The sequence below is a fragment of the Toxorhynchites rutilus genome, chromosome 3, assembly GCF_029784135.1.
Source record: "Toxorhynchites rutilus septentrionalis strain SRP chromosome 3, ASM2978413v1, whole genome shotgun sequence".
Classification (NCBI taxonomy): Eukaryota; Metazoa; Arthropoda; class Insecta; order Diptera; family Culicidae; genus Toxorhynchites; species Toxorhynchites rutilus.
Window position 1 is genome coordinate 161,222,030 of NC_073746.1, and position 72,089 is coordinate 161,294,118.

The following is a 72,089-nucleotide window of genomic DNA, read 5'->3' on the forward strand; positions in this document are numbered from 1 at the left end:
GTCTATTCACCATAGAAACGTTTCGTGTCCCCTAAAACCTTTCCATGCCAAACTTGACTCCATTAGCTAGATTAGTTTTCAAGTTATGCAGAAATTTGTCTTTCATTTGTATGCGGCTCCCCCTTAGAGAAGGGGTGGACATTTATTGCACCCTAAAACCTCCACATGCCAGATCTCGTTTCATTTTCTTGATCAATTCTCGAGTTATGTGGAAATTTGTGTTTCATTTGTATGGCAGCCCCCCCTTAGAGAAAGGGGTGGAGTGTCTTACGATCATAGAACATTTATTGCTCCCTAGAATCTCAATATGCCCAATTTGGTTTCATTTTCTTGATTAATTCCCGAGTAATATAGAAATTTGTGTTTCATTTGTATGGCAGCCCTCCCTTAGAGAGGGAGGTGGAGTGTCTTACCACCATAGAAACATTTATTGCATCCTGAAACCTCCATATGCCTAATTCGGTTTCATTTGCTTGATTAATTCTCGAGTAATGTAGAAATTAGTGTTTCATTTGTATGGCAACCCCCGTTAAAAGAGAAGGGAGGAGTATCTAACCATCATAGAATTATTTATTGCACTCTGAAACTACCACATGCCGAATTTTGTTTCATTTGCTTGAATAATTCTTGAGTAATGTAGAAATTTGTGTTTCATTTGTATGGTAGCGCACCCTTAGAGAGGGGGGTGGAGTATCTAACCACCATAGAAACATTTATTGCACCCTAAAATCTCCATATGCCCAATTTGGTTTCATTTGCTTGGTTAATGTTCGAGTAATGCAGAAATTTGTGTTTCATTTGTATGGCAGCAACACCCCCCCCCCTAGAGAGGGGGTGGAGTGTCGTACCACCATAGAAACATTTATTGCATCCTAAAATCTCCATATGCCTAATTTGGTTTCATTTGCTTGATTAATTCTCGGGTAATGCAGGAATTTGTGTTTCATTTGTATGGCAGCTTCTAGCTCAATAGACTAGACCCAACGATGCTCCAACTTCTTTAATCCATCTTAAAAATACGTTTTCTCGAGGTCTGCAAAGTACGCCTCCGTGGCGGTGATACCTCCTCATTCGACTCAAATTTCTACCCGGCGAGTGACTTTTTCAAGTTTGGAAACAAAAAAAAACGCTCGGGGCCAATTCTGGAGAATATGGATGGGACAGCAGTTTGTAGTGCAATTCGACCAATTTGGCCGTGGCGACGACGAATTTCAATTTTTTCTATTGTTCTAAAATTCGCGAACACGCCTGCTTCCACACACGGTCAAAACAAAACTACGAGTCCGATTCGGCTGAAAATTTTGACAGCAGCCGTTTACGAGATGTACTACACGATCTATATACATAATATTATCTTGCAAATGTTCCTTTTTTATGTAAACCTCCTTTATCTGTTGAATGTCATGCTCAGCTTTTGATTTCAAAGATATGCGATAAAACACTTTTACACAGCTATCAGACAACTATTGGAACTATCGGACGGTCGCCGCGCATTCGTGATATTCGACAGGTCAATCATAAAATTGTTGAAGAGATAAAGAGTTTCTGCATTTGGCAGAAGAGTTAGTAAAATCACTCTTACTTCCACGAGTTTTACAGCCCTAACAATGAAAATCAAACCAAAATTTAATAACCCAATTATTTTCTTCTAGCTACTAATATGACAACTATCGGGAGGCCGGAGTGTATTTGTTACATTATACGATGTAATATCTTATAATTATAGCAACCAGTTCCCTACAATAGTGATAGTAATAGTAATAGTAATAGTAATAGTAATAGTAATAGTAATAGTAATAGTAATAGTAATAGTAATAGTCATAGTCATAGTAATAGTAGTAGTAATAGTAATAGTAATAGTAATAGTCATAGTAATAGTAATAGTAATAGTAATAGTAATAGTAATAGTAATAGTCATAGTAATAGTAATAGTAATAGTAATAGTAATAGTCTTAGTAATAGTAATAGTAATAGTCTTAGTAATAGTAATAGTAATAGTCTTAGTAATAGTAATAGTAATAGTAATAGTAATACAGGGAAACTTCGTTATAACGTACCCTCGATATAACGTACACATTTCCAAAGTGTAGAGGAAAAAAAATTCAATATTTTTTTTTCTGATAGAACAATGAATTATCTGTTTTGTGATGCTAAAACAAGTTTTGTACCTTCAATCAATCCCGAAATATAGCTGGTTTTGTAATTCCGGATTCTAAATGAATGATGCTTTAATCAACAGTACGAAGGGAAACATCATGAGAAAGGCTGGCTTCGTCTTCTGATTGAAGTTATTCATTGACCTTACTTAAACAGCAATACAATAATGTATTATAGACTACGTTTGTGAGTACTTTATTATGCTTCGATATAACGTACAATTCGATACAACGTACAATTTTGAAAGTGAAATGTACGTTATATCGAAATTTACCTGTAGTAATAGTAATAGTAATAGTAATAGTAATAGTAATAGTAATAGTAATAGTAATAGTAATAGTAATAGTAATAGTAATAGTAATAGTAATAGTAATAGTAATAGTAATAGTAATAGTAATAGTAATAGTAATAGTAATAGTAATAGTAATAGTAATAGTAATAGTAATAGTAATAGTAATAGTAATAGTAATAGTAATAGTAATAGTAATAGTAATAGTAATAGTAATAGTAATAGTAATAGTAATAGTAATAGTAATAGTAATAGTAATAGTAATAGTAATAGTAATAGTAATAGTAATAGTAATAGTAATAGTAATAGTAATAGTAATAGTAATAGTAATAGTAATAGTAATAGTAATAGTAATAGTAATAGTAATAGTAATAGTAATAGTAATAGTAATAGTAATAGTAATAGTAATAGTAATAGTAATAGTAATAGTAATAGTAATAGTAATAGTAATAGTAATAGTAATAGTAATAGTAATAGTAAAAGTAATAGTAATAGTAATAGTAATAGTAATAGTAATAGTAATAGTTTAGAAATAAATACAATTATAACTATTGATTGAGTTAGTTTTTCATAGTTTCCTAGTTTCCTGGGTTAAAGATAGAAGGCACTATATTTTTTCTGGAAATCTGAGGTTATTTTTACTTTTACTTTTACTTTTCCTTTTTGAGTTATTATTTTGCAGATTTAACAAGTCTTCGTTCAATATTTCTATGTGACTAGACTAGACCTATGAACTCGAATCCAACCCTCCAGCATGTGTGACATTTTTTAGAAGAAGGGTAGCATATTGGCTTCAATTTAATATGTCGATCATCTAAATCGGTTCAGTAGTTCAAATGTTATAAATTTTTGCAAAAAAATATTTTTTGAATAAAATGAAAAAAACATGTTTCAGATCACCGGGTAACTTTGAAAAATCATATCTCAAAAACGAAAAAAAAACCTCTCTGATATTGATATATGTTGTGTAAAAAATCCTCAGCTTTCAAGAAAAACATATAAAAAAATATAGCGCTCTTTTTATAAAAGATCATTGGCTTCGATTGGAAATGTCGATCATCTAAATCGGTTCGGTGGTTGAAAAACTATTAATTTTTGGAAAAAAAATCATTTTTGGGAAAAAGTGGAAAATTTTTGATTTCTCGGACAACTATAAAATAGAAATTAGCACCGTAATAAAGAAATAAAAAATACGGGTCTAATGTTTTGTGATAAAGAACAAAATTATTACGCAGCGCTGGTTTACGCTTCGCAGTGTCAAACCGGTAGAAAATTTGTGAAGGTTAATAGTTCTTTCCATAAATTACTAAGTTTGAATAGTTAAACATTACGTAATTATAATGACATGGTAAGAAATTTTATTCTGAATATATATTCTGATTTTCATATATACAATATTACTGGTTTTTTTCCTTCAGTTGTGTGAACTGTGTCAGTGTTAAGAATGGCTTATCCAATGAAGCAAGTTCGGAAGCATACTCAAGAGCAAGCTAGAAAATGCATAGTTCCTACATACAAAAACTACACTGGAATGTCCCAAAGTAAGATTTTCTTCCACCCACTAATTGCAAGGTATATCAGAAATGAACCTGTTTTGAACTCCTTTCGGGAAATCGAACAGAAAGGATTTGCAGCGATTATTTCTGCGATGCGGATTCTATTAAATGTAAGTAAATGATTCAATTTGGATTAAAACCTGTACCACAACAAAATTTTATTCAACAAGTACCCGAATCATACTGAAGAATCATGTAGTTCCTTCTTTGCTTACGTTTTGTAACCACGAAGTAAAACTTGGGAGAGTACGATACATAATCGATCATGCAAACGAATACTATTTTTTCATCTCCGGAGAATCAATCAATTGATGATGCAGCTTTGCTTGAAGTACCGGATGAAACGAAGATTGATGTCGATGAATGGTCATTAATTACAGGTTCTGTTAGAATGTGACAGGTTTTTCTCAACAAGCATTCAGAGATTCCTCTTGTCGACCAATAACTGTCGGGTTCGCACTCTTTATCAAGTTGCAGTACCCTGTTCGGATGCAGTTTTAGTGGACTCATGAATCTTCCAGTTAGATGTTTTGCTAAGGCGGATCCACTGGCAACTAAAAATCAAAACAAAACTATAGCTTTATATACTTTTATACACTTTTCACACATGACGGATTTCACGCCAACTAGTCTTAGGAGTTGGCAGTACCATATCAGATTGCAGTGAAACGTTTTGGGTGTGAAGATATTGGTCATTTAAGCAACTTTGCATACTTTGCATACTTTTAAATTCTCAAAAAAATTGTGTGAATAGCCCGTACAATTATCAACAAGTCATCTATACATCCAAAGATGGGCACTTTTACAGGAAAAAAGTTTTTCTAACAAGAACTTTTTCATGTTTAAAAAAAACACAACGAATCCTAATTTTGTTTGAAGTCAAGATATCGATATAGTGTGTTGGACAAAGTTTTAGATAATTTTAAAATATGAACTTTTGTCGAAGCCTTCAACTTTCTATCTTTTATAATTTCTTGAATATACGGCATTGTTGCCTGATGACTATTGAAAAACTAATGTTTCTAGCTAATGGAAATGTAAAGTGAAACCTTAGTAGTAGCTTTTCAAAGGAATAAAAAGTTAGAAAAACTCTTTTTCTATAGAAGTGCCCTTCTTTCGATGTTTAGATGAATTGTTGGTTATAATATGAGCTGTTCAGATGATTTTTTTTTATAACTAAAAAAACTTTTTCGAGAAAAATGAATTGCAATCTGAGATGGTGTTTCCAACCATTTCCTCATTTATTAAAACACACTTTCGGTGAATATCATAACTAGAAAATTTATTAAACATCATATAAAAACTATACATATAATGCTATAGAATAACTATACATATTATTTTCTGGCTTTTCCTAACAATGTGGAAATTTGTGGAGTTTCCTTCGATTTCGAATATCTTTTAGCAGCTATTTGTTCATCATTAATAGGTTACAAAACAATGAAATTTCTGGGTTCCTGAAATTGTCTTTGCGTTGTTAAATATTTTTTCGAGTATCTCCGACATTTTTTTTATATTCTTCAGTCGTTATGTAACTGAAATTTAGTTTAGTTATTCCTTTATCTTCTTGTTTTTCTGCCCATTCGTAGAGCTCTCATGGAATTTTAATAGTATTTCTGAATTCTTGAGCAAGACTTGCTCTCTTTGCCATTTCTTCAAGTGTTCCACCAATAGCATCACAAGGCCCTTTCCCATGCAATGTCGGGAAAAAAATGCCATTCAGCTTCTAAATTATACTCTGATTTAAACCTACACAAACTGGCAATTTTTTTTTTGTTTTTATAATGACCAGCTGCTCCATCTGACATAAATGTAACTTTTGTGAAATCAGTAAACTGTTTCATAAATCCTATTAATCTTGAAATGAACAACTGAACTGCTATTGAATCGTGGGCTAGTACCTCTGATATAATAATGAAACTAATATTTTCTAATTTTGTACTACTTCTGTAGTATACTTCAAACGGGTGAATTGTTGCTTGCGAATTATTCCAGTGATAACCCTGAGCAGTGTTTTGGATTATAAATGATAGTTTTCTGAAAATTCGCAAATTGCAAGTAATTCACCATGCTTTAAAGATTTTTTTTTGTTTCTTAGAAAAGATGACTGTTCTTTACAAATAAAATCATGAGTGATCAACATATCAATTTTATCAACAAAATATGAAACAAACTCATCTACCGGCTTCATAATGTTTTCTAAATTACAACGATCAGTTGTCAACCATTGTTGAAAAACAATGTGTCCTATCTCGTTTTCCTCTAATAGCATTTCAAGTTCCTTTTTTACTTCTTCCTTTAATACACATTCATTACAAGCACGAAAAAAAAACATTCTATCGTTCTTACAGATGTATTACAAAGCAATTGACGGCTTATTGACGCAGCATAAATCTGCTACACGTTTATCTCCCCATGTTTTGTTTGTTTTTATTTGGGTTTTTGATATTCCCCAAGTAATTATCACATCTGTGCAGGATAAGTATTCCAACTTCCGATATCTGAAAATATTTAATTGAACTATGCTTCAGTTGCTGTGATGTTTATGCATACATTCTATCTACCGTTCCATATGTAGTAGACATATAATAATATGTTTGCATTTATTTGGAGTATCCAGTCGTAAGTGCTTCCTACAATTTCCTAGTTAATTTTGTGGAGGGTGTTTCCGGGGTTCAATGACTACTTTACATACGCTTCAATGGATAGCATGTTGTTCCTATTACTCCTCCAACCGATAAAAAATAGGCCGGAACGATTCCTCTACATAATCCAAAATATCTTCGACTGTGATGTCCTCGTCTTGATCTGCGAATTTGGTAGCAAAAAAAAATCGTTCGACTCTGTTTTAAGATACATGATATAATTTTTACTTTTTCTTACTTGATGATATACTCTCCATTCCAAAAAACTTGCATTTTTCCGAAAAAAAAGTGGGCGAAAGATTTATGAACACTCTGTTTAAAAGTAATTGACGGATTCGGTTAATGTTTGCATCATTTTCATAGTTTAGAAATTAAACACAGATGGCGCATCAAGCTTTGCGTTAGATCGAACAAGGGAACAGCTTTATTTCGATTGCGCTTCACAGTTACACTACATCTGACCCATAGTAAACAAGATAAATCACCATATGTTCAGTGAAATTAAATTGAAGGATGTTTTTCTTCAAGGTGGGTTTTCAATAGGAAGCATTAGCTATAACTTCGCGGATCACAAATTTCTTGCGGAGCACCATTTGAAAACCTCTGATCTAGAACATTAATGATACAATGCACAATGGGTTCGTTTTATTGATCATTAAATTCAGGTGCTCTGTCGAATGTTTTTGCTATAAAAAGGGCTCTGCCATAAAAAAATCTGAAAAAAACCCTGCCCTAGATTAACGAAGGAATGGAATGCGATAACTGCTAAATGCTACTTGCCTACTTATTTTCAGCTTTTAGTACAATATCCGTAGTTTTATTATGTTTAATCACAACGAAATCGTTCAACGTAAAAAGAATTGTTTATCTTTTTTATTTTCTAGTTTTTAGTACATTATTTGTTTCGTTACTATATTTTTTACGATAGAACCATTAAAAATTCTTTTTAACAATTTTTATTTCATATTTCGTTTTTTCGGAATGCTTTCATATTGTACTGTACTTTATTAGTCAAATGATTTCATTTGATACCCATATTGAAAAAATAAATATCGCCATTTTTGGGAGATGGCCTTTTTGGATTTGTATTTTTTTATAAATAATTGTGTTTTACTAGTCAAGCCCTTCAATATGATACCCATATTGACGGGGGATGGAAAAAATATATATATACACGGAGGTTTTTTTACGCGGATTTTCCAATTAACGCGGTACCTGCGTAAAAAAATTCCGGTGCAATATCACATCTCTCCCTTAGCTCACATTTCTCTCTTATACTCCCTCAGAGCATATTGCGGTGATTAGTGCTTGTAACGGAGCTTGGCGCTTATGACGGAAATTAGTGCCGCCCCTTATCACGATTCTTACATGGATTTTAGGTGTTGGGTAACGGGGAGCTCGCCGGGCGGTACATCGGGACGGGGTTTTTACGAGCAGCGATTCCTGAATGTCTGTCTACTTAGCTCTGGACGGTCCAACAATGGTACTGCACGTGCATCGGCAGAAGAGTGTACAAATTACTAGGGAATCTTCTAGCAACAGTAGATGACCTCATTCGTGAGGAAAACCGAACTATAGCTACCAGTAATCAACGAAATTGCAGGAAAAAACTACGGGTTTTCGGAAGCGAGCAACACTTAACTTTTAACTTCCGTTATACATGAGGATAATCCCATTTGATATCTATCATTAGGTGAGATGGTTTGTTCACGCGGATTTTCCAATTAACACGGTTTACGAGGTGCTTACGAGGTTACGAGGTTTACGAGGTGCGTATCCCCCGCGTTAAAAAAAAAACCTGGGTGTATCGCCATGTATGGTGGCGCCCATTTTGAAAAAAAGAGATAAAGGTGTGCTCCAAATTTCAAGGCGGTTGAATTTCTATTAATGTGGGACAGCGCTACAAACATGTTACAAACATATGTTACAGGGTAAGCTAAATAAAACCGTTCAATAAAAATAACAGTGTTGGTTCGTCTCGCCTCACCTAGAATTTCTACAGGTCTTGCACTACATAATATTGCATTACCTCAGAATTACGAAAACCATATCCCAATTTTTTTTATATGGCTACTAGAAGTCATATAAGTTTTGAGAGCAGATTGATTCAGTAAAATTTCATCAGTAAAGTTTTAACTAGAAATAATAACTTAATGTTACATGGGTGAACAAATTGGGAATTTGTGGAGTTTCAAAATATTCATTGGAATCAGTTTTGTGACACCCCGTTGCTTAAGAACCGACACCACCAGCAAGGTGGAGGAGATAGCATCCAGTTGTCAACAGCGTAATAATCATTATTCGTACACTCAAAACATGGCAAATACATCTTCAAATATACCTTAAATAATAACCAAAATACACTTCAGTTTGTTCCTGGCATCCGAAAAAAACCTCGAACATTCATTATTTTTAGACCTTCCAGACAGGGATCCCCCCTTAAAGAAAAGGAAATGTAATGAAATAACAGAGTGAATGGTAATGATTCTAGTTTAGAGTTTCCAGGAAATATTGAAACTCGTTCTGCTGCAAAAACTGAACGATTACTTATTGAAACAAATGTTTAGTTGATTTCGCAACAGCAGTTCTGACTAGCAAACAAATCATACAGGGTTGTGATATTCAAAAAAAATACGCCCTTTCCTTTAAATCTCATCATTTTTTCAATTCTCCATCCTGAAACACCCATGTTGATATTTTTATTGCATCAAATCGTACTGCTATGTTTAGTTCTATCATTAGCATCAAGTATGATCCGCGCTTTTCGCTTCAAAATAATTATTAAATCGTACCGTGGGCAGACAAATCCCCTGTTAGAATATTTGGCTTGAGCTAAAGATTATCATTCCTTAGTGTTCATCTTTCCTCGCGGTTTGAAAATTCATACTAATAACTAAATTTGGAATTTAAAATCTATCTTGATATGCGGTGTTCTATTTTTCTTCTATGTATTCAGAAAATAACGCTACATCCCATTAAGTTCGTTAAGTGTTTGTCCCTCAGTTGAATTCGATTCCTCAAACTTATAATTACTAGGGTTGAATAAAACTGTATACTGCCTTTGTTAAGTGTAACGAGTGAACTAAGAAGCGATATAATAGGCCATCGAAACGAACAGCCGCCCTAAGAACGTTCTAAAAGTGAGCATTGTTTCTAGTAGTGATTCCCGATTTTTTAAAATTAATCGTTCATCAGAATACATTTCAGCAGTTTGTTATTCGATACGATTAATCGTCCCAAATAATGGATTAATCGATCCTCACACTAAAAGAAATAATAAGTTAGACTTATATTTCTCATTTGCTAGAAAGCCATCTAGAATCAAAAAAGTATTCATTCCGCCTGAAAATTAATTATTATCTTTTATGATAATAATTGATTTTCAGGATAAAACGGCAGCGGCCATACGTTTTTTTCCTCTGGGTTTGGATCGATTAATCGACGTAAATTATTCGTTCGCTTCGATTATTGGTTGCGCAGTATTCGTTCGATGAATAATCGATTTCTGTAGGAAATATTCGATTAATCGATTAATCAAACGATTATCGGTGATCACTAGTGTCTAGTGATAGTCAGGCTGGGGCCAACTCTAACACAAACTTGACCGGACCGGGATGCCAGTTCACTATAGATAGATCATATTTTGTATTTTGCTCTCTTAAGTATCATTGCTAATATTAACAAATGAGAGATTGTGCTGTCACGATTCGTTATTTTTTGCTACTGATACCCTGCGGTATCTGCTGCCGATAATATTATTTTGAAGACTTTTCAATATTGGAATAAAAACGATTAACCTGCGAGTTTGCTTGATGCTCTTTGCGCCTCTAAATTGCTATATAAAAATATCTTCTCCAACCGTCCGTCGAGAGCTAGATTACACCTGACGATTCGAGATCACCTTGATTAACGAGTCTGCAAACGTGCTTCTGCTGTTGTTGCTGCTACTGTTACTGCTAGCGTTCGTCGTTTTGATACTATCTACAGTGTTGCCAGCCTTTGGAGCCGCGGCAGCCTGTGGCCTAAAAGGGATGCGAATTTTGAGTTGCTTCTTGCGTGTCGGCGGAGGTTGCGTTGGAGTTTGCGGAATGTCTGGAAGATTACAGGTGTCTTTGAGATAGCTGTACACGGTGCCGACCCTGTCCAGCAGACGCTTGGAATACCGATGTGCCGTTCGGTCAACTACCGAGGGAGACTTGATACAATCGTCACCTCCGAATTCGCACACCTTATGAAAGATAAAATCGAACTCAATTGGTTTCAATTTATCCGGTTACCAATCCGAACTCACCCTATAGTGATGCAAAATCGCTGCATCGGCAGGCACATTAAGCGATCCTCGACCCGGACAAAACTCCCACACGAAATGATTGCCAGCTTCGATCACTGCCTCTGGCTTACAGATGTATTTTGATCGCTGCTTCTGCGGATGCAACTTCGACCGTCTCCTGGTCTTCCGTTGAGTTGTTAGGGCAACCTTTAAATTAGTGTTTCCCGTACTTTCGTCAAACAAAATGCTGTCGTCGGCAAATTGCAAATAAAAGAAAGCATTCTGGAAAGAGTAAGCTCCCGTATTTCGGCTGTTAATCCGTTTCGATAACCAGCTGTGAAAGAGAGGTAAAGATTAGCAGACGGCGAAAAACAAGGAATCCAAGTATGTACTTGATTAGATCGATTAACGTGTCGTTGTGGTGTGGTATTATAAACTCATCTAGATCAATCAATGCAACGTGCGAATATCTGCAAGTAAACAAATATTCACCCTCTTAGTACCACTTATTCGTAAAGCGCCGCCCTCAGAGCATCGAATACCTATACATGCTCCTGTAGAGACAATCGTTCAACGATGCAAACAATCCCTCGGTGCGTATCTCCTTTTGAGATCTCATGCGCAAATTCCACGGCAGAATATTTACAGTAATTTTCGGCTTTTGATACGATGTATTGTCATTTAGCTTCGTAGGCGTCATCGCCATGTCCACGTCGTTGCTGTCCGTCTGTCCGGTGCCTGTCGTTCTGCTGGGCTGGCCACGGTTCGTGGCTGAGAATGGGGTGATCAGCGGTGGCAAATCACCGCTAATATAGTGCTGCAGAATGCAACTAGCCTTCGGACCAATTGTGTGATTGTAGAACGTAAAATGTGAAACTCCTAGCAGGTTATTTAGTTCAAGAAATTCCAGTAGATATAGTGCCTGTAAAGATGGTTGGCAGATTAAGTGCAATTTGATGGTCGTCAATGATTGAAATACACCAAATTTCTATTAGTTTGATTTGAAACACAAAATTTGGATTTTTGTTCAGTAAAACCAATAAATTTAGGGCGTAGAGCATAGAGCAAAAATAGAACGAATGGCAATAATAATATAGAGATCTTTTCAATGAAATACAATATATTTGAAACACTTAAAAAATTGAATTGACCGAGTGGTTAGCGCCACACCTAACATGCCGGGGGTTCAGGTTCGATTCCCGTTCTGGTCGGGGGAATTTTTTGTCAAAGAAATTTCCTCCGATTTGTAGTGTTGACGCGTATTCTAGAGCTTGCCACTCAGAATGCATTCAAGGCGTGTTATTTGGCATAGAAATCTCGACGAATTACTAATAAAAATGACGCAAGCAATACTACACTGAGACGGCGAAGTTCCTCTGGGCGTTAATGCCATTTAAGAAGAAGAAGAAGAAATTGGATCGTTTCAAAGTAGGTTGCTTTAGCAAAGGTAGGTGCGATTGAAGGCGACATTTATCAGCATCAGATCGCCTTCAATGATTTTTGACGTGGGATTTCGTCTAACCGGAATATAAGGGAAGTAAAATGAAAACCTAAACACAGAACATGCAGGAAAAAATGAAAGTTTTCGAATGCTTATCACTCGAAGATTTCTCACTAGATCGGAAAGATGTTTCATCAATTGATAGGAAATATTTCTACGCATCTATCACAATGAATAGAATTTTTTTTTTCTCAAGGGATAAACAATTGAACAACGTTATCTAAACGCCCTACCTGCCACGTTTTGATTAATCCGATTTACGGTTTCCCCAACGCAGACTTCAAAACCAAGGTGCCCGGGAGAATCCGCTTTGCAAATACAGGTCGGACTCGATTATATATGATTCGATTATATACAATTTTGGACTCGATTATATTCAGTTTGAAAAAAAAAAATTTATAGTTCAAATATGATTTGTTTCAAGAAAAAATGTAACCTTTCATCAACGTTAAGGTGAAATGTAAGTGGCTAATTTAAGTGCAGTGGGGTAAAAATCGCGATTTTTGAAGATTTTGCTTGAATTTCCACCAGGGATTTTTTATATCGATATTGCAGCGAAATTAAGAAAGATAGAAGTTGGGTGTCAAAGAACAAATTGTAAAGTGGTTTGAAAACTTTGATTTGGTTGATAGTAACAATCAAACGTAATATGAATTTTTGAGATAAAATTAATAATCACCCAAAATGTTATTTGAATCCACTAGTTTAGATGTTTCACTACTATATCCTGTACTTAAGTTTCTCATCTTTCTCGTGAAAGTAATATAATTGGTTTACGTAGCGTTCTTTTTAATGTGAGCCAGTTTGAGGCAACAGAGTCCGAATAAAATTTCTATAACACTGTCATTTTTGAAATTCGATCCTTAGAATGATTTTTTCCATCAAATATGATCATTATCACCTCCTGAGAGATTCTGGAAAAAAAAGTCTGGACTTGAGTCGGAACTTTGTCCGCACTTTCTTTCGGCTCATGTCCAATCACTGTTTTTTCACAGTTTTTTCCTTACAGTTCCATACAGTTCCAGTAGAACATTTCTATCGATGCGGGTATAATGGACATGTAGTGGGGGGAATATGGACAGGTTAATAATATACGAAGCGTAGAAGTTTATCGCTCGCGATTGCGACAAAGAGCATTGTTATGTATGTTTGAACAGAAAGATAAAAGGTGGAAGACGCTAAACTTATTAGTTTTGTGATACATTCGAACACTCGAACTGCAATTTGGGGACCGTCTCGAAAGATATCACACGAATTATAATATAAGGTGAATGATGTTGGTTTGTCCGATTTCGGGTGATCTCACGCAACTAAAAAAGGCAAATCGATTTTTCTTCATGTAATCAACACGAGTTTGTTGAAAAGCCCCAATTCTCTAGTTGCTGATAATACGATAAGGCGTTCGTATTGTTAAATTTTTTAATGTTTTTTTAACGATTTTCTTCAAATAGAAATTATGATCATGGTTTGTCCACCTCTGATCATAGTTTGTTCCGTTTTAGAAATCACCATTTTTGAATGAAAAAAATCGAATTTTCAAGTAGATGTTGCATTTTTCATTGCTTGAGTTTACTGTCATCATATTGATACATAATTAAGGCTCTTCAGAATATTGAGGCAAGAAAACGTATTTTAAAGGTAAACAGCACTCAACACAGAGAAACTTTATATCTGCTTCGCGCGAATGACAACAATACAAAACAAACAAAATGCAGCGCACCAAGCGGTTGTCATAGTCATCATGTGGACAAACCAATATCTGCGAATCGGACAAACAATAATCAGAATTGAGGTCATCCAGATGCATTGATTACATGATTTAGATATATAAATCTGACACAAATGGTGTGCAAGCATGATGTTTACAATATTTATAAGTGTTATAGTCCAGAAAAGGTCTGAATACGTACCAAACAAACATCTGGTGAATGATTAAAAGTTAGCTCAAATGAAGGGCGCATTGACACCAATAGAAGGTGGATTTTATAAACCTTTGAAACATGTGAATCCGCAAAAATATCCCATAAAACTACTGTAAATCACGAAAAAGACATTTTATTTATATGTTTTGTAATATTGGAATACCTGATTTGACACAGGTACACTAAACTATTGCACTCAAAAAGTGGACAAAGCAAGATCATATTTTCGACTGGACAAACCAACATAATTTTCCTTATATTTCTTAAATGAAAACAACACTTCAAAACATTTTGTTTAATAAATAATTATCTGAAGTTTACACAAAAATAAACAAATCATGTTCATCTTTCATAATTTCACAAAGTTATGCATCGCTGCTTTTTCCAGTTAAAATAATTCCGACCGCAGAGGGTTAAGCCAAGTTTCACTGACACAAAGAATATCAACTGCAGCGAGCGTTTACATTTCTAGAACAACATGTCAAAAGAGCCTATCTTTTTTGATCGATTCTGTTCATCTACTTTGATAACTCAGCGGTAAAAGCATTTCCTGATGTGTTCAGCGATAAGGAGTGTGAAAGGGGACCTCGTTTATTAAACCACATGGCAAAACCGGGGCAAAATCTGTCTGAAAGGCCGTGATGATCGAAAGAGAAAGTCAAAGAAGATAGGCTCTTTTGACATGTTGCACTAGATATGTTTCAATTCATCCTACTTGCAAAGCTTGCGAGTACAAATACTCTGACTGTTTACACTACACACACACGCGGTAAGCAAAAATTCGTGGAGGCATTATCGTAGCAGCGACCAGCCATAAGGATTGGGAATGAGCTTAACAAATAAGAGAAAATATGTAGATAGCACTTGAACGATAGTAATACATTTCATAATAATCTTCATAAAAAATTCAATAATAATTCAATTTTTCAAAAACTCGAGCGACTCGAATATCAAATTCAATCAAACAAATTACACTATTAGCACTACTAAACCAGGTTACCTCGATACGTTAAAAGACATAATTTTACATTTGAACCAGCCATGGTGGAGTCCCCAACTTCGTAATCTGCGTGCAGCTCTCAATCGTTATTTCCGCTTACAGCAATGGAAACTCCTAAGACGCTACTTCATTCGGATTATTGTTATGATGACGGTCAAGAACTAGCTCTGCAATAACACATCGATATCTTAAGGCGGCATTCTATCTACTGGACTTGCTACATGCTACAAGTCAATGGTAAACATCAATGGATATGATACATGCGCAATGTTTTATTTTGTTGTCACCTCAGCTATTACACAGTAGTATGCGGACGCTCACTGCTCCAATATATCTGTTCTGATATTATTGGTTTTATGATCAAATATTTGGTGTTCCAATATTATCGTACATGTCGTGCTACACACGCCGCACCGATCCGCAGACCATGGATAAGGCTAACATTGCTCGACAAGATCAATTATGTCATAAAAAGAGACACCCCAATAGGCAAGAACCATTAACTTGTAGCAAGTAGCAAGTTGAATAGATGGAATTCCGTCCTTACCTAGTTTCGATATTCGATATTCTGGACCAAAACGCAAAAAAGCAATCGAGTATCAACAACACCAACAAAAAAAATTACTTCATTTTGCGAAGGATCATGTCAACAAGCAGCTTGAGTTCTTGAAGCGCGTTATTTGGTCGAATGAGTCCAAGTTCGACCTGTTTAACAAGAAAATGCTACGAGGGCCTCCAGGATCGGCATCTACAACCGACTATGAAGCACGGCGAATGAAGCATGTTTTTCGGCACTATGAATTATTTGTTTTTGTTTGTCTTTATTAATAAGCGCTGAAAAAGTCAACATAGGATGGGATCGGTGTCACGTAGTAGAAACATTCAATGTTATTAGGTGCTTCAAATGTGGAGAGTTCGGCCATATAAGTGAAAGTTGTCCAAATGATGAAAAATGTTCTAAAATGCTTACTACATCAACATTCCACACCTGAATGTTCATCGATATCGACCGAATGCGTTAACTGCCGAAAAATGAATAAAGAACGTGAGCTAAATTTGGACGTCGGTCATCCAGCATATAGTACAGACTGCCCAGTTTATAGAAACATTATAGAAAAGAGGAAATCTATCATTCGGTACGAACAATAGCAAGCAACGACAAGTGCTCGAAGCAAAAACTCTAATATTCGGTATTTCAATATTGCTGGGTTGCCTACACACTTGAGTGAATTGAAACTAATTGTAGGTAACGAATGTCCATCGTTGGTATTTCTTACAGAAACTCATATAGTAGATGCGGAAGCTTTCGACCAATACTACATTTTGGGTTATAGGGCTGATCATGAAATTATATTTATTAATTTCCATGATACTAACTGTGAAACAAGTGATAGAGTTTTGACAAAGTGCTGGAAGAATTATTCGAAGGAGGCTCTGTGTGCGCTTGTAACTAGAAGCTTGGATTCTTATCCGGTATCGGGTGATTTACAAACCAGGGCATCTTTTCTTACAGATTCTCTGCGAACATCTACTAAAAAACTAGTCAAACTTAAGTTGGTCGAGACTGAAAACACGAGCTTTTGGTATTGTCTTGACTTAGTGCGAATGAAACGTACGAGGGATAGATGTTACAAAAAGATTCGTAGAACTAATAGTGCTATCGATTGGCGTTATTATACAGTTGCTTGCAATAATTATTCGAGATCGTTGAAAAAAGCCAGAGCAGATCATATCCAAAGAAAGATCGATCAGAACAAAAATAATAGCAAACAGTTGTGGAAAATTTTAAAAAGGTTGATGAAATCTAAAAACAGTTGCCCGCGATCCATAACTTTCGAAAATTCAGTTATAACATCAGAAAACCTAATAGCCAATAAGTTCAATTCATATTTCGTTGACAGTGTTTCACTTATTGATGAAAGTATCGATTTGGTAAGTGAACCTGACGAAATAGTACAGCCGACGGCCAGTGGATGTAAACTGGATTGTTTTCACCCAATAACTTTTGCGGACCTTAAAAGAATTTGTTTTGCACTAGAAAAGTCGGCTAGTATTGATGACGTCAATGCAAAAGTTGTTCAAGATTGCTTTCATGTTATTGGACATTCCCTGCTGGACCTGATAAATGATTCATTAAGAACTGAGCACGTGCCCAAAGTTTGGAAGGAATCGTTAGTCCAATACAAAAAATTGCTGGGACGATTAAATCCGAAGAGTTTCGTCCTATCAATATGTTGCACACTATAGAAAAACTGCTAGAATTAGTCGTTAAAGGCCAGCTGGTGAATTATTTGATTAATAACTCATTACTAGCACCAGAGCAATCGGGATATCGGGAATCACATTCCTGTGAAACCGCCTTGAATTTGGTGTTAGCTAAGTGGAAGGAATATATCGAGAACAAAGAAGCGGTAATTGCAGTGTTCTTGGATTTGAAACGCGCATTTGAAACTATTTCCAGGCCCTTGTTGTTACAGACTCTGCGGCGCTTTGGTTTAGAGGGTTCGGCATTCAAATGGTTTGAAAGTTATTTGAGTAATCGAATACAGAGAACTGTTTTTGCTAATTCTGTTTCTGAACCAATAGCTAGTATGTTCGGTGTTCCACAAGGAAGCGTGTTGGGGCCTATTTTATTCATAATGTACATAAATGACATGAAACGAGTCTTACGTTTTTGCGATATAAATTTATCAAATTTATTTAATATAAATATAAAAATAAATTTATATTTATTATAACTGTTCATAGCAGCTAGAAAATTGGAATCCGCAGCATTGCACTTAAATGGAGATTTGCATTGTCTTAGTATTTGGTTGAATTATAAGCAGTTAAAATTAAATGTTGGAAAACCAAGTACATGGTATTTTCTTCGAGATATTATAACACCGAGTATTTGGTAGAGATAAATAGTGAGACACTTGATCGCGTTAGAGAGATAAAGTATCTTGGTGTTACTATAGTAGACAAACTACTTTTTAAGTCTCACATAGATAATGTCATCAAAAAAATTGCAAAAAAATACGGTATCATGTGCCGTTTAAGAAATGAGTTGACAATTTCGAGTAAAATTCAATTATATAAATCAATAATATCGCCACACATAGACTTCTGTTCATCCATTCTTTTTCTTGCTAACGAAACAAAAATGTTGAGGCTACAACATTTACAAAATAAAGTTATGCGCTTCCTCAGCTTTCATGCTAAACACGCTTCAATGGCTATCTGTGAAGCAAAGGATTGTATATTTAACTATGGTGTTCGTTTTCAAAATTATAAATGGATTGCTGCCTCGATATTTGTGTGATCGAATTGAAAGAGGAAGTGATATTCATAGATATAATACCAGAAATGCAGACGAAGCACGAACGCCTAACTTCTTAAGTAGAGTGTCACAGAACTCCCTATTTTTTAAACGTGTAACTTATTTCAATTCGATGCCTAGGCACATTAAAAGAGCAACCACATTAGTGGATTTTAAACGACAGTGTATTTCACATATCAAAAATGTAATATAAATGGTTAAATTGTAATGAACGAAGTTGTTTTTAACGAATTGTGTTTGTGTATGTGTATGAAAGAATGAACTGCCATCTTCGTCCCAATGATAATGAAGGATTTTTTGTATGTTTATAGAAATGAAAAGAGAAAAAAAAAGAAAATAGAAAGTAGTCTACATAAGTTTGAGCACGCGCGCGATAATACAGCCATGAGGAATCTGAATTGTGATAGCGATTGGAACATGGTAGAGTTTGTTCTTATTGTGGAATTGGATATGTTAGTTTCGTTAAAAAGAAGCACAGCTATGATTGGGGTTCGTTTAAGATCGAGGGAACGACTGTTGTCAAGTAAAGAAGGCTCAATAGCTATTTCTGAAGGATCAAGCAGACAACCGTCAGAATGAAGGGATAGGCTACAACCTGAAATTCATCCAACGGGTCAAATATTCGATTAATCTGAAGAGTTAATAGTCTGACAATTTTGGCAGTCAGGTTACAGTGAACTCAGAAGATGCTATGGGATAGCTTGACGGGACAGCAAGCGTTTCTTCTTGAGATTTGACTGAACTGAAAGATTTGCTGTGACTTCTTACAAACATGTCCGAAGAAACTTTTGAATAAACGAAGCTAAGTGAAATACCGATATCACAAAGAGGTGATTTCATATCTGCAAATTAAATCAGTTCGTTTTTACTTGTAAAACTGGTTATGTATTAATTAATTATCAACAAGATAATCGACCAACTCAAACCTATGTAGGGGAATGAGGCGGGACCTTCATTATTATTATTATTATTATTATTATTCATTATTATTTTTTTAAATAAACCGTAAAGTGGTTTTTTTATGTCATACACTAAATGTTCCGTCTAGGAACAAAAGTATTTTAATTTTTTATTTAAAGTATCACTATACTGAAATGGCAAAATGGTCTACTAATTGCCTACTTTATAGTAGTATTGACTGAAAGACCGAGAAGTTTAAATAAGATTTTAATATCTGAACACTTTGATTTCAAAGAGGGTCGATTTTTGTTTGCGCCCATCACTGTAGTGAAGAAGATCTCTTAGTAGGATATGACCTTATTGTAAACAAATAATATCTGGGGGGGAGCTGCCATACAAATGAAATACAAATGAATAAATTTGTCGAGAATTTATCAAGCAAATGAAGCGAAATTTGCCGTTAAACGTTTGCCGTTGCAATAAATGTGTCTATGGTGGTTAGATACCCCTCCCCCCTCTCTAAGGGGGGGCTGCCATACAAATGAAACACAAATTTTTGCATTACTCGAGAATTAATCAAGCAAATAAAACCAAATTTGGCATGTAACGTAACGGAGAAAGATGTTTTTTGCAAGTGGTTGAAAAATCTTGAACGAGAATTGTGTCTGAAAATAATCTGATATTATAATGTCTAGTTTTGGTAGAAGTACTAATAATTTTATAGTAAAAGGTAATTTTAAAGGATCAATCAATGAAAAATTCTGCGATTGAACCCATGAACAGCGCTTAGTAAGAAAACGTGGTTGTGATAACGAAAATAAATTTCGGGCGGGACGAAGTTTGCCGGGTCAGCTAGTTTCAAATAAACAAACAAATATTTTGCAAATTTCCCAAATAATGAGAAATCAAGTGATGAGCATCGTAGGTGGTGCTAGATTGAGCTTGAAGTAGCTTTTATTTTGTGGTTCTACAACTTAACAACTAGTGGTAACTAACAAACTAAAAAATACCAAGGAAAGAGTAAAACACTCAACCATAATTTGAGAAAATTAATCGATGCTCAGTTGATTACCTGATCGTAGTTAAAATGCAGCGGCTTCACGCATACTCCAATGCTGTTTGGAATGTTGCTAAAAGTTCTGTTGTTAAAATCGGGATCCTGAGGAAAACAAGATAAAAAAAACTATGTAACACATTTTTATTCTATACCATTTAATCTTGGTTCGAAATACTTACATTATCAGTGTTTCTGAGCAGCAACACATTTCCAGGAGGTGATCTAATTTTACTAACTACACTAACAGCGTACGGAATCTCCGGGAAAGGTCCTCGTATTGGACACAGAATGAAGCACGCGCTGTACTTGAGATTCCAGTTCTCTCGTATAATCTGCGAACGAAAACCGAACAACATTTTGAATTTTGTTCATATACCCATATTAATCCAGCGTACCTTAACTCTTGCCATCACAGACGCCGACCGATACTTGGTGCTGTTAACCCCTGTCTGGTACCAGAAGCGACACCAAACTTTCTCGGGACCTCGTGTTTTTGTGGCACCAATTATCCGCACCAGCTTCCCATCCCGGCGGTCATAAAAGGCGGAAAAGACGAAAAACTTGTATCTCGTTCCGTTCACCACTTCCCACGAACCATCGCTAGGACGCATATCACCGGGATACTTCGGCAGGGATTGCTCTGTTTTCGACGGTAATATCTGACCCCAGGGGATGACTGGAGGATTACGTTGCTCCGCTGGATCTAATTGCGCGGTCATGCCAATAGACTGTTTAGTGTCTACTACAGCGAGAAACGGGGACATGCGTGGGGGAAAGTACTAATTAGGAACTATCACTATAGCTACTGAAACACTACACAGTTCTTTTCAGGGATAGTTGAAGTTTTGGAGTGAAGAGCCATAGATTTACTAGTAGTGTTAACATCATCCAAATTTACCAGGCAAGGATTCGTAAATCACATGCTGAACAATAGTATTTTGTTAAAAACTCACCTTTTTTATTTTTAAATATATTTTTGATTGCCGCATTGCCATATTTAGTTTCTCGCACGAAAATTCCAGTGTCGTCCAAATAATCATCCTGCAAACATTGGGGAAACGAATAAGTTTTTCTTCTACCGAAAAATCGACATTTGTTGGAGTCAATCAACCCACACAGCAAATGGAATCAAGAGATGAGCTTTGGGGATAAAAACATTAACCCTACCTTCACGTCGTCATAATCCGGAACGGATTCCCCAAAGCGGCCGCCACTGCTTCCATGGCGCACGATTACTCCTCCACCCCGTCCCCGATCATCAATCATCAGCACCTAGACGAGAATAAAATTAGTCGACATGAATTCCCAACGTCGTCCGTATATGACGGGGCTACGATCAACTAAATTATACTTTTGAGAACTTCCGAATGGCTGTCAATCGTTCCCATCCTGCCTCATGGCACCGAGCAACATTAATCAACCACATCACCCCAATCACGCATCGCACAATCGAGGCCATCTATACACAAGGGGTGAGTCTAGCGCAAAAACACACTTTTTTAACATGTGTCTGTCTCTTGCAAATGTGTGTGACATTTGACATCGTGAACAAATTGTGTTCTATTTCAGCATTTCAAAACATTGTTGTCACAATTTGACATCAATCGTGGTTTGGATAGTTCACGCTCGCTCTCTTCATTTTTGTGGTGGCTATTTTAAAAAAATATCATGCAATGTTCAATTCTTTATGTTGTTATGTATAAGCAAAAGCCATCGCTAACTTTCATATTCCGCAAAGACTAAATATTTGAAAGTATTACATGTACCGGTAGAGACGAATGAACTCTCAGAGTTTAAAGTCTCTCTAATTCAATACCTTCCCTTCCATGTACCGGTAAGTTTCTTCGATTTTACAACAGATGGCGTATCTGATTATTATTCCAGAGAATCAAATTTTCAGACATTCGTTGGAAAGCTTCTGTCATTGCGCGTACATGTCAGTACATGTAAAAAATGATATCGAAAGCACTTTGGGTGAAAAATATAGTGCTGTTGTTCCCACATCGGTGCCCAGATTAAAAATTGTGGGTATGAGCGATCAGCATTCCTCCGATGTCTTCATTGATGATCTCAAAAGTCAAAATGAAGACATTGCAATAAAAGACGTAAAAGTTTTAAAAGTGTACGAAAATCCACACTTCACATATAACAAGTTCAGTGCTGTAATTGAAATAGATGTTGACACATACAATAGTTTATTGAATGCGAAAAAAGTAAATGCGGAGAATTTGGACACAAGAGCACGGATTGCAAACAAAATTGTGAAACGTGCTCTAGGTATAGTCAGAAACACAAGACATCTGAGTGCAGGTCAACTGTATTGAAATGCGTTAATTGTTTGAAAATAAATAGAGAACGGAAAATGAATTTGGACGTCAATCATGCCGCATTTAGCTCAGAATGTTCAGTCTATCAAAGACTTTTTGATTTGAAAAAAAGCAGCTTGCATTTCAATAAATATCAACCAGGTTCCAGAAGAATTGTGAACCAATATTATATTTTGTATTTGAATATTGCGGGACTGTCAACAAACTACGTAGCTTTACGTCAGATTGTTGAAGAAAAGCGTCCACTTTTGGTCCTCTTGTCGGAAACACACATCGTTGAAATAGAATCGTTTGATCAGTATAGTATTCCGGGATATAATGTTGCTGCTTGTCTATCACATTCTAGACATACTGGCGGTGTTGCTGTTTATGTCAGAGAATCAGTTCAATTCAATATTCGCCTCAACGAAGTTATTGATGGAAACTGGGTTTTGGGCATTACAGTTGAACGTGGCATGAAGATGGATAACTATGGTGTTTTGTATCACTCTCCAAGCTCAAGTGACCAACGTTTTGTTGAAATTTTGAAAATTGGCTAGAAATGTTCCTTTATTCCAGCATATTAAATATATTGGCTGGTGATTTCAATATCAATTGGCGAGATAACCATAATTCAAAACATTTAAACTAAACGCTTTAATTTTTTCAATTTAAAACAAACAGTAAATGATTTTACGCGTATTTCCAGGCACAGTGAAACTTTAATTGATCATGTTTATTCCAATTTTGATACAGTTTGCTCTGTCACTGATGCAAATTTAAAAATAACCGATCATGAGACCTTAGTTATTAATGTAGTAGATAATTTCGTTAATAACGATGATTTTGTGAAATTAAAGTGCTGGAGGAAATATTCGAAACAAGCCGTCTCGAATCTTGTGTTGAGAAGCTTGGAATTTCCATTCGGGACGAGTAATTTAGATGAATCAGCAGCTGTTCTAACTGATGTCTTAAAAACGTGTACCAATCGATTAGTTACGCAAAAGTTTGTATGTGTGAAAAACTCGAACAGCTGGTACAATTTGGATCTTTTGCGTCTCAAACGTAAGAGAGACAGGTGGTACAATAAATTTCGTAGAACTAATAATGAAAATCATTGGAATATGTACACGAACGCGCGCAATAGATATTCACAATCTGTTAAGAAAACTCGTTGTGAATATATTCAGAGGAAGATTGATCAGCATCAAAGCAACAACAAAGAGTTATGGAAAATTTTGAAATCCCTTTTGAAACCTAATAATAGCAAACCGCGATCCATAACTTTTAATGGCACACTTGAACAGTCTGAACAGATAATAGCTTCTAAATTTAACGATTATTTTGTCAATAGTGTTTCATTGATCAATCAATCTATTGAATTGGTCGATGAACCTGATGAAATGAAACAGCCGATTAATAGTAATTGTAGTTTTGAAAGTTTTCACCCAATTACATTAAATGAACTTAGAACTATTTGCTTTTCTTTAGGAAAAACGGCTGGAGTAGATAGTGTTAATGCTAGAGTTATTCAAGATTGCTTTCATGTTATTGACTACATCTTGCTGGACCTTATCAATAAATCTTTACTAACTGGGCATGTACCTCAGGTGTGGAAAGAATCCCTGATAGTCCCTATTCAAAAGGTTGCTGGAACGATTAAAGCCGAAGAGTTTCGTCCCATCAACATGTTGCACACATTAGAGAAAATATTGGAATTAGTTGTTAAAGGCCAACTGTTGGAATATTTAAATCATAACACTTTGCTAATACCAGAACAATCGGGATATCGGGAAGGTCATTCCTGTGAAACCGCATTGAACTTGGTGTTAGCAAAATGGAAAGATAATTTAAAATGTAAAGAGACCATCATTGCTGTTTTCTTAGATCTAAAACGCGCTTTCGAGACAATTTCTAGGCCCTTGTTGTTGAACACGATTAAGCGCTTTGGAATTACGAGTACTGCATATAAATGGTTTGAAAGTTATTTGTATGACAGAACTCAACGGACTATTTTTAAGGATTTCATTTCCAGCCCCGTAGGGAATAATCTTGGAGTACCTCAGGGAAGTGTATTAGGGCCCATTTTATTTATTATGTACATTAATGACATGCGACGAGTTTTACGATTTTGTGATATCAATCTTTTTGCAGATGATACTGTATTATTCATTCCAGCTAATGATTTAAACCAGGTCGCGTCACATTTAAATGGAGATTTGCATTCTTTAAGTAGATGGTTGAAGTATAAGCAATTAAAATTGAACATAAGTAAAACGAAATACATGGTAATCTCGCGAAATCGTTCAAATGAAAACGTCTCTATTGTTATTGATGATGAGACTATTGATCGCGTTCGGGAAATTAAATATCTTGGCGTGATTATTGATGACAAACTCAAGTTCAACACTCACATTGACAATGTCATCAAGAAAATTGCCAAGAAGTATGGAATCTTATGCCTTATGCCTTATGCTATACAAATCAATCATCTCTCCTCATTTAGACTTTTGCTCTTCCATTTTATTTCTGGCCAATGAAACACAAATATCGAGATTACAGCGTTTGCAAAATAAAATAATGCGGTTGATACTAAAATGTAACAGATTCACTTCCTCATCTTTAATGTTGGACGCTCTGCAATGGTTATCCGTGAAGCAAAGGATTGTTTATTTAACTATGGTGTTCATTTTCAAAGTAGTTAAAGGTTTGCTGCCTCGATGTTTGTGTGATCGAGTTGAAAGAGGAAGTGACTTTCGGCTGCAAGGGCCTCGTCGGGACCGTATCGGCTCTGTTGCGGACATGACCGAGGCTTGTCATTTGACATTGCATTTTTTTTGAACTTATATCTGTAAATAAAATCAGTTCGTTTTTTTGTTTGCCTAACTGATTTCAATGCTGAAAAAAATTACCAAATTATCTTTTAGATAACTCGTCTTGCTCAAATCTCTGTAGGGGAAGGAGGCGGGACCATCATCATCATCATCATCAAAAAGATGAAGCGTAAACGACATAGCTTTTTGCCACTACGAATATGTCGAAGAACGTTCCGGACCGCCATAAAAGTTTTAAGATGAAGAATTGGAGGCTCTCGAACATGAACCGTCACAAACGCAACAAGAACATGCAGATACATTTGCAGTAGCTCAGCAAACCATATCCGATCGTTCAAAAGCAATGGGAATGATCCGTAAGATAGGACATTGGGTGCCGCATGAATTGAAGCCACGAAACGTCGAACGCCGTTTCTTCACGTTTGCGAACAACTGCTCCAACGGCATAAAAGAATGTTTTTTTTTGCATAGAATCGTTACTGGCGATGAAAAGTGGGTCCATTACGACAATCCTAAACCTCGGGCAACGTATGGATACCCCGGCTATGCATCAACATCGTCGGCCGCGCGGAATATTCACGGCCAGAAGGTTATGCTGTCCATTTTGTGGTGTCCAGCTCGGTGTGGTGTACTATGAGCTGCTAAAACTGAATGAAACCATTACGGGGGACCTCTACCGACGACAATTGATGTGTTCGAGTCGTGCACTGAAGGAAAAATGGCCACAATACGAGCAAAGACACGATAAAATTTTGCAGCACAACAATGCTCGGCCACATGTCGCGAGACCGGTCAAAACATACTTGGAAACGATGAAATGGGAGGTCCTATCCCACCGGCCGTATTCTCCAGACATTGCTCCGTCCTATTACTACATTTTTCGATCGATGCAATATGGCCTGGTTGACCAGCACTTCTCCAATTTTGATGAAGTCAAAAATTGGATCGATTCGTGGTTAGCCGACAAACCGGCTGATTATTTCCGCAAAGGGATCCGTGAATTGCCAGAAAGATGGGAAAAAGTTGTGACTAGCGATGGGCAATACTTTGAATACTAAATTTGTAACCATTTTTGCAGAATGAAGCATCCTATTAATAATTTCATGCCAACTCGTCTTGGAAGTTTTTGGAGAAAAATGAATTCTATTTTTTGAAATATTTTTTAAATGCCTTGGTTTAAATGTTTTATATGTTTCGATGACATTTAAACAATTTCCTATATTTCTCTCTTTGACCAATTTTCTCATAGTTTTAGTTTTAGTTCATAGTTTTTGAGCTTAAAAGTTTTGTAAAAACTTAAGGGGGTATTCTAGTGTGGAGACGCGAAATTCTTAAGTTTTATCGAGCTCCGTAAAAATAAAACGAAGAGTATTTTTACGATCCATTAAATCATTATTTATTCATCCATATTTTAACAATAAAACAAAAATTAAATGGAAAAAAATGTCATAACTAGAATAGCTACAAACTGATGAAGTGAGGAGGTTCAAAAAAAAGTTGTGCCATGGCGTACAGGATTCCAGCCCTTCTGGTTATCTGAAACAAAAACAGGAAGTGAGTTATATCTATGGTATAACCGCAAGGGTGACGTAGGACTATCGTTGATTTAGAGGTCATTTGTTTGAAGTTGAATCTAAATCCATTCTGAATGAATGAATAAATGAATATTTGGGGGACTTCGAAAACGAGAGCGTTACGTTGGAGGCACAAGGTTTTATGCATCCAATATAGGATACGAAAAATAATAATAGCACTTGATTGAAACATATTTGGTCACTGTGTTACATGGATAGAAAACATTAAAGTAAACTCTTTCACATGAATGTATTTTTAAATTCCCAGAGGAACTGGCAGATTATTTTCCGGATCTTTCTCGATGCTGAATGGCATCCAAACGGAAAGAATTCCGTTCGTGTTTGTGTGTGTGTAGCGGCTGCTTCGAGATCTTCCCGGGGAACCGTTTGTGGCATCACTCTCCTCCTGATGGATTCCCTTCTGGCCTAAGGTGCACAAACAAGCAAACAAGCGGCGCTCGCTTATATACCGATTGGTGATTCCAATAGCCTGTTTTGAAAGCAATTTTAAGGCTATTGAAACAAGTTTTTGGATCAAAAAGTAACAAGTATAGAACGCGTAGACATTTTATCTTTCGAATGAAGTGTTTATCATACCATTTCGTTCAGTTGTTTAGGAGCTATTAACGCTCAAAATCTCGGTCTCCGGCGTAACGCTTTCGTTTTCGAAACTTTGATTTTACACCCCGGTATAGAAATGAAAGACGTAGTCCTACGTCAAAAATCGAACAAATTATAAATCAGTAAAGATGCCGCTATCGCATGAACCTCGGACAAGTCAAAAACGACTTTTTTGACAAAATGAGGGCCGTTTGAAAAACAAAATGCGGTTTAAAACGTGTTTTCGTACGTTTTTCGATTTTTTGACGTAGAACTACGCCTTTCAGGAAGAGTGCCAAATCAGAAAACAGTTCACGTTTTTATGAAATAAAGTTAACGTTAATAACTATTTTCACTGCGAACGAATTCTCATGATTTGCATACCAATCAAATCGGAAATTCTCTAAGATTTGTTTGATATGCTATACATTACAATTCGCTAATCCTTAAACGGTTTAAATTCATGAAAACTGGAAGAACATCCTTTTTTTCCATACATTTGTTCTGCCGATATGTATGCTAACCATACCCGTATTTCGAATGCTTATAACTTTAACATTTCTTAACAGATCGGAAAGATGTTAGGATCAATTGATAGTAAATATTGGGCTGTCAAAAAAGTCCTGCGGTATTTCCGCGAGGTGTCGTTGTAAGCGCGTAGTTCTAGTTGTATTCATTGTATCGAGTCATACTATAGCTTGTTGGAAAGGTATTTTTGCGCGCTATAATATAGTCCTTGACAGTGTTTTGTTTGGTTAAGTCTTTCGTGAGTTATAGTGTCGCAAATATGGAGCAAAATAAATAGAAAATCCGACATATTTTACAGTACTACTATGACAGAGGCAAAAATGCCAATAAAATTTGTGCAGTTTATGGACCCGATACAGTTTCCATTTCCACCGCACAACGATGGTTTCAACGTTTTCGTTCTGGTGTAGAGGTCGTCAAAGATGCTCCGGAAGGCCTGTCGTCGAAAATTGCGACAAAATCGCTGAATTAGCCGAGAAAGACCGGCATAGTAGCAGCCGTAGCATCGGCCAAGAGCTGGGGATAAGTCATCAAACCGTTATTAACCATTTAAAGAAGCATGGATTCACAAAGAAGCTCGATGTATGGGTGCCACACACGTTGACGCAAAAAAACATCTTTGACCGTATCGACGCATGTGAATCGCTGCTGAATCGCAACAAAATCAACCCGTTTCTGAAGCGGATGGTGACTGGCGATGAAAAGTGGGTCACTTACGACAACCTGAAGCGCAAACGGTCGTGGTCAAAGCCCGCTGAAGCGGCTCAGACGGTGGGCAAGCCCTCATTAACGGCCAGGAAGGTTCTGATGTGTGTTTGGTGGGATTGTCAAGGAATAATCTATTATGAGCTGCTTTCCTATGGCCAAACGCTCAATTCGGACCTGTACTGCCAACAACTGGACCGCTTGAAGGTAGCATTCATGAAGAAGGGGCCATCTTTGATAAACAGAGGCCGCATTGTCTTCCATCAGGACAACGCCAGGCCACACACTTCTTTGGTGACGCGCCAGAAGCTCCGGGAGCTCGGATGGGAGGTTCTTTTGCATCCGCCGTATAGTCCGGACCTTGCACCAAGTGACTACCACCTGTTTTTGTCCATGGCGAACGAGCTAGGTAGTCAAAAGTTAGCCACAAAAGAGGCCTGTGAAAATTTGCTATCCGAGTTTTTTGCCAATAAGGAAGCGAGCTTCTATAACAGGGGTATTATGAAGTTGGCATCTCGTTGGGAACAAGTCATCGAACAAAACGGCACATATTTGACTTAAAACAGATGATTGTAACTAATTTTATGAACAAATGAAAATTCAAAAAAAATACAGGACTTTTTTGACAGCCTAATATTTTTACGCATCTATCACAATTAATAAAATGTTATTTTTCATGAGATGAACAATTGAATAACTGTAAAATGTCAAGCGTTATCTAAACTCCCTACCTGCCAAGTTTTGATTGGCCCGATTGACGGTTTCCCCAACACAGACTTCAAAATCGATGTACTTGTGGAAATCCACTTTGCAAATATACATGCAAGACGGGGGTATTTTTTGGTGTTGAGTACTTTTGTACTCGCTTGTCGTTGCGCAGATCGGAATATGTTTCCCTAAAACGTACTTTTAAACTGAGAAGCCTGGGAAAATTTTCATTTCAAATACTAGAGGTGAATGAACTTTCGTGTTTCGTGAACTACGTAAACATGAGATGTGCAATAATTTCAGAAGGAAATGTAAAATACAATGATCGTTTGACAATTTTTCCGTTCGAATATTTTGGTAGTCCTTAGCATCGTATCAAACGTAAAAGGACATTTATCAAATTCAATTGTAACGAAGAACATAATCTATTACAAAAATTTCGATGCGTTCTAAAATAATATTCGAAGTGATAAACAAGTGGATTGCATGATATTATTGCGTAGTTCTACGTCGAAAATATGCGGTCGTGTCGTAGGTACAACCCCTTACAATTTTTTTTAAATAGTAAAACTTGAACAATATTATTTTTATAGGTTCATGCGATAGAGAGATGCATACTGATTGTTTTCATATAAATTCGACATGGATCGGTTCAGTAGAACTTGAGATACCGCGTTTGAAAAAACTAGTTTCGAGAAAAACGCGTTTGAAGTTCATTATTATGGTCGTACCAAGTTAGATACCGCATCACTAAAATGGCTATAACTCGGTAAATACTGGGATTATCGATAAGTCCTTTCTAGGGTATATTCTTGAATGCCTATATTACAGAAATATGAAGAAAAAAAAATTGGATTTTTTTCAAATTTCTAGACTAGAATACGGCCTTAAGCAAAAACTAAGCTCCTTCTGAAAATGTCGTCTAGATTTCAATTGGAGATTTCATGTATGCAACGTTGCCTCAATGACCAATGTTTTTACACTCACACAGTTGCACTGCGATCTCAGATGATGCTGCTATTGGCTCGTCGAGTTGGGATGAAAATCTTTTGTTAAAGAATACAATAATGTCAATGATATATGTGTAGCCTATGGAACTCTAAACGGAACACTGGAAGTGTCAAATGAAAAAAAAAATGATCTCGGAAGTTTTTTTTTAAGTTAACTGAGAAATACTAATTCGATTTCCTATTTGTGTGTCCAAACTGCAAGAAGTCGACTGTGTAGATTTTCAAAAATGCTAAACATCACTTACCTCTGTTAGAATGATCAGGCCAAATATAGCAAAAAAGGCTATAACGATCAGGAAGCTCATGCCAGCCCGTTCCCGGGCACCCCAGGAGATTTTTTTCGCGCGTTTAGTCCGAGATGCCATGGAGCCCCCCGCCACTTTCATAGGGGGGCTCCCCTTATCGTACATAATATCCGATCAAACACACCCCCTTAGGCGTGAGGTCCCGTTGCCGGTGGATCACTTTGTACTGTATTCCTAAAGTATCTTTTGGTGGATGTAAGCTTCAAACAATTCGTTGCGTTTGGCCTCGGTTTTGACTTTGTTTATGATGCTGTGATCTGTTCTATCGAGAATTTTGTATGCATTCGGAAGTGAAGATAGGGAATGCGACAAATGATGTTAGAATAAACAGCAACATTTCGATGTGGTTTTCCTCGTTGACTCTGAAAAAAATAATTTAAAAAATCTTCATTTGTTTGAGGCATATACCATCTGAATTCTACCCAAAGTGGATGTTATTAACGTGCGAATAATCGAGAAATCGATAATTCATCATTATGTGCTGGAGGGTGTTTCTATGTGGCAAACAAGACGTAGAGCGACACGAGAAATTTCTTCAACTAAGAGTGAAGCAGTGTGTATGAAGTGGAAGTTAGTTAATTAACACCGCATGTTAATTGCTGCGGATATGCGTGCATGCTACAGAACGAGATATATATCATGACAAATTATTATTTGCTTATCCCAGTTTTGGGAATCTTAAGCTCAAAATAAAGGTATGCTAATAACCGAAAGAGATAGTTCCTCCAATTCACATAGCAGTAAAAAGAATTAAAAAAACTATTTGTAATAACACATTTCGTCTTATTGTTAGTTGGGCAATTATTAATCTCTATTTTTTTTTTTTGCTCTATTTTTTCACTCTTTCGGTAGTGTCCATTTTGATCACATGAACGAAGTTAAAGGAAAAACATATCCTTTGACTTTAAAATGTATATTCCATCTTTGTGCGTCTAATTTTCATGAGGCTACTGCATTTAAAAAACCACTCAAAAACTTCGACTTAGCACTCGGTTCCTCTGATTTGTTGTCGAGTGTATTCCAGAGTTACCATAATAAAACCAGTATGTTGACGTAGCACTACGTCTTTCATTTCTATACTGGGGTGTAAGTTCAAAGTTTCGAAAACGAAAGCGTTACGCCGGATAACGAGATTTTGAGCGTTAATAGTTCCTGAACAACTGAACAAAATGGTATGATGAACACTTCGAAAGATAAAAAATCTACGCGTTATATGCTTGTTACTTTTTGATCCTAAAACTTGTTTCAATAGCCTAAAATTGCTTTCAAAACAGGCTATTGAAATCACAATAATCGGTATATAAGCGAGTGCCGCTCGGAAATTCACTCAGTTATGATTGTGCAACGATTGAGGTACGATCACTAGAATGGATGGATGTTTCCCTAACACAGACTTCAAAACCAAGGAGCCAGGAGAAATTCGCATAGCAAAATAGATGCGAGCTGCAGGTACTTTTGTACTCGCTTGCGTTTCTGCAAATCGAAATGTTTCCATAACACAGATTTAAAAACCATGGAGCCTGAGGAAAACGGCATTGCAAAATAGATCCAAGCTGCGGGTACTTTTGTATTCGTTTGCGTTTCTGCAAATCGGAAAGTGTTTTCCCAATACAGATTCCGCAACCAAGAAGTTGGGAAAATCGGCATTGCAGATACATTCAAGTCGGCAATACTTTTATACTCCTATGTATTTTTACATTCCGGAATTCGTTTTGCTAACACGGTCTAGAAAAGCGGGTACAAATGCCACGCTTTGGCTCGATTATTCAAGACTGCATTGAAGATATGTCGCCAGCTCACTGAACTTCTACGCATACCGTTTGATGATAAGGCAAAATGTTGATAAGTATTTGCTGCGATAACTACTACCATAATGCATAAATTGACTTAAATTGGGATTTGTTTGCAATTGAATTCGTAAATAGTTTCATTTATTCACTATTTTAATCAATAATTTAATCAATACATACAAAAGACAGCTCTGCGCAGCGGTGATATCGTACCCAATGAGGAACATCCAAGGTGGGATTATTACTAATTGAAGAAATACAATTGATTACTAAGTGAACGGCAGCCCTACGTCAACCTTGCGGTTATATCAAAGGTATAACCCATCCATAGTTTTTTAACTAAAAAAAATGTTTATCTTCGTTTTTTTCTCAGAAAATCTGTATTCATATCTGTATTAAATTTATAAGTCCAATTTTAATGCATAATATCAGCTTTAGTATAATTGAATGGCATATTTTTTATCGATTTGATGATAATGATGATGTCCAAGTTGTGCCAGCAAGTACATACAATAATAATGATAATAATACGATGCTTCATTGAGGTATAATGAAAGTTTACACATGTAGAGGAACCGCGGGTAATACGGACAGTGGAGGTAATATGGGCATGTGGTTGATTTGTATAGTTACAATTTGGATTTCAGATTTCTGTTAATGAGAACACTTTCTACATGTTATTCTATAATATTTAAGCCACCCTATGCAATGAATACTGATCAAAAGTGGAAAATGGAAACAAAAACCGAAAATCATACATGATTCCACGTGTGGATATAATTTTAGCTGCTTTTATATTAAGCATTTTGAGTACTTTAATATCAAAATTCAATTCGCTGATTCGCTGTTATATTTTGGTTTGTGAGTTGACAGAGAAGCGATATTAGGTATTTACGGAAAAGTAAATTCATTTTTGAGTGGAAAATTTAAATTATTGAAATAATTATACTGGTGAGATAGACTCTGAAAAGTCTGTTTAATCTATTCCTAAGGAATGCTCTGTATAGACACAGAGCATTCCTTAGGAATAGATTAAACAGACTTGGAAAACAAATCGCCAAAGATGGGCTGTTTAGAAGCTGATTAGAAACAAAACCAAAATAGTTGAGGGTCTGTCCGTTCATACTGCTGAAAAGCACGATATCACTTCTAGGTGAATTAATTCGATTTTCCATCATTTAATCGCGATTGATAAACCTTTGCGCTTCATATATTACAAACCTGTCCATACTCCCCCCCCACTATATGTCCATATTATCCGCATCAAAAAAATGTTGTACTTTTCGGTCTGTTTTAATTTCAGTAAAAAACATTGAAGAACACTTTTTTGTAAAATATTTGGTCAATTAGGTAGAAAAACAGTATATTGAATTGCAAGAAACTGCATCAAAGTTTTGGGAAATATGAGTTTCCAAAAATATATTTGAAGTTCTTCTTAACATGTCCGTTTTACCCCCACCTCCCCAACAAGGGCATGTATATTTACATTGCGCTACGTATGTGCCTTTATTGTAATTTTTTTCCGGTACACACTGAGATAAAATGGATGTAATTTATTAAGTAGTGGTATAATTATTTTAGAATTTTGAAATTGTTAAAATGGAAACATTTGAAAAATGGACATAAAATTATTATGAAGCCATCTGCGTAGAACAAGAACAAGGACATGTTCAGATAAGAAAAAAAAATCTAAATCAACTATTCGAATATGTTTTTATTTGAGGCAATATTCTAGTCTAGAAGTCTAAGAAACCGAAATTTGTTTTCTTCATTTTTCTGAAGTTTAGGCAAATTAGGCAAATGTACCCTAGAAAGGACTTTTCGAAAATCTAATCTAATCTAGTACGACCATAACAATCAACTTCAAACGTATTAATTATGTCAATTCATTCTGGAGATGTCATTCCAAACGAAATGTGCGGAAAATTATTTAAAAATTACCTCACAATAAATGAGTCTTCACATGATCTCACAAATTTTCAAACAACTTGAAAACTATCAATGAAATATTGAACACAGATTTTGAATGGTTTTGAACAACGTGCTTGCATCTAATCTTACAGTAAAGGTTTTTAAAATATTGGTGCTCTATCGAGGTCACAGGGTGAGGTTATTTTGAGACTTAAAAGTTTTCAATATTAAATTCATTTGTTGAGTAAGATTTTTTTACAGTGCATTTAAAATGTAATTTTATTATGAAATGTTTTCTGATGTAATTTTATTAGTTTCATGTAATATTTAATTAGTTTCACAACAACCTTTTTTCATCCCATTTGTTTATTTTTAGTCTCATTAGCATTTTTTTGTGTGCTCCCGTAGCCGAGTGGTTGGCGTAACATCTAACATGCCGGGGGTTCGGGTTCGATTCCCGTTCTGGACGGAGGAATTATTCGTCTAAGAAATTTCCTCCGACTTGCACTGACGCGTATTCTAGAGCTTACCACTCAGAATGCATTTAGAATGCAGAATGCATCAAAAAATACACTACGGAAGACGATTCTGTTGCTTCCATTTGAAAGGTGAGAAAATTTAGTACACGATATAGTAGTGGAACATCTAAATTAGTGGATTTAAATAATATTTTGGAAGTGAATAATCAAATTTTAGTTATTTTTAATGTGTTATTATTATTATTTTTTTTCTTAAAAATTCATATTAAACTTGATCGTTCGATCAATTAAATTAAAGTTATATAATCGGTCTATAAATTATTCTTTGACACCCAACTTCTATATTTCTTAATTTCGCTGAAATATCGATACAAACAAGTCCTGGTGAAAATTCAAGCAAAATCTTCAAAAATCACTATTTTTGCCCCACTGTACTCATAACAGCCACTTGAATTCCACTTCAACGTTGAAAGGTTACATTTTAGCTTGGAATAAGTCATATTTTATTATGAAATTACTGGCATCACTGCTTTGTGTGGACTTCTGTTTTTTCTACAGTCCTGTTTATTTACGTTTTTTACGTGTTTTTTTACCCCGTTTGTTCTCGCCCATAAGCTTACGAAGCTTCTCTATCGGTCCTGTGCTGTATATGTGTTTTTGTATATCGCACCGTAGTGCTGTTGTGATATAGTATCACATTTTGCGTGTGTTGTGTTTTTGTTTGGTTTTACTAATCAACAAAAGCGTACTACTATCCACGCCGATTTTTTCGTTCGAAGCGACATCTGCCGTGAAAGATGTATACTACAAAGCTTGCATCTTGGTATAAATCACGAATAAGCTCGGTGGTCATCTAACTGTAGGCGCATCACATCTAAGTTACGCGATCTTTTATAGAAAACTAAAGTGTTTTTTGCTGCCTGAGAATGGCAAAGAGATGCGAAGCGAACCCTTGCTTTACAGCATCTGCTCGTAGCAGCAGAATCGCATGCTGGAAATGCGATAAGCCATACCATCTTAAGTGCGCCGGTGTCTCGGGCAATCAGTATAAAATTATCCGAGATTGTCCCGGTGCAGAATGGATGTGCGCACACTGTCGCAACTCCAAAGCTATCGTAGACCAACATTCGCTAGCGTTATCTCAAATGAACGAACGTCTCTCGTCCATCATCCGGCTAATCAATGCACAGATCGATGCGACCCGCTCCCTCTGTCGTGCATACGGCCAAAATCTACCACGCTCCAGCTGCTGTAATCACCTCGGACCACGATCAAATGTACAACATGACTCGCGCAATTTCGAGGAAGAAATTAACAACATGCAGCTTGAATTCAGTAAAGTGTTTGATTCATTCCTCGTCGACCGCCCTGCTAATGTGAACGCTGGCAAGCGTAATAGAACGAGCAGCAGTTCTCCTGCTCATTTAGCATCTTTCATGATTAGAAAGAGGATCAGGACTGAGGCTTCTGTCGACACATCGATCAACGTAAATCCGACCCTTCCCGCATTGAACGGCAGACATCCACCTGCCGGTGCCCGATTTACTTCTATACACAAGAAGCTTTCCAGTTCAGCTCCTGAACTATTTTCTTCTTGTGCAAAAAACATCACACATAGTACCCAGAACAATAAATCAGTTTTGCCGATTTTATCAACTGTCAATGGTAAGACTCCTGCTAGTATATGTCCGGCCGTTGCCAGACAAGATACTACACCACTGATATGTGATTCAATTGTGCAGACCTCACCTGTACCAGCGCCACCGCCAATTGTTACAACCAACGTGTATGACAAGAGATCTGCCAACGACGTTCGACGTGAATTTAACGGTGTTATTTCATCAGAGTCACCACTGCCTAGCAACATTTATAACCAACGTGCGGTGGCTTCAACGAGCTCGGCTGTTCCAGTATTTAACACACAACTACCCACGTCAATACGTCAGCATATCTTATCGAGCGACCACCACCCTACACCTAAATCAACGAGAACTCAAGGTAATGCTGGCACGAAAGCTGCACATACCATAAGAACTGTAAACATCGATCGCCGTGCTGAGGACCAATTGGTATGGGTCTATCTGACAGCCTTCCATCCAACTACTTCGGAGAGCCAGATCGCCGCACTGGTCAGCGAGTGCCTTGAGCTGCCGGACGTGTCACCGAAAGTGATAAAATTGGTTCCAAAAGGGACGGACCTCAATTCGCTCCGGTTCGTATCTTTCAAAGTAGGCATCGATGACGGGCACAGAGAAAAGGCTCTCTCTACCAATTCATGGCCAGTGAACGTTCGTTTTCGTGAATTCGAGGAGAATCGATCAAAAAACGGGGTTCAAGTTGTCAGGCTATCTTCAACGGCACACTCGAACAAGAAACCACCAAATCCATCTGTCATAACGGAGCCCTTAGACAGGGCTGCTTAGAAACATCGGCATCATTTTCACCAGGACGCATGCTCAAAAGCACTTTGGGAACCTCTTCTAACCCCGTAACAGTCGTGCCATCAACATCGTCAAAGTATCAATACCATACATGCTGCCGTCTCAGTCGTCCTGGACCTGTTTACGGAGGCTCGGAAGGGGTCTCCCAGTCGGCACTTCAAGGCAAGTACGCGTGTATTGGTGTCTGTTCTGCCCCTGATGCTTTTCAAAATTGCAGCTCCACGTTAAGCTATAGACCATCGGTTTGCCGTGTCGCTTTCGAAATCAGTCAACGCCCTTCTGACGACGCAAGATCCTCAACCTCCCCAGCTGAACCCAGTTATTCTTACTCACTGCAAACGGTTGTGGATACACCAGGACGCAATGTGTACTGTGCTTCGGAAGCCCTGGATCCACCCGACCCAGTCGAGCGATTTGCTGGTTCCTGCAGTCGAAGTCGTCCTGGCCCTGCGGTCGAGGCTGGTGAAAGGGTTTTCCAGCCTGTGTTGACAGGCAAGTATCTTATTATTCACGACGCTCCTTCTCTTGATGCTTCGTCGAATTGCAGCGGAATACCACAGGTCATTGGCGGAATCTCTATTCCCAACGTCGCTGATGCCAACGGTTCAACTGTCCTCCTGTATTACCAAAACCTTGGCGGAATTAACACCTCGTTAGCGAAGTACGCGACTGCTTGCAGCGACGGCTGCTACGACATCTACGCGTTTACTGAAACATGGCTCAATGACAACAAAATTTCAAGCCAGCTCTTCGATAGTAATTACGCCGTTTTCCGACAAGATCGATCACCCTCCAACAGCAACAAAAGGTCTGGTGGCGGAGTGTTGTTGGTTATTCGTTCTCTCTATAAGTCACTGTTACTATCCCCTCCCGAAAGCCTGACGGTTGAGCAATTGTAGGTGTCGATCGAAGCGGGCGACTCAACGCTTTTCATCTGTGTGGTGTATATTCCTCCGGATCGTGTAAACGACAATATTCTTATCGAAAAGCACTTGTCGTCGCTCGACTGGATTATCTCTCTTATGGGCGCGAAGGACAGTTTGACAATCCTTGGAGATTTCAACTTGCGTGATGTGAGATGGGAGCAGAACACCCATGATTTTTATTTCCCTACATCTGACTCATCGACTGGACTCGCATCCCGTAATCTGTTGGATGCTTATCGCACTTCAAGACTCGGACAAAAGAGCGGAGTTATGAATCGTAACAACCGTATACTTGACCTCTGCTTTGTGAGTGAGGAAATGAGTTCCAGTTGCTCCGTAATACCAGCTCCTGCTCCGCTAGTGAAAAGTTGCATACATCATCCCCCGTTGCTGGTCAGCATTGATATTTGCGTACAATGTGATTACAAAGACACGACAGAGAGCATATACTACAACTTCGACAAAGCCAACTTCGACGAGATGAACAATTTCCTCTCAAACGTTAATTGGGATGAAGAATTGGCCAATCGCAACTACGCAGCATCAACGGTATCGTGCATCATAATCTATGCCATTGATCAATTTGTACCTAAGCGAACTAACCGTGTACCTGTTAAACCTGCATGGTCGAACTCGAAGCTTAAGCGTTTGAAGAAACGGAAAAGGGCAGCTCTTCGGGAACATGCCAAACTTCATACCGAATCCACGAAAACGCGTTATTCCAAGGCTAATTCGGACTACAGGCGGTTGAACGATCAACTACATCAAGCGCACCTAAGACAGCTCCAACGTCGTCTGAAATCCAACCCTAAGAGGTTCTGGCAACACGTGAATAGTCAAAGGAAGGAAACAGGTCTCCCCTCAACCATGACTAACGGTGTAGTGAACGCTGCAACCATTCCAGATATTGCAGAATTATTTCGTAAACAGTTTAGCAGCGTTTTCAGTAACGAACGAACAAACAGCCAGGACGTAGCAGCTGCATCTCGCAACGTTCCTTTCTCATCCTTCTCAAGTGGTCCGTTTACTATTACGAGAGAAATGGTTATCTCAGCCGGGAGTCAACTGAAAAGTTCGAGGGGTTCCGGTCCTGATGGTATTCCGTCCTTGGTCCTGAAACGCTGCTTGATTGCTCTAGCAACACCTCTAGCCAATACTTTCAATCTCTCCCTGAGGTCGGGTGACTTCCCATCCTGCTGGAAGGAATCTTACGTTTTTCCGATTCACAAAAAGGGTTGCAAAAGGACTGTATCGAACTATCGTGGAATAGCCGCTTTAAGTGCTACGTCGAAACTTCTCGAGCTAATTATTCTCGAAGAATTGGTTCAAAACTTCGCTCACTGCATTTCGATGGACCAGCATGGTTTCATGTCTAAGCGCTCAACGACTACCAATTTAGTACAGTTCACTTCCTACATCATCCGTGAAATTGAGCAAGGCCATCAAGTAGATGCTATATATACAGACCTCTCTGCAGCATTCGATAAAATGAATCACGACATTGCTTTGGCTAAGTATGACAGGTTAGGTGTTCAGAACGACCTGCTTGCTTGGCTTTCTTCTTATTTGACTGGTCGAAGCATGTCTGTCAAAATTGCGGACTATGTTGCTCCTTCCTTCCCCGTGACATCTGGCGTTCCTCAAGGCAGCCATCTAGGGCCATTCCTGTTTCTGCTGTATATGAATGACGTCAACTACATTCTGCCGCTACAATGCCGCAAGTCGTCGTACGCCGACGACCTCAAGTTGTATCTCGTGATACGGAAACCAAGCGATGCTGTTTTTCTACAGCTGCAATTAGAAGCTTTCGCCGAGTGGTGCCAACTAAACCGCATGTCACTCAATGCATCGAAATGCTCTATAATTTCAACACAACTATGTTCTATCGGGGATAAGCTTGAAACGGGAATCGACGGTCAAGGATCTTGGATTACTACTTGATTCCAAGCTTACATTCAAGGACCATGTCGCCTACGTGGTGTCGAAAGCTTCATCTCAACTCGGGTTCATGTTCCGCTTCGCCAAAGAATTCAAGGATATATATTGCCTTAAGGCTTTGTACTGTTCTTTGGTTCGACCAATACTGGAATATTCGGCTGTAGTGTGGTGCCCATACTACCAAAACGAGGTGAACCGCATCGAAGCAATCCAACGAAAGTTTATCCGTTTCGCTCTGAGGCATCTTCCTTGGAATGACGTCCACAACTTGCCCAGCTACAAAAGTCGTTGCATGTTAATACACTTGGAATCACTTGAGGCGAGACGTAACATCACGATGGCATGCTTCATTGGTGACCTGCTTCAAGGTAACATCGACTGTACTTCGCTGTTAAGCTGTCTTAACATAAACATCCGCCGCCGTAATTTACGCTCTCACGTTTTCTTATGCGTCCATCCCTCGCGAACAAATTATGGATTTAACGAGCCCATGCGAAGGATGTGCCGTGTCTTCAACAGATACTACGATGTGTTTGACTTTAATGTTTCACGTTGTAGAAATAAGAGTTGTTTCCGTAGAGTTTTTAATTAATATGTGTAGTGTCGTAATTTTCATGTTATTGGGATAACCATTGTATCTGTTGGCAAATGAATAAATATAAATAAATAAATATAAATATTTGAAATGAAAAAAAAAAATAATTTCAAACTGTATATAATCAAGTCCAAAATTGTATATAATCGAATCACATATAATCGAGTCTGTATAAAGGGTGTGTCACATCAAATTACATCACGGAAAAAACGCTGTAGAAATTCGCCCAGTAGACCGATCCTTTTGAAAATTTTAGACAGTAAAATAAAAACTATTAAGGGGGTATTCTAGTCTAGAAATCTGAAAAAATCGAAATTTTTTTTTACCATATTTCTGTAGTTTAGGCATTCAAGAATATACTCTAGAAAGGACTTATCGAAAATCCTATTATTTACCTAGTTAGAGCCATCTTAGTGATGTGGTATCTAACATGTTACGGCCATCACAATGAACTTCAAACGCGTTTCTCTCGGAACTAGTTTTTTTCTAACTGGCGTACACGATATCTCAAGTTCTACTGAACCGATTTATGTCAAATTTATATGAAAATAATCTGCATACATCTCTCTATCGCATGAACCAATAAAAAACAACCGTTTTAAACAGCATTTTTGTTTTCAAACGGCCGCCATTTTGTTAAAACCCATGTTTTTGACTTGTCCGAGGTTCATGCCATAGCGACATCTTTACTGATTCAGAATCTGTTCGATTTTTTTGTTTCAGATAACCAGAAGGACTGGAATCGTGTACGCCATGGCACAACTTTTTTTTGAACACCCTCACTTCACCAGCATGTAACTATTCTAATTATGAATATTTTTTTCCGTCCTATTTTTGTTTTATTGTTGAAAGATAGATAAACGAATAATGATATAATGGATAGTAAAAATATTCTTTGTTTTATTTTTACGGAGTTCGAAAAAACGTCCGAAATTCGTGTCTCTACACTAGAATACCCCCTTAAACAACTTTTGGCATTTTCTTTTTATTCATACTTCGAGCCCAAGCCCATATGCTCGCACCTTCCTCTTTACCCCGTCCATAAGGTTCTGTACAACGTCAGGTTGTAGTTTTTTTTAACAGAAATCCATTTTCTCTTGAAGTCCGCCTCCGATTTGACAACTTTTGGGTTCTTCCGGAGGGCCTGCTTCATAATCGCCCAATATTTCTCTATTGGGCGAAGCTCCCGCGCGTTGGGCGGGTTCATTTCCTTTGGCACGAAGGTGACCCCGTTGGCTTCGTACCAATTTTTCAATTTTTCGTAAATTTGGAAAAATGTCGTCGAACGAAAAAGAGCGTCGTGAATTAATCCTGTGCACTCATTTCGAGAATCCGGAGTTGTCACATCGGGACATCGGCAAGATGCTGGGAATCGTCCAATCCACGGTCAGCAGAGTACTAAAACGATACTTCGAGAACCTAACCATCGACCGGAAGGTGAAGAACGGCAAAAATGGATGCTCCGTCAGTGAAAAAGATCACAAGCTACGCGCTTAAGCAGTTTAGACGTGATCCGAGAAGTTCGGTCCGGGATGTCGCCAATAAGCTGAATTTGTCAAGTTCATTCGTCCAGCGGACCAAGCAGCGGGAGGGCCTGCGTACATACAAGGTTCAGAAGGCTCCTACCCGCGTCGAAAGGCAAAACATGGTGGGGAAGACGCGAGCCCGGAAGCTATACACCGAAATGCTGACGAAGCCGCATTGCCTGGTAATGGACGACGAAACCTACGTCAAAGCGGACTTTTGTCAGCTGCCGGGCCTGTTTTTTTTTCTCCGCAGAGGACAAATTCAGCGTTCCGGAGGAGACTCGCAAGCAGAAACTATCCAAGTTTGCCAAAAAGTACATGGTGTGGCAAGCGATCTGCTCTTGCGGAAAGCGGAGCGCCCCCTTCGTGATGACCGGCACGGTGAACGGGCAGGTTTACCTTAAGGAGTGCCTACAGAAGCGCTTACTACCACTATTGAAGCAGCACGAGGGCCCGACCATCTTCTGGCCGGATCTCGCTTCGTGTCACTATTCAAAGGACGTGTTGGAGTGGTACGAAGCCAACGGAGTCACCTTCGTGCCAAAGGAAATGAACCCGCCCAACGCGCCGGAGCTTCGCCCAATTGAGAAATATTGGGCGATTATGAAGCAGGCCCTCCGGAAGAACCCAAAAGTTGTCAAATCGGAGGCGGACTTCAAGAGAAAATGGATTTCTGTTCAAAAAAAAACTACAACCTGACGTTGTACAGAACCTTATGGACGGGGTAAAGAGGAAGGTGCGAGCATACGGGCTTGGGCTCGAAGTATGAATAAAAAGAAAATGCCAAAAGTTGTTTAATAGTTTTTATTTTACTGTCTAAAATTTTCAAAAGGATCGGTCTACTGGGCGAATTTCTACAGCGTTTTTTCCGTGATGCAATTTGATGTGACACACCCTTTAATCGAGTCCGACCTGTACTAATAAAAATGACGCAAGTAATACTACGTTGTGGCGGCGTAGTTTCTTTAGGAACGTTAGTGCCATTTAAGAAGAGGAAGAAGCATTTTAGCGGAGCCGAATTTAAATCGTGTACATGTCACATGTTTATCATATCTATAAATAGCATATTACACAATTGCCATTTTTCGACTTAAGAGTAATCCTTCTGTTCTTCCATTATCCAGTTAGACCACCGGACAGCGAAGACAGTTGATATGATCATTGTTGTGTAGTTATTAATAGAACAGCAGCCCGATGTTTCTTGCAGAGCAGGAGAAGTGTAGAATTACCATAGAAACGTTTATCGATCCCTAAAACCTCTACATGCTAAGTTTGGTTCCATTTGTTTGATTAGTTCTCGAGTTATGCAGAAATTTGTGTTTCATTTCTATGGCAGCCCCCCATAGAAAGGTCGGAGGAGTGTTGAACCACCTTAAAAATGTTTCTTGCCCCCTAAAATTTGATTAGTTCAGGAATAATGGAGAAATGTATGCTTCATTTGTATGCCAGCCCCCCTCCCTCAGAGATTTCCTATTTACCATAGAAATGTTTCGTGACTACTAAAACCTTCCCATGCCAAATTTGGCTCCATTAGCGTGATTAGTTTTCGAGTTATGCAGTTATGCGAGTTATGTTTAAGGAAAACATATATTTGGGACATGTAATCAAGGTCTAACCGAGCCAACACATCTCTCACCGGCATATTGAGTTGTTTTCCTCGGGCCCGAAGGGAGTTTTCTAAGTTCGACCTGGGGACCAGATACCCCTCGCACGACCTCGATGTCGTGATAACCTTGGCCACAAACGCAGAGATTGCTGCTGGCCGGATTAAAACGGAAGAGTAGTGCATCTAATTAACAGTGATTGGACATGAGTTGGACAAGATCGTTAGAACAATCCTCGATCGAAGATAATCTGATATTCCATGGATATCCTGCTTCACTAACAGATCAAAATGCACAGAGGAATTGATGTAGTCAGGAAAACAAACACGGTTGGGAACATACGAAGAAGGATCAACCTGCACGGAGATGAATTCAAGATATGGACTCATGAATCCACAGTGAAAATTTAGCTTGATCAGTTACTCAAAATTTCGGATCACCAATGGGTTCATAACCTTACACCGGATGAGGAACCGAAGAGATAATAAATTGAAGCGATCTTTTAGTGGGAGTACGCCTGCCAAAACCTCGAGACTCATGGTATGCGTTGAGGGCATACATCCCAACGCCATACGGAGACAAAGATACTGAATTCGCTCGAGTTTAATGAGGTGTGTTTTGGCAGCTGATTGAAAACAGAAACTGCCATACTCCATCACTGAGAGAATAGTTGTTCGATACAACATTATAAGATCGTCGGGATTGGCTCCCCACCAGGTGCCAGTAATTGTACGGAGAAAGTTTATACTTTTTACATTTGGAGTCGAACCAAACCCCAAGATACTTGAATGACATAGCATGAGTGGTCGGTTTACCTAAAAATTGAAGCTTTGGTTTTGCTGGTCTATGCTTCCTAGAAAATAACCACCATCTCTGTTTTCTCCTTGGAGAATTCGATCCCTAGGCCAATGACTCAGGTTGAAAAATTGTTCAAAGTATCTTGTAAGGGTTCTTGCAGGTCGGATTCGTTTGATCCTACGACAGACACCACTCCATCATCTGCAAGTTGTCTTAAGCTGCAATTTTGTGTAAGGCAATTGTCAATATCGCTTACATAGAAGTCCCATGTAGGAGATCCGACTTACTGTCGAATTCCCATGAGAAAAAATCCAAAGGTTTCTCACAAAGCAAGTTATATTATTCAATAGAGGCGGCAGACCCCGAGAATGGAGTTTGTCTGACAGGACCTCTATTGAAATTGAATCGAAGGCCCCCTTTATGTCCAAGAATACTGAAGCCATTTGTTTTTTTTTCTTCGGCGTAAGCCATTTGAATTTCTGAAGAAAGCCACGCAAGACAATTATTCGTCCCCTTGCCCCTGCGGAACCCACATTGTGTATCTGAGAGTAGGCCATTCGTTTGAACCCATCGATCAAGGCGAAACAAGATCATTTTCTCCAACAATTTCCGAATACAAGACAGCATTGCTATTGGGCGATACAAATATCACTTTGCACACGGCTAATGTTTTAACCAAACATCAGAGAGTTGAATTGGCGCTCTAATTCCAGCACAACGGCCTTTTGATCATCAGAACAAATAGATCTATTCAGATGATCGACATATCAAATTAAAGCAAATTACCTAGTCTTTTATGAAATTATATTGCATCTACAAAAAAAATAGAATTTCGTTTTCTTAATCATTGATTACGTTTGTCTTTTTTTTTAAAGTTCAATGATCTCGGGTCCAAGAGCGCTATATTTTTTTATATTTTTCCTTGCAAGCTGAAGACTTTGTGCACTAAAAAATAATTAACTTTAATGTTGTTATGTTGATCATATTAACCGGTCTAGTGATTCAAAAGTTATGATGTCTTGAAAAACGTAATTTTTGGAAAAGAGAGAAAAAAGTTTAATTTTCAGACCACCCTAAAATGGAAATGGGCACCCTAATGAAAAACAATAATAAATACCTGTCTAATATTTTGCGATAAGAATCAAAACTACCACTTTTAGTGAAAATCTGAGAACCATTGGTTAGACATGGAAGGGTTGTATTAGTGCATGATGAACAGGATTCATGAACGAGAAGTTCATCTGTCACTAGCTTATGTGTGAAATTCCATGACATTTCGTTTATTTGTTCAGAAACTACAGTTGTGTAACTGTAACACTACCTGAGCATTCGTATCGGAAATGAAAAAAGAGGAATATCGTATTTTGATCAAATATTGTTTTTTGATGGGCAAAACTCCCGAACAATCAATGCAATGGTTGACGAAATGTTATTCCACTGCTACTCCTTCGAGAAAAACAGTTATTCGGTGGTTTAGTGTATTTAAAATGAGCCTTACAAGCACCGCAGATGCACCTCGCTCTGGAAGGCCAAAAGAGGCTACGAATCCAGAAATCGTAAGACAGTTGCATCGACTCGTTTTGAACGACCATAAAGTGAAGTTACGCGAGTTAGCTGAGACCGTAGGTATTTGAGAAGAACGAGTGAGTGTCGCATTTGCTGACCGTCGACCAAAAAAAGCGGCGCGTTGATGATTCATCAGCCGGTTTGGCGTTGTTGAAGCGTAATCGAGTGGACTTCTTTCGACGTTTCGTGACAATGGATGACACGTGGATCCATTACCACACTCTTGAGTCTAATAGGCCGTCTGCAGAGTGGCACTTAGGCATATTTCGAAGACTTAGACGGTTCGTACTACAGAAAGAGAATCGAAATGTTGGAAACTCGCTATACCAAGTGTAGTGCCCTCGAAGTAAACTATGTTAAGAAATGAATACAGCTTTGCCGAAAAAACCATTGTTTTAAAGAAAAATCCCGGGACTCTGCAGCCCATGTAGAAATCACAATCCTGCCTTTTCCATAACCCTGGATTAAGTTGCCGAGCAAAAGTTCTGTTCATCAGATCAACTGAGCGCGAAGTGAGCTTTTCCGCAATTATGTAGTTATCACTAAAATTTTTCCACGTGACTCTCTCGCGTAAAAAAAATCTTCGATTGCAGTGTCAAATCAAAAAAAGGTTCAATTTGGACCCACAGTTATGCGCCAAATAAAACATACAATATAAATCAATGTTAAGAAAACTACAATATTTCTTGGAAAATTAAACAGAATCGTCAAAAATAGCACGACCACTCTCCCCCTGCACATCATGCAACTTTGTTTTTCGTATCTTATTAGTCAATCTCAACATGGCATGTTCGAAATCGTTTACTGAACTGAACTAAACTGTGCCAGGAAAACATTGAAGCTTTCCATGAAATTCTCAACAAAATTGAACTACTGGAAAAAATAATGCTATAAGCTCGCCTCAAAATGCGGTCCCACATCTCATATCAAATCGATCGATGTTTGAGAGCTCAGATTGCTATTAGGATTTTTAATGTTTTTAAAACCGTATACCAAAATACATGTCTACATACAGATAAAATTTCCAGGGGAATAGAAAACGAATCGTAGCACCGTACAAAAACACCTGGGTTTGCTCTTTTCCAATCATATATGCAAAACAATTCCCTCCGAAATACCAGCTTTCAACTATACAAGTTTCATGAATCCGTTGCACAACACGATCCCACACTCCATCTGAATTCGACCCTACCCTATCTCCCTACCCACTGGTTTAGCTTTCTTGGTCCTTTCGTAAATTATATAGGTCATGGCTAAATTGCATTCCTCTCCGTAGACGAACGATAACGTGTTGCAATTTCAGTTTTTATTGCAGGATCAAAGGCGCGCACCGAAATGAACTGGGTTTGAACATTGTGCCGCTTGATGATACTTCTGACACAGCTTCCGGAATGTGCACAAGTTGTGATAGGAATAGTTTACATAATCGGGCTTTCCGTCTCTTCCGCCTCTCGGTACGAGCGGTGGAAAATTATGACTACCCCTGGTGGTATAACGTGCGCGGGGGCTGTTTTATGTGTTATGAATATTAAATCGGTGAAATTTTATACCTAGTTTCCTTTGCCCGATAGCTATAAATGGATTCCAGCCGTACCGGTCATGAAATCGAGTATAAATATTTCAGCACAAGTATTTCATTTCGCACGAAGGAAGTTAGATATTGGAGTATAGGATGCCATTTACGATGAATTGTGGGGGCCTCAGTATGCCAGTTATTGATTATTAAACATCTAGAACAGTAGACTTCTAAGGCAGAATAGATACCTTGTATTTAAACCATCCTCACATAAATCCTATATTTGATGCAACAAGATGTAGGTAATTAGAAATTGGAAAATGGGCGTAGAACTTTCCACTGCTGCTTTCCTCTAATCAAAATTCGTTGCCTTCGGGAACCACTTTGGACATATTCGATTCTTTTCGAAAACCACTTTCCAAAAACTTTGCAACACCTTACTTTCACCGAAAATTCACTTTCTACCAGCGAGAAAATACCCCGAAACCACAACCGAGCTGGAACAGACGGCCATTTTTATGAAACGTTGAATAATGTTTTGACGTGACTATCCCGTGCGAAGGGAATAATACAACTCACCACTTTTCCTTTGTGGCAAGGATACATTTTCAAATTTCCATTAGGGTAGACGTAGGGAAATGTGCGGAAGGAACGGAAGACGGAAGCGAACTGTTTACGTCGAACGGCGCAGACTCCGTATTTTCCACAGTGTACAATTCGGAGCGAAGTGTATTGTTTTGGTGAATCGTTCGCAGGAATGTTTACCATCAGCTCACCGACAAAAGCCGGCCAGCAATCCTTGTTGTGTTTGTTTTGGTGGTGTAGGGGGAGGGAGCGTGTTATCAGTAATAATACTGCGCATCTGCGCAGGAAAATGTCAAACATCTCGATGATTGGAGACATTCGACAGCATATCGTTATTTTCAACGATATAGATTCCGACAAATCGTTATATTTGGAGTGTAATTTTTCATTCATAATAATGCTCGAGCAAGTTTCCGGCATTAAATACAAGATAATTTGTTGTATCAGATAGGTCCCCGAAAATAGTGTCGACAACGGTGCCGATGTCGTGCCATTTTGTAATGATTCTATTGACCTAACATTCGTATTCGACAATCAATTACGAACCAAAACTGTGCCAATCTACCACAACGTAGACAGATGCTTCTATCTTCTATCTACTCGACCCTCGACGAAACAAAGAAAAATAAGAAACCGAAGTTGTTTATAAAAAAAATACAATTGTTGTTATAGTATACAGTAAAACTTGGATCTATAAATTATAAGATTGCATAGATGAATGTATAAAAACCATAGTCTGAAGGAACTATTGTTTGTGCGTTTTTGTCACTATTATCCGTTGCTTCTAAGTAACATCCATATGCAAAATTCTGGGCAGAACAACCTCTCAGGATAGCAGTTGATCTTCATTGTTACTATCAGGTTGCCACATTCAATTCTGTAAAATTTTCGAAAAAAAATCTGTATATCTGTTTTTTTTAGCCAAAAAATCTGTATAAAAAATCTGTATCAAAACACTAACGGAAAAATGGAAACAAATGTTTATTTTCATTTTGAATTTATTGTTCTTATTTATGGTTTGTTTAAGTCGTATCAATACAACAAAATAAATTATAGAAAAGTTTTCCGCCTATGAATTGTATGATGTTTTTACACGGTTTTGTTGAACTGCCTTCAAATTATCCTTCAACTTCACCCTTGACGCTCCTCCTAGAGCCGATACATAGTTCTTAGCTTTCAAAATAGAGTCCATAATTGTGGGAGCCAACCGATTTCCGGACTTTGTTTTGTTGGCACTGTAAAGCAAAAATATTAACTCAACACAGGCTGATGAATGTCATCAAAAAATGTCTTACAAACGTCATCACGCCTTTTGACATCCAACAGCTGGAACCATGTTATATCCGGGTCACTCAATTTTTGCCCCATAAGATTCGACTTGAGTTGCCTGAATTCGTTATCCATGTCTTGTATATTACCTGCTTCATCGAATTGAAGAAATTGATGCATCAAATCATCAAGGTTTGGTAACTTCACGAAAGTTTGAGGGTTTATCAAGGCCGCAGTTATGTTTCACCAGTTCAATATAGAAGGCACGACAAATCGATACGAAGATCTACTTCCTAACCGCATTCAAACCTTTTCCAGCTTCTTCTACATCGATACCAACGCAAACATCCTCAGGCTTCTTCAGAATCTTTCACATTAAGGTCAGCATCAACGAATCGTTGCACGTAGCCCTCCAAGCATAAGTTACCCAACATTATCAACAATAACTATTCTCATTATAAAGTTCGCAAAATTGAAAACTTTCTGATTGAAGAGTGCGATTGACGTTATTTATGAACGGTGGAACAATGTTTTTGAACAGCATAATCAGTTTAGCCATAGTATCGTTTAAGTTAGTTAATATACGAATGGCGGATTGTTTATGGTCATACAGGGTCTTGCAGATTAAACGCTTACGCAATAAATAACTTCTACAAAAGTGAACCAATTTTTATTTAAAAAAAAACAAAAAATAAAGCTTATTTTAGGACATTTTCGATGCGACCACCTATTTTTTTACTAAACGGTTTTATTTAGCTTGCCCTGTAATCTGTTTGTATGTTTGTAAGAGGCTTGAAAAGGCTTTGAAAGGACTTGACTAGTAGAACACAGTTATTTATGAAAAATGCAAATCCAAAATGGTCGCCACCACAAACTGGCGCCATATATATATATATATATATATATATATATATATATATATATATATATATATATATATATATATATATATATATATATATATATATATATATATATATATATATATATATTATTAGGCTGTCAAAAAAGTCCTGCGGTATTTCCGCGAGGTGTCGTTGTAAGCGCGTAGTTCTAGTTGTATTCATCGAGTCATACTATAGCTTGTTGGAAAGGTATTATTGCGCGCTATACTACAGTCCTTGACAGTGTTTTGTTTGGTTAAGTCGTTCGTGAGTTATAGTGTCGCAAATATGGAGCAAAATAAAGAGAAAATCCGACATATTTTACAGTACTACTATGACAAAGACAAAAATGCATCTCAAGCTGCCAATACAATTTGTGCAGTTTATGGACCCGATACAGTTTCCATTTCCACCGCACAACGATGGTTTCAACGTTTTCGTTCTGGTGTAGAGGTCGTCGAAGATGCGCACCGCTCCGGAAGGCCTGTCGTCGAAAATTGCGACAAAATCGCTGAATTAGTCGAGAAAGACCGGCATAGTAGCAGCCGTAGCATCGGCCAAGAGCTGGGGATAAGTCATCAAACCGTTATTAACCATTTGAAGAAGCTTGGATTCACAAAAAAGCTCGATGTATGGGTGCCACACACGTTGACGCAAAAAAACATCTTAGACCGTATCGACGCATGTGAATCGCTGCTGAATCGCAACAAAATCGACCCGTTTCTGAAGCGGATGATGACTGGCGATGAAAAGTGGGTCACTTACGACAACGTGAAGCGCAAACGGTCGTGGTCGAAGCCCGCTGAAGCGGCTCAGACGGTGGCCAAGCCCTCATTAACGGCCAGGAAGGTTCTGATGTGTGTTTGGTGGGATTGTCAAGGAATAATCTATTATGAGCTGCTTCCCTATGGCCAAACGCTCAATACGGACCTGTACTGCCAACAACTGGACCGCTGGAAGGTAGCACTCATGAAGAAGAGGCCATCTTTGATAAACAGAGGCCGCATTGTCTTCCATCAGGACAACGCCAGGCCACACACTCTTTGGTGACGCGCCAGAAGCTCCGGGAGTTCGAATGGGAGGTTCTTTTGCATCCGCCGTATAATCCGGACCTTGCACCAACTACCACCTGATTTTGTCCATGGCGAACGAGCTAGATAGTCAGAAGTTAGCCACAAAAGAGGCCTGTGAAAATTGGCTATCCAAGTTTTTTACCAATAAGGAAGCGAGCTTCTATAACAGGAGTATTATGATATATATATATATATATATATATATATATATATATATATATATATATATATATATATATATATATATATATATATATATATATATATATATATATATATATATATATATATATATATATATTTAGTTTTATATTGTTTTTTATTGTTTTTTAAAACTCTATCAATATGGGTATCAAATGAAAGGGCTTTATTAACGGTTTGTTATGAAAAATTAAATCCAGGATGGCTACCACTACAAAATGGCGGACTACATATTATGCCATTATGCCTCGTTAATATGGGTATCAAATTGAAAGGCTTGACCAGTATTCGTGAAAAATGCAAATCCGAGATGGCTCCCACCAGAGATGCCAACCTTCCTGATTTTTCAGGATTTCCCAGACTTTTTAGCACGCTCCCTGATATCCTGACGATCACTCAATTTATCCTGTTTTTTCTGAAATTATCCTGATTTTTCCTGATTTTTGTACTCTTTACATTACTCGTAATCAATATACTGGTTTCAAAGTGTCAAACTTTTCTGTCTTGATAGTTTTCCGGTTCGCACTTGTATATATCTTAAATTAAGGTAAATTCTCTAGACGCAAAGCTTTACTTAACTTTTTTTGACGTAGGACTACGTCTAACCGGAAGATATAGGGGGTGAAATGGGAATCTAGGTACTGAACAAGTAGGAAAAAATGCAAGATTTGGAACGCTTATAACTCGAGCATTTCTCAATAGATCGCAAAGGTTTTTGCATCAATTGATAGGAAATATATCTACGCATCTATTATAACGAATAACATTTCATTTTTCTTGAGATGAATAATTGAATAATTGTGAAATATCAAGCATTGTCCAAATGCACTATGTGCCCATTTTTGATTGGTCCATTTTGTGCTCCTCAAATCGTACTGACCAAAACGGGCAACCAGAGCAGCAGCGAAATAGAATGAAGCACGATTGGAAAGGAAAAAGAAAAAAAAGAACGAAACATTGGTCGCAGTCTCACACATGCGTAATTCTCGAGCCAGCCAGTCAGCTTAAAAATCCCCGCTCCGCTGCCGTAAGGATCATTCTCATTCAAACCGTACACCACATCGGTTCGCATCACAACACATCAACAAACCAACCCAAGCAGCCATGTCTGGACATGGTAAAGGAGGAAAAGTGAAGGGAAAGGCAAAATCCCGCTCGAACCGTGTTGATCTGGAATTCCCCGCAAGGGTAGCTTGGCCGAGCGCGTTAGTACCAGTGCACCAGTCCACCTAGCCACCGTTATATAGTTTCGGCCGCCGAAGTGATCGAATTGATTTTTTCATAATTTGTTTCATAATCTGATGAGTATGTGAATTTGGCAGTTGTTCTGAGCTTATTGATAGTTAAGGGACCCAGCAAACATTAAATCGCATAACAAGCGTATATATAACATCATATGCCCTAAAATTTGGTTGGCATATAATGCGTCTAACTGGCATATGCATGCAAAAGTGAAGGCCATATACATACATGGCAAATGCTTACCGAATTTGTTTGGATGAATATGAAACTTTGACCGGCTATAATAGCGATTATGTTGGAATTGAATTGCGATCTAATATGAATATATTCATGAATTGTCAAAGCACCAAATACGACTTTTGCCATACTCATATACGATTTATTACAGACATAGAAAAAAACAAATGGCGCAAAATATTTTCGTGAAATGTTTATTATAACCTCTCGTATCGCCATTTTTATATATGAGTATTTATGTTCGTAGAAATAATAATTGTTTGATTGACTTATGTTGGGAGTGGAATATGAATGTTTAAAATGACACAGATTGATGTTGGTGGAAACTGCTCCGATGTGGGTTCGAACTCCGGTCGTCTGGATTATCATCCACCAGCTATGTCGCGCGGCTATCTGAAATTTAATTCAACAGTGGTTAAATCTTTCGAGTGCATCAGCATTTCATTGACATTTCAATATGATGTAATATGATCTTTATTAGGATCTAATATGATTACTGTTTCATGATTTTCTTCAGCATGCAACACGATTTACTACATTACTGAATCGATTTAAATTGTACGCTTATACGACACATAAAATGCATCGGCGTAATATACGTATATGATGCGGATTAGATATATTTTACGACAATATACATCATAAAATTGATGTTTATTATACCGAATTGCGACTTAATTTGATAATGGTATATAAAATCGAGTTTCTACATTTTATGCGATTTCAAATATACACGATACATACTTTGATTGATATTATATGCGATTCTGATTTATTCGGATAAGACTTGCCACGTGCAAAATTATACGATTTAATGTTTGCTGGGGACTTTCCTGATTGTTCAATTTTCACCAATTCTTAAATTGTTTCCAGATTGAAAGAACAGTAATTTACAATTAGTTCGACATTTAGCTAATTGGACGGACATGTAACGCGACATATTTAGTTGGACATTTTTGTAAACATAGAGTTCGGGGTCCAAATTATGACCCCACATTGAAAATCGACACTGTACCACTGTCATCGCAAATGTTCAATTACAGGTTAAAATCGTCTCCAATGCGATACTGAGTGGTGCTTCGGCACGTCGCATTGAATGTTATTTACTGTACAACATGTCACAAGCTGGATGGGATGAAATTATCCAACTGTGAAAGCTGTGGCGAGTGGCAAATGCAATCGTTAAACAGAAAGGTTAAGCCGAACAAGATGGGGATATCGAGTGATAACAAAACAATAAACTCTTTAGATTGAAGATAATTTTGTGATCCTGAAAAGGACCCTTTTTAGCCTGCATGTGAATACAACGAGCGAACGAATCGTAATGAATGTATTTTTTTGTCATCGCTGCCTTTTAACGCTCATTCGTTCGTCTCGCTGGACTCGCCCCTTTGGCTGAGTCTGCCGATGTGTCTCTATCCTGTGAGTGTGTACCGCTAGTGTACAAAACGCGCCTGCCCCAAAAATATCTCATTTTCTTTCAACCGTAAACCAGTGTGGTTGTACGGCATCGTTTAACATGGCATCGCATCAACGGATTGGTGCCGGAGCACCAGTATACCGAATAGCGGTTATAGAATTTTGGCCGCCGGAGTGTTCGAGTTGGCTTGCAAAGCTGCTCACGACAATAAGAAAACCCGCCTACAGAACAGAGCACATTCGGTTCGGTGGCAACAACTAGTTTCAGCGAGTGGCAAACTCAATCGCAAAACGGCAGCAGGTAGAAGAAGGAAAAAGTTTGTTTATACAGACTGCTTTGGTGGCAAAACCAACCATCGTAAAACACGGCGCTCTTCGGAGCCATTAAACCTTTCAAAGAAGAGTTATTGAAAGTTTTTCACAATACCAATGCATTCTAAAGTGACATCATATGACATATAATATAAACTGATTTATTTTGTTTATGCTTGTTCTTGAACTTATTGGTGGTTGGGTTTTTTTAAATTGATCATTCAGTTTTCACAAACCCATACATGGTTTCCGAATTAAAAATGGCTTCAAATTACAACACATTGTATGCCGGATGGCATTAACGAATTTTCTCGGTAGCAAGAACTGCTTCCTTTGGTTGATAACTAATGTTGAAAATTGACTGACGTTACATCTGCAAAAATAACTAAGGAGCAACATGAAGAGCTATGTATGTCCTGCTACTCTGTTCTTATTTTAAAGGACTTTAAATCGAAGGTCATCCGTCCCTGTGTTTACTGTTGGTTTTTCCGAACGCTTATAGCTCGTTTATTTCTCGACATATCGTAGAGTTCGTCTCCAAAACCTCAGTTCTTTTTCATTTTTATTCACTTTGTTTGCGGACAAATCTTACAATTCATTCGTCTCCGAAACCACAGTTTAAGGTACGGCAATGTGCTCAATAGTGAAATATTTGATAGTGAAAGAGCTGATGACCACCTATGCATTTCCTATCACAGCCATTATTTGTGCATACGCCGAAAGATGCCCGGCGTTGAACATTTAATAAGTACAAAGCCTTCAGAAAAAAATCAAGAATCGAGTTTGTAAAAAAAACGCAAAAACACAACACCAAAGGTTCTTTTCAGAACCCCCAACATATTCATAAAGAGTAAACAGTAAACTAATCCATTTTTCAGGTAGATAGGATAGGTATTCACGTAGGAGAAGAAAATAAAACAATAATATGAAATATATATTTAGCAAAAGCTGTCCCCTTTGTATAGTCCTACGTCACTCCGGTTATGTCCCCGACATTACCCACCCGTCTTTTTATCTCTACCCTCAATTGTTTCGTGACTTTCCAAAACAGTGCTAGAAAATTTCATGAAACCAGATTGCCTGACGACTTTATGAAATTACAACGAGATTAAGTTGGAGGAATAACATTGCTTTATTAAGGATAATGTGTATGTAGATGTATTCCTAGAGTTATTAATGTAGAGTGACACCCCTTTAGGGTGTGTCACATCAAATTGCATCACGGAAAAAACGCTGTAGAAATTTAATTTTTAGGAATTATATCTTCAGCTTTCGCTTATAATCAGATAAGAGTGTATAGATCACGTTGGACATGCTTCACTGTCAATTTTTCGTACATTTGGAAAAATGTCGTCGAACGAAAAAGAGCGTCGTGAATTAATCCTGTACACTCATTTCGAGAATCCGGAGATGTCACATCGGGACATCGGTAAGATACTGGGAATCGTCCAATCCACGGTCAGCAGAGTACTAAAACGATACTTCGAGAACCTAACAATCGACCGGAAGGTGAAGAACGGCAAAAATGGATGCTCCGTCAGTGAAAAAGATCACAAGCGCGTAGTCAAGCAGTTCAGACGTGATCCGAGAAGTTCGGTCCGGGATGTCGCCAATAAGCTGAATTTGTCAAGTTCATTCGTCCAGCGGACCAAGCAGCGGGAGGGCCTGCGTACATACAAGGTTCAGAAGGCTCCTAACCGCGACGAAAGGCAAAACATGGTGGGGAAGACGCGAGCCCGGAAGCTGTACACCGAAATGCTGACGAAGCCGCATTGCCTGGTAATGGACGACGAAACCTACGTCAAAGCGGACTTTCGTCAGCTGCCGGGCCTGTTGTTCTTCTCCGCAGAGGACAAATTCAGCGTTCCGGAGGAGATTCGCAAACAGAAACTATCCAAGTTTGCCAAAAAGTACATGGTGTGGCAAGCAATCTGCTCTTGCGGAAAGCGGAGCGCCCCCTTCGTGATGACCGGCACGGTAAACGGGCAGGTTTACCTTAAGGAGTGCCTACAGAAGCGCTTACTACCACTATTGAAGCAGCACGAGGGCCCGACCATCTTCTGGCCGGATCTCGCTTCGTGTCACTATTCAAAGGACGTGTTGGAGTGGCACGAAGCCAACGGGGTCACCTTCGTGCCAAAGGAAATGAACCCGCCCAACGCGCCGGAGCTTCGCCCAATTGAGAAATATTGGGCGATTATGAAGCAGGCCCTCCGGAAGAACCCAAAAGTTGTCAAATCGGAGGCGGACTTTAAGAGAAAATGGATTTCTGTTCAAAAAAAACTACAACCTGACGTTGTACAGAACCTTATGGACGGGGTAAAGAGGAAGGTGCGAGCATACGGGCTTGTGCTCGAAGTATGAATAAAAAGAAAATGCCAAAAGTTGTTTAATAGTTTTTATTTTACTGTCTAAAATTTTCAAAAGGATCGGTCTACTGGGCGAATTTCTACAGCGTTTTTTCCGTGATGCAATTTGATGTGACACACCCTTTACTCAAGGGAAAATTTTTGAATCCACAGCCAATATAAAAAGATTTTATATATAATTTGTTCGTCTGATTCAAAGTAGAATCAACTTTAATGATGGGACTCTGGTAAATATATCTATAACCGTACTAAATAACATGAAAATTAAGAAAACTTCAACAAGTCTTCCACTGCTGAAATGCTTTCCTCATTTGTTGAGTAAAGATTTATTCCAAAGCATGGATGATGAATTCAGTGAAATTTTGAATATTCATTTCTTTGCAATTGACTGTAGTGATGCTGTAGGTTTTTCGAAAAAAAATATAAACGATTAAAAAGTCGGGAAAAACACTAGCATTTCCGCTTATGCGAGGATATATACCATGCTTATTAATTCTTTTACATTCCGGTCTTCGCCAGAAGGAAGATATAGTCTGTTTCTGGTGGGATTTGGAATGGATTCCATAGTATGAGCTACTACCAAGCAACCTGTTTCTCACATGTATGGCTCGCAGCAGTTTTTGACGAGGAATCAAACATGTTCTGGGAGGATAGAATATTTAAACTGTGTGAAAAATGGCGAAAGATTGGGAAACAGAACTATGGATATAAAATTATGATATAATAATGTGATTGAAATGATGTTTTTGTTTTCCCAAAAATCAAGATTAACTATTCGGGCAACCCAATATGAGCTATCCTGATTCATCTTGATTTTTATTTTCATTCTCCCTGTTTTTTCGAATAGTTGGCAACCCTGGCTGCCACTACAAAATGGCGGACTACATATTTTCTCAAAACCTTATTATTATGGGTATTAAATGAAAGAGCTTGACTAGTATAACACGGTTATTTATGAAAAATGCAAATCCATCAAAATCCTACCAAATGGCGGACTACATATTATGTCAAAACCCCATTGATATGGGTATCAAATGAAAGGGCTTGAATAGTAGATCACAGTAGATCATGAAAAATCCAAATCCAAAATAGCCGCAATCACAAAATAGCAAATTACTTTATTAAACGGTTTTATTTAGCTTGAACTGTTCGCATGTATGTATGTATGTCTGTAGGGTTGTCCCACATTAATGGAAATTTGACCAATAGTAACTGACCGAATTTATAAAACACCTTTATCTCTGCTGTCATTTTAAAACTGCTTATCTTGAAAAATCCAATTTGACCGCCGCTACAAAATAGCTGATTCCAAATGATCTCAAAACAAAAAAGGTTGATTGAGATATGTGTATCAAACGAACGAACTTGACTTGGAGAACACACTATGTATTTTCTGCAATCCACTCAATAACGGTATCAAATGAAATTTGTTGACTGATAGAATACAGTACAATGGTTTTATTGTAGAGAAATATTCTAATGAAACAGATAATGTACTAAAAACTAGAAAATAAAATAAGTAAAAAAAACTTTTTCAGTTAAACGGTTCAATTGTGATTAAACATAATAATGTACTAAAAGCTAGAAAATAATTAGGCAAGTAACAGTTAGCAGTTATCACACCTCTCCTTCTTTAGTCTAGGGCTTTGATAAGACTAACATAAAATCGTGGGGCACGTTGGATTTCCATTATCCACAATTAGTGACTCATCATATGTCCCACGTTTTTATTTTAGTCTTATCAATGACCTAGACTAATGAAGGAGAGGTGTGATAACTAGGTAGTGCTCCCGTGGCCGAGTGGTTAGCGTCAAACCTAACATGTCGGGGGTTCGGGTTCGATTCCCGTTCTGGTCGAGGAAATTTTTCGGCGGAGTTCCTCTAGGAACGTTAGTGCCATATAAGAAGAAGAAGAAGTGTGATAACTGCTAACTGTTACTTTCCTAATTATTTCCTAGCTTTTAGTACATTATTATGTTTAATCACAACAAAACCATTTAACTTAAAAAGTTTTTTACTTATTTTATTTCGATAACGCGTTTAAAACGGTGAACAAAATTCTTCATGCACAACTTTAACATTACGACTTCGATGCTGTTGAAAATCCGAGTTATTTCTTCTTTAAGTTCCTCCAAATTTTGTGGCTTATCAACATAGCAACGGTCCTTAGCGTACCCCCAGAGGAAGTAATCCATGACGAGAAATGTTGAAATTCTTACCATAAGAGGGCAAAGTTTCATTAAGGCTTCGGTTACTCGAGTAATACGCTTTCACTAAAAATACACGTTCTTGTAAATTGTACATCTTGACACTAAAAACCATCCGATCAGACTAAACTAGTAGCCGAACATTATCGTCTTAAAGTGGGAAATGCAGTGTTACCATCGACGGAGTGAGAAAAAATATATATAAGGAGCTATTCGTTTGTTTTTTTTTTGCGTGAGCGTTTAATCTGAAAGACCCTGTACTTAACTAGAACGAAAAGAATAGTTTAAGCTCTTTAAATCGCTTAAGATTTCGCTTAACAACTATCTCCATCGAAAACCATGTCGTTGCGTTGTGTTCAACATTTTTATAAATCAAAGTATCTATGTATATACTGTAATAAATTTATTATTCAAAATTGAATTTTCAAATTAACTATAAATTCTGTATTTTTCCTGAAAATCTGTCATTCTGTATATACAGATTCTGTTTCTGAAATTCTGGTAATTTCGAAAAATCTGGTAAAATACAGAATATTCTGTACATGTAGTTATCATGTCCTTGGTTACCATGTCCCATTATATTCGCAGCGTTTGTATCGTCATAAGCGAAATCCCAACGGGTGCATTTATTCGTCACAAATTTCCTCGTTCAATTGTGTTCGTCACATTCGTGCTCCACATCATTAGCAGGAGCATTTCGCATCATTGGGATGGTTTCAGTCTTCAACGTGGTTACGTGGCTATTACCTTCTTCTTCATGGATGGCACTAACGTTCCCAGTGGAACTTTTGCCTTCTCAAAGTAGTTTTACTTGCGACATTTTTATTAGTATTACTTAGGTGAGATTTCTATGTTGAATAACAACGCCTTGAATGTATTCTGAAGTGGCAAGTTCTAGAATACGCGTGACCACAGTGCAAGTCGGGAGAAATTACTTTGACGAAAAATCTCCCGGCCAGAACGGGAATCGAACCTGAATTCCCGGCATGATAATGTGTGACGCTAACCACTCGACCACGGGAGCACTGCCTTCACAACTTATTGGGTTGATTTAGGATCGTTATCCCCTATTTTTTTAAAATTGCGGTAGAAATTGCAAACAATGTTGCATACGATTTGACATGAAATATTTCATGCTTCGTATCAGACTGAAGCTTTTCCTAATGCAGGTGTTGCCTCGCCGTTATCTTATCGGATACCTGAACGGAGGTGGTGTTCGTAAAATATTGGATGTGGGCTTGATTCAATCTTCCGATTCAGTCCCATATTTTCTACAATCACAAATTAATAGTTCGTAAAATGGAACAACACGAAGAAGAAGTTCTTAGGTTAAATCGTCGAATAAGGGAACTGATGACCCAAAACGATGTGTGTAAGTCAGAGACAAAATAAACTTCATTTTTTGCTCAAAACTCTTATAATTCCTGTATAACAGTGGACACACGAAATAAGGAATTGGACGTCGAAAACAGAGCACTGCTAGAGCAGAGTGCCAATTTGAGAAAGAGTAACAACAAAATTTCCCATCTTTATGTCGAGTTTCGAACGAAGCTCGAGCGGGAAAGCATACGATGTGAACAGCTTCACACGGCAAACGAACAGCATAAAGAGCGCTACAGAGCGCTTCTTAGCCTATATGTTCAGCAGAGTGAGAAAGTGAAAATGCTGGAGCATAGCATACGATCGACAGCAACCGTGAGAAGGATTAGTCAGGTGCCGGTGGAAATTATAGGTAAGTGATTGGGCTCTTATTGGGTAGATAAAATGAGTCGTATGAGATAGTATAATATGATACGAATTCGATGTTGCCTAGTTCCGGCGGCACAACAATTTAACAAATCTGAAAAGCTAAAGATGTTCAAAATTTTTCAATTTTCCATAATACCTGTGAGGAATATGCGCAATAATATTGAACGTCTAAGGACCGCTTAACGTAATAAATGGAAATGTCCATAAACTATGTAAAGTCTGAGTAGTAAGGGGGCGTTTGGAAAGTGTGACAAACCATGCATATATTTCTAAAGGTCCATATAAAATTTGTGACCGGAAGAGCAGGGAGGGAGTATTCGAAAATTGTTATGGGCCTGATTCTCGAATACACTACGAATACACTTCACGGTGGAAACGGTATGAAACGCATTCGCGATGACAACGGTACGGTGTCGACATCTGGATGCGAGATTAGTTTCCCACTAAATTTATCATTATAATATCAAATTATCTTCAGATGAAATTTTTGTATGGGATTATTATACCACATGAAGAAAACAAAGTTTTCCACTCACATTGAATACCAGTTTAATACGAAGAAGATAATTTTCATTAATGATTTTTTATTTAAAAAGTGCTCATTCTGCCTGAAAATTCATCATTATCTTCGACACTTCACTAACTCGTAAAACGTAGTTCAATAGCGTGCCGTTATTGTCGTTTCCACCGTGAAGTGTATTCGAGAATCAGGGCCTATATCTTTTTTTTGACGTAGGACTACGTCTTTCACTTCTGTACCGGGGTGTAAGTTCAAAGTTTCGAAAACGAGAGAGTGACGCTGGAGTGCAAGGTTTTGTACATTAATACCTCTTTACCGGCTGAATGGAGCGGTATAATAATCACTTCATCCGAAAGTTAAAATGTCAACGAGTTATATGATTGTCATTTATTGGTCCAAAAAATCGTTTCAATAGCTTAAAATTTGCTTTGAAAGCAAGCTATTGAAATCATCATTGCTCATTGATGATGATTAGTGATCGCAATGTGTTCCCGAACACGGACGCAAAATCTAGGCACCTGGAGAAACCGTCATAGCGAATACATGCAAGCTGCGACTTCTTTCACTCGCTTGCATTAGTGTTTGGGAAACCATAGCGGACACATGCAAGGCGTGAGTACTTTTACTCGCATCAGTTTCTGTTCTGCTTTCGCATGGAACAGTCATGAAAAATTGTTTGCGTGTGAATGCATCCAAGCGAAGGAATATTCGCATTTACGCATTCGACTTGGTGTTGGCCCGTGATCAAGCAAACCATTTGTCATGACAATTGTCATGCGAAAATGCGTAAACAGAATAGAAACTGTGAGGTTGGCGTCGACATCATGCCTCATACCGTATGTTTCTATTCTGTTTTCACATTTACGCATGACAATTGTCATGACAAATGGTTTGCTTGCCCGTGATGCAATCCAATTGACGAATTTACGCAAAGCTGAATCAACTTATACAACACCTACATTAGAGTACAGAACCACAAAAGTGATGTTTGTTTAATCTACGCACTGAAAAGCAAGATTCGGTCGTAATTATTCATTTTATTTCTATTTAGATTAATTTCAACCATTAAATGTCTTCAGTATATGGTAAGAAAGTTAGGGCTTTGTATATTTACGATGATTTCAACACGCGATTGGACCAAAATCATTGATAATCTTCGAGAATTTTGATAACCTGTATGTTATGAATACTGTGGGTAATGGTGATGAAATATCATATTAAGTTGGATTATACCATTGATAATGTAAGGGCCGATACAAGAAGGATTTGCAGTATTTTTAACGCAACACATGCTACTCATCGTTTATCTAGTTGAAAAAAATGTAAGTTACAAAACTTATACCAAGCCATTCTTCAAAATATACATATCACATTGTAAAATGGCGATTTTCTAACATTTGTAGCGTGGAAAGAATACGTGAAACCGGGAAATTGGAAGATAAATTTCTATTTTTCTAAAAAAAATTTGAACGACCAAAAAAACAAAACATCATCATTTTACTCGCTGCGCCATCTGGTTGTAAATCTAACGTAAATTCGTCAGTAGCATCAGTTTCTGTTCTGCTTTCGCATGGAACAATCATGAAAAATTTCCACATCACGATAAAAACTAAATGAATGTTATGCAAGGTTATATAGTTTCTATTCTGCGCATGGAGTGATCCTGAAAAATCTCGTGATATTCTCACGAAAACAAAAATGAATCATGTATCAAACATCTTCAATTACTTTTACAAGGCTGAATTTTATGTTAATAACAATTCCATACTTATACTCATGAAACCACACACTAACAAGAAAAACTTTCAGCAATCTTTCAAAATATTCATTCATTCATTCAGAATTGATTCAGATGCAATTTCAATTAAATGATTACCGAGCCAACGGTCGTTCTACGTCTACCTTGCGGTTGTATCACAGATATAACCAACGTCTTGTTTTTTTTACGAACGTACGAATTAGATCAACTTTGCTCGGTATTACGCTTGTTGGTGTACAAGCAACTAATCAGTTATCTCTTTGAAAAAACGATCTTTTGGAATGACATGCGTTTTGATTTTCAAGGTTGTTTGCGTTGCCAGTTTAGAACGCTAAAACTCTGGCTAAACGACCATTTTTTTTTCTATGGATAGTACTTCCTTATTTTATTCAACAAATATCAACTTTTGCACAGAATGCTTGTGCTGAGATTTGCGAGTAGGAATATTTCTAACCGATTAAAATATTCCTTCTCTCCATTCTATTCTTGTATCGAGCTGTGTGTGCAAATGTGTGTGTGTAATCAGCATTGATCATGAATGATGTTGTATTGTGCTTGCTAGCTCGCTCGGAACTGTGCTTCCATTCAATTACATTTTTTTTTCAAGAGGCTTTAAACTTCTTCAGTTCATTCACCTCGAGCCCTGAGAAAGACCCTTGTAGAAAGAAACTCTATTCCATACTCCTTCCATTCCCACTCGACGCTCGCCGGCAACGATGCTTTGACGACCACCAAACAAGAAGTGGTGTGGTTTCAAATCACGGATGGCTTATTTATACCAAATAAGTTGAAAACTGGCAGAAACGAATGTATTGGTTGCTCGCTTTTGACGGTAAGGTAAGATAAGCACACAAATCGGTAGAACAAATGTATGAGAAAATGGGAATGTTTTCAGTGTAAGGATTAGGGAATTATAATGTGCTGTTAATCAAGCTGTATTTGACAGTTCTGAGTTACTGGGTCGCATGCGCATTTACGCATCTGAACGAGTTCTGAGATCTAGACAACTCATTCAAACTACACGCAGAAATACGCGATATGGCTCCCATGATCCTATTAATTTTATTTGTAGACGTCTTCATGTAGCTTATGGTTTGTTTGATTTTAATGTGTCAACTGGTTCATTTCGTCAGCGTTTATTTTCCGTGAGCCCTTTTGACGTGGGACTACGTCTAACCGGAGTGTATGGGGGGGGGATGGTAAAATGTAAACCTAAACATAGAACATGCAGGAAAAAATGAAAGATTCCGAATTCTTATAACTCGAACATTTCTTACTGGATCGGAAAGATGTTTGCATCAATTGATACGGAATAGTTCAACGCTTCTATCGCAATTAATAAAATGTTATTTTCATTAGATAAACAATTGAATAACTGTAGAAACACCCTAACTATCTAGTTTTGATTGGCCCGATTTACGGTTTCTCCAACACAGCCATCAAAACCAAGCAGCCTTGGGGAAATCAACATTGCAAACACATGAAAGTATTGGGACTTTTGTTCGCACCGAAATGTGTTCCCTAACACAGACTTCAAAACCAATCGGCATTGCAAAATGGATACAAGCAGCGGGTACTTTTGTACTCGTTTGCGCTTTTGCAATTCGGAATGTGTTTCACAGATTCCGAAACAAATAATTGGGAAAATCGGCATTCCAGATCTCGGCAGTACTTTTTATACCCCCATGCATTTTTACACTCCGGAATGCGTTTTGCTAAGACGGTCTACAAAAGCGGGTACAAATGCAACGCTTTGGCTCAGTTATTCAAGACTGCATGCCCCTTCATGTCGCCAGCTCACTGAACTTCTACGCATACCGTTTGATGATTAGACAAAATGTTGATAACTATTTGCTGCGATAACCACTACCATAATGCATGAATTGACCTAAATTGGGATTTGTTTGCAATAGAATTCGTAAATTGTATCATTCATTCACTAGTTTAATCAATAATTTAATCAACAGTTCTGCGCAGTGCCGATATCGTACCCAATGAGGAACATTCGAAGCGCGATTATTTCTAATTGAAAAAACACAAATGATTACTAAGCCAACGGCAGTCCTACGTCAACCTTGCGGTTATATCATAGGTATAACCCATCCATAGTTTTTTTACGCGGATTTTCCAATTAACGCGGTTTTTTTACGCGGATTTTCGAATTAATGCGGATTTTCCCATTAACGCGGTTTTATTACCAGGTACGTATCTCCGCGAAAAAAAAACCTGAATGTATTTTTCAAATCATTCGCAATATAAAGAATTTTTAATGTTAAAACTATTCATTGAAATACCTGGTAGAGTTAATTGAAAGGGAAATGGACGACAATTTATTGCAATAAAATTTACACCAGGAAATCAAAAGTTGCTCGTTGGCAGCTTCTCTCTTAGTTCCAACGACTTTGACTTCCTGAGAATACTCGAGTATGAATGGATTTCAGAGATTGGAGATTGATGGCACGATCGGTAGACGTGTGCGATCTCATTCAGTTGGTTGAACCCGGGTTACCAAATTGAGTGGCACAAAAATTAACTTTGTTTCTTCCAAACATGAAAAAATGGTTTACGATCTTATCGAGTTTCAGATCATGAGTATATAGTAATTTTGTTCCAGGCAATCGAAACGAGTGTCGGTTAAATCGTTGGTTCTTTATAATCAGCCAAGATTTTAAATTTATGAAAACATAGTTTACCAACTTCACCTAGTATTGAAAGTGATATTCACAGTGTTTCAGAAAATCGTGTAAGCGTGTATTAAAAATATTAATAATATAATAGCGTAAAAATTTCACTATGGCTATTGACATTTCTCTGATAACATGAGTCTTTTTCGAAGTAAGGGTCGGTCATTATTTTCATTATTTAGATTTATTTTACCGAATCACAAGTTCTTGAACTATAATGGAAATGACGATAAGCTGTCACAATATTCTTCACAAACCACACATGCATTCGCCGAGCCGCCGCTTATTCTTTTGAAATACGCGCGAAAACTTCAAATTAAGTGATAATTTACCACCCATTTCCAAAATAGATCACAATTTACGGCCCACCGAAAGAGGTGTATCACTATCAGCTTCGGCATCAACGCTGGCTTACAAACGAATGACTGGTTTGTCCCAATCGAAACTCGAATATCTCCCACAATTTGATTGTTATCGGCGGCAATCCATGGCCGGTCAAGCGCAAAACCCGCCAATTGTGGTGAATAAGAAGATCAGTCTCTCACCAAGAGATGCAGACTCCGTTCCACCATTCGATACAATGCGCAAGTTTTAACGAAAAAGAAACAACAAACCAGGTCAAAAGAGAACGCACCAAACCTCTCGGTATGACATCAGGCTTGTGCCGGGGAAAAGATTTCGCCCGTGAAAGCCGCCCGAGAGGTGGTGACGGTCGGAATGAAATATTTCCCCCCGCGATTGCAATGCGTTGGTTTTAGTTATGAATTCTTAAAATGTGATCAACCCTCGTATCATTGCAGGAAAGGTCTCCGATATTGGTAAAAGCAAACACGCCGAGAAACGATGTCAAGAACTGCGGAGCAAGTGCGATGAACTGCAGAAAGAGCTAAGAAGTGCATACGCTATCATCGATGATCTGGAATTTGAACTGGAAAGCGTAAGTATTGGCGGAGCAGAGGGTGTGATTACCGACAATCTAGAAATCATTTGGCTTCATTGCTGCAGGTTGACTACTTGGAGGATGAAAACGAACGGCTGCAGCGAGAAATCAAACAGTTGAGATCTAATGCTCAAAATTTCGATTCGGTGCCTCGGACAGGTGTGAGCGAGTTCGTATCACAAATTGCTCCAAATTGGTCAGGTTAAAGTTGAGACGCAATTCTTCTCGTTTTTCAGGTCGTCGTCGCCGTCAGATACGACAGACGGTGCTGCCTTTGCTCCAATGATGAAGGTGAGAGTTGTGCGTTTGCCTGCACTGAATTAGATTATGAACTCTTTTAGCGACGTGATCGGCCTCCGCCGACTTTTGCGTGGCAACTTTTGCGTTGAAATAAGAAACACTTAGGAAGGCATCATAATTAGTTTTAAAGGGGGGAATGCGATGTTTTTTGTTCAGAGCCTCGATGAACATACTGCCGGACAACCCAGACTGAGGTCGCCGGCTTTTCAAGGTTGAAGCTTGTCTGCTAAATCTTGCTGAATGCACGTTTGATGTTTGCGTCCAAGGGGTGGTACCTCCCGACTGACTAGAGGTCACTGAATGATCATTTTTTGTTATGGAACTTTTTTCGATTATCGTGAACTCAATTAAAGTGATTGAGCGTGGCAACGGGAGCAATAAAGGCATCGTTAAATGGTTTTCATATACATCATTTAGTTTTCTCGCGATGTAGGATAGTAAACATTGGACATATGTATTTTTTGTTGTTATTATGTGAATTATGTAAAATCATCTTCGCATAAAAAGATTACTGCTAGAGAAGAGAGCCAGTTATATATTCAGTCACTGTTGAAATTTTAATTCTGATACAAGCTGTCACGGTACGTTAAAGTATGTGGAATTGAAATCAATACAGTAACGTTTCGTATCGCACGTGTCCTGATATGGACACCATATTAGAGAATTAGATTCCAAAATCGTTCGCATCAGAGTGCAGTATAAATACCGGAGGCAAAATGAGTCATTGAATTATCGGGATATTTTAAACATAAATCCCAGCTGCCAGTTGACGAATGTAGGTGTTGGTCAACCAGATAGCTGGTGGTGAAATGTAATAATCAATCAACATGTATTTTTACTGTAGTACTGATTAACCCGTTTGCGGTCGGAATCAATTTTAATTGAAAGAGATCCTCTTATTTTTCCACGCTAATAATATTTTGTTTATATCGATTAGCGTTACCTATTGCTCATAGAAACTCTGTATGCATTCGTGAAAAAGTTCACTAGCCATTAAAATTCGTTTAGAAAAAATGTTATGTTAAATGTATTACCGTAAACCGGGGGCAAATTTATCACTATTTTCAGAAAAATGTGAATATTTCCGATTTTATTTTTGTTATATTTATACCCTATTGTTTTTAAAAACAGTGAAGCGTCCCAAACCATCAAACATTCTGTGAAGGTGCTTGGAAGTTACAATTTTTCCCCTCTCCGAAAGCGACTCCAAGCACCTCCAGTAGGAATCTGAATTTAGAATGAGCTTGTAGGATTAAGTATGTATAGTGTTAGGTTAATTTTATATCTAGTTGACACAAGCTGACCCGAAAAATCCGCCCATCCCGCCCAAAATTTGTATTTTGTTATCAATATCTTCAAACATTCACGTTTTCTTACTAAGCGCAAGTTCATGAGTCCAATCGCAGAACTGTTCATTGATTGATCTTCTAATTGACCCCGTTGAATTTACCTTTTACTAAAAATTTCCTAGTACTTCTATCAAAACTCATCATTATAAAATCAGATTATTTTAAGACACAATTCTCGTTCAAGATTTTTCAACCACTTGCAAATAACATGATTCTCTGTTACGTGGAATAAATGTTTGATACAGAAAATATGATAGAATAAAGACAGACCCTTCCCCTCTTCTCCCATTAGAGAAGGGGAAGGAGTGTCTATTCACCATAGAAACGTTTCGTGCCCCTTAAAATCTTCACCTGCCAAATTTGGCTCCATTTGCTTGATTAGTTTTCGAGTTATGCAGAAAGGGGGAAGGAGTGTCGAACCACCATAGAAACATTTATTGTATCCTAAAACCTCCACATGCCAAATTTGGTTTCGTTTGCTTGATTATTTCTAGAGTAATTCAGAAATTTGTGTTTCATTTGTATGGCCGCTCCCTCTTAGAGAGGGGGGTGGAGTGTCTAACCACCATAGAAACATATATGACACCCTAAAACCTTTACATGCCAAATTTAGTCATTTGGTTAATTAATTCACGAGTAATGTAGAAATGTGCGTGTGGAGGCGATCTGGCGTAGTGGTAACATCCATGCCCCTCACGCTAAAGGTCACGAGTTCAATTCTCACTCCCGACATTCTTCCAAAAATGGAAGTAAAAAGTGACGAACCAGCCAAATGAGTTGAAAATCACTATAATACAGACATAAAAAAAAAAAAAAAAAAAAAAAGCGTTCCATTTGTATGGCAGCCCCCCTTAGAGAGGGGAAGGGGTCTCAAACTACCATGAAAACCATCCCCGGCCCCAAAAACCCCTACATACCAATTTTTATGTCGATCGGTTCAGTAGTTTCCGAGTCCATAAGAATCAGACAGACAGACAGACAGTCAGAAATCCATTTTTATATATACGGGGTTTTCCATTTCGGGCTTCCGAAAGTATACAGCCCTGCGCTGACAACCGTTTGACATAGCTGTCAACCAAAGCGTCATATCGTTAGTTGAATGTCTGCCATTTTACAAATGGATCGTTTTAGTATCGCACAACGTGTTAATTTTGTTAAATTATACTATAAAAATGATGAAAAACCGGCAAATGTTTTTCGAGCATTACGGACGGATTTTGGTCGTCATGGACGGCCTACAGAGCACACAATCGCTAATGTAGTGCATAAATTCGAACAAACTGGATCCGTAGCGGATATTGTGAAACCTGTGCATCATTGTAATGTGCGTTCGGCCGAAAATATTGCTGCTGTTGCTGCCAGTGTGGAGGATGACCCGAATGTTTCGATTCCACGGCGTGCTCAGCAATTGGGCTTGTCAAACACATCATTGTGGCGAATTTTGCATTTGGACTTGCACCTACATCCATATAAAGTCCAACTGGTACAAAAATTAGAGCGTGGTGACCATGGAATGCGTCGGGCATACGTCGATTGGGTGAACGAACAACAGCAGCAAAATGCTGAATTTTCGCATCAAATTTTCTTCCGCGAATAGGCACATTTTGAGCTCGGTGGCTATGTGAACACCCAAAATTTCCGTATGTGGGGCTCAGAAAATCCACACGTGATTGTTGAGAGGCCATTGCATCCGCCAAAAGTCACTGTTGGTGCGCATTATGGTCTGGTGGAGTCATCGGGCCGTATTTCTTTGAAAATGAGGACGGCGAGACGGTAACTGTGAATGGTGAGCGCTATGACCGCATGTTAACCGATTTTTTTTGCCACAAATTGAAGATATGGATACGGATGACATGTGGTTTCAGCAGGATGGCGCCACGTGTCACACAACACGACCGAACATGGCCATATTGCGAACGAAATTTGAGGGACGCATAATTTCGCGTTTTGGTGATGCCAATTGGCCGTCCAGATCATGCGATTTGAACCCGCTAGACTTTTTTTTGTGGGGTTATGCGAAAGACCGTGTCTATGCCAACTCTCCGCAAACTCTTGAACATTTGAAAGACAACATTCGTAAAGTTATGACCGAGATACCGCCCCATATGTGCCGAAAAGTCATCGAAAATTACCTGTTCCGGATCAAGGTGTGCGAGGAAGCCCTAGGTGGACATTTGAATGATGTTGTATTTCACACATAATGGCATAAACCAAACTTTGATTTGAAATAAAAGTTTCATCTAAATTCGAATTCTAAGTGTGTTTTTTTCAATTTACTTTCGGAATTTAAAGTTGGAAAACCCTGTATAGATAAAATAAAGAGTCGGGAGTTACACGTTAACAGGATCGGTCGTGTTTTAATTGTACGGAAAATAGAAAATCCAGTTGCCCACTAGGCAACGCTACAACAGTACTGGTGCTAAGGCCACAAAACGCTATGGAAAGTTTTGTTGAGTGGAAAATTCCAAAATGTAGCTTTGGGGTGAAATTGATTAATCTATGTTTTTTCAGGATATTACAGTGTCATATGCACAAAAATGTATTAAAAATCATTTATTATTTCACCTACGGTTTAATCAACCCAAACGTGTGGTCTTAACTTCCCATAACTCGATTTAAACACTGATCTACAGGTCATTCGGAGACCATTTGGGTTATCCTAATGTGGCCAAAAACCCTTAAAATGGTCACCAATGAGCTAGTTTTGACAA

General features: G+C 37.9%; 2 protein-coding genes across 4 annotated transcripts in view; one reads left to right on the plus strand and one right to left on the minus strand.

Moving 5' to 3' along the window:
* Window positions 1–9,286: 9,286 nt before the first annotated feature.
* LOC129776374 (uncharacterized) lies at window positions 9,287–48,849 on the minus strand. Of its 3 annotated transcripts, none has more exons than XM_055781971.1 (11): window positions 48,528–48,849; window positions 31,130–31,551; window positions 21,787–21,891; window positions 21,573–21,660; window positions 21,015–21,322; window positions 20,799–20,951; window positions 20,635–20,721; window positions 11,460–11,839; window positions 11,310–11,387; window positions 10,939–11,251; window positions 9,287–10,875 (listed from the first exon to the last, which is right to left on the minus strand). In XM_055781971.1, the coding sequence occupies exons 2-11, from the start codon at window positions 31,292–31,294 to the stop codon at window positions 10,525–10,527; spliced, it is 2,028 nt and encodes a 675-aa protein (XP_055637946.1). In that variant the 5' UTR covers window positions 31,295–31,551; window positions 48,528–48,849; the 3' UTR covers window positions 9,287–10,524. The 3 variants fall into 3 exon arrangements, with proteins under 3 accessions (XP_055637946.1, XP_055637945.1, XP_055637944.1); XM_055781970.1 differs by having other exon boundaries at window positions 21,015–21,358; XM_055781969.1 differs by having other exon boundaries at window positions 21,015–21,361.
* Window positions 48,850–61,376: 12,527 nt separating this feature from the next.
* The window catches only part of LOC129778738 (tropomyosin alpha-1 chain-like), an 18,231-nt gene continuing 7,518 nt past the window's right edge, over window positions 61,377–72,089 (plus strand). Inside the window, exons 1-5 of the mRNA XM_055785820.1 lie at window positions 61,377–61,449; window positions 61,513–61,809; window positions 67,590–67,726; window positions 67,795–67,898; window positions 67,966–68,020. Coding sequence (XP_055641795.1) covers window positions 61,377–61,449; window positions 61,513–61,809; window positions 67,590–67,726; window positions 67,795–67,898; window positions 67,966–68,020 — 666 coding nt within the window. The remainder of the gene's footprint in view (window positions 61,450–61,512; window positions 61,810–67,589; window positions 67,727–67,794; window positions 67,899–67,965; window positions 68,021–72,089) is intronic.

Excerpts from the sequence above, each read along its gene's own strand:
- LOC129776374 (XM_055781969.1), bottom strand. The coding sequence starts at position 31,294 with ATGTACGATAAGGGGAGCCCCCCTATGAAAGTGGCGGGGGGCTCCATG. Across the intron at positions 20,722-20,798 it reads TGCTCAGAAACACTGATAAT|GATCCCGATTTTAACAACAG; the intron begins GTAAGTATTTCG and ends TGTTTTCCTCAG. Across the intron at positions 11,840-20,634 it reads TGCATTTTAACTACGATCAG|GCACTATATCTACTGGAATT; the intron begins GTAATCAACTGA and ends CCATCTTTACAG.